The sequence below is a fragment of the Pseudorasbora parva genome, chromosome 3, assembly GCF_024679245.1.
Source record: "Pseudorasbora parva isolate DD20220531a chromosome 3, ASM2467924v1, whole genome shotgun sequence".
NCBI lineage: Eukaryota > Metazoa > Chordata > Actinopteri > Cypriniformes > Gobionidae > Pseudorasbora > Pseudorasbora parva.
In genome coordinates, this window is record NC_090174.1 from 4,413,771 (window position 1) to 4,485,859 (window position 72,089).

A 72,089-nucleotide genomic window follows, 5' to 3' on the forward strand; every position below is an offset into this window, starting at 1 on the left:
GTCGGTCGAAAGTGAGAGACTGCTATTTGAATGCTTATATCTTCAAAACTTGAATTTGTCGTTGTTTTGGAGTTCAATAGCTTATAGATAACAGTAAGGCCAACATAGTCATACTAAAAATAAAAATCCATTATGATTTCATGGGCACTTTAAAAATTATTAACTGTTTTAAGTACAAATAAATATTTTATAATAGCTAGATTTCAATAAGGACCTGAGACAATATGTTTAACAATATATGACAAAAGTATCAACATTGATGAATGGTAAATAAACTTGCACACAACAAAGGCGTGATAACATGAATATTTGGCAACCCTCATTCACACTGCGATGCGGGAGGAAGCGATCCGCCATTTTAAAGCAGTCAAACACACTCAAAGCACAAAACATGCAATGGTGTGTTACATTTTCTAAAGTATCGACGAATTAACAGAGTTATTAACAAATCTAGAGAGGCAGAAAGAGAGAAGGGGGGCCTTAAAGTGTGTTTAATCCACGGGGGGCTGAAGATGTCCGTCGACAGGAGAGACGAAAAAGGTAAACGATTTTTTTTTAACCTGTAGCCAAGCCACAGATTTGTTAACAAAAGTCGTCATCTGTATTTTTTTCATTTAGAATTATATGATCGATTGACTGTTGGTCATTAATTAAGTGTTTTGGTTAATTCCACCCACGTTCTTCATTGACATATTTGTTGAGGAGGAAACATAACAGCGATTGTTAGCTTAGCAGGATGCTAACGGATCATGGATGGGTTTGTTTATTAATATGATTGTAAAGATAATAATCAGTTTTATTTATCGTATATGACACATTTGTGGTTTAGTTATGCATGAAAGATATGTATATTTTGCTTTGTATATTATGTAGCGCACATGTTATGTAATTTAGATATTTGAAGACTAACAATGGATGCATTTGCACATGCAGCGTTTTCACGTTTTTTACACGAATTTGTTCCCGGGAGCAGTTTAATCATTAACGACACTTTGGCAAGTGTTGTTTTTGCTGTATTTGAAATTGTATTAGTAATAGTGACAAACATATTTAAATGTAACTATTGTATTGTGTGTCATGTTGGTGTGAGTGACCAATAGGTTTTATAAAACATGCCTATATACTTAAAAAATTAAAATGCAACATTTGTGTGCTTTAATTTTCAGATGGGGAACTCAATGTGCTGGAAGACATTTTGACTGATGCTCCTGATCAGGATGATGAGCTCTACAACCCTGAAAGTGAACATGATGTCAATGAGAAAAAAGGTACTGTGTGTTGATGTGCAAAACACTGTTTTAAAGCATTAACCGCATCAGATTTTATATACAGTGCATCCAATTTAGACAAATTATTCACACATGTAAGCCAAGTCATATGTAGTCAATCCACTGCTTATAGGTCAAGAAAACAAAATGGACAATTCCTTTTTTGTAATATTGCAATGTTTGTACTAACAAAACATCTCTTTGATGACATGTTTACTAGCAAGGGGCGGGGCAACCTGTCATTCACATTAGATTGACCAATAGAAAACCACAACAAATCAATTCTCCATGGCCGATAAATAGCCCTGTAGCATTTGTTCTTGTTCGAGAAGTCGGTTCACTCACCACATTATGAAACAAAAGACTATTGCAATTCCCATTTCATGCCAAATTGTATGTCTACCTCTGTTACCACATTAACTGATCTTTACCTTATGCCTCAGGATCTAAAAGGAAGCACGAACGAGGAGACAGCCAGGATGCAAAGCGGCTCAGAGCCTCGGGACACACTACCAGACAGCAATTGAAGAGAGCTACCACTTCTTCTGGATCAAACAGCAAAAAGACGAGCAATCCCAGAGGAAGACATGCTCCAGAAGACCTCTATGATGACAGAAAGAACCACGCTGGAAGAGGATCCAGGGCTGATCTGCCTAAAGGATATAGTGAAAAAGGCCTGTCCCGCAGCAGAGACTCCCAGAGACGGATCAAACCCCTGCTGCCGGAGCTGACAGAGGTAAGAGAGGAGGGTTTTTGCATCGCTTTTTTTTTTTTTTACTCTAAACATGCTTTAGTTCCATCAGTTCATCCAATACAAGCTGCTTGAGTCGTACATAGTGTGCAGTACTGCCCCTGATCACCTGACGAGAAGACTGAGTGGACCTTGGTGGAGGATTTGTTGCGCAACAGAAGCGTCAGACAATTGTCTTATCTTTTAAAATGTGCGTTCAGCACCACCTCTGCCTATTCACAGAGTGAAAGTAAACGGGAGCGCACATTCATACGCGATTTCAATACGTTACTGCTGTTTGAAAGCAGCTCCCTGGGGCATGCGAATATCTCCCAGTATGAAAACGATCTAGTTGTAACCATCTCTTAGCTCTGTAGCATGCATGAAGATAAAATTGGTCTCTGTTTTCACTTTGAATATTGAGTACTTGTTGTTGTTTTGTTTGCACTTAATATCTATGATCCATTTGTGGGAAAGAGTTCAGTTAGGAGGTCAAGAAGCTTGTGCAGTTCCAAGGTCTGAAGAGTCAATCATACAGGAGAGAAGCCAGTCAGCTGAGTTTTTGGCAAAATCTTTACATGGCTTGTCTTTTACTGTATGAAAATTCATACTCAGAAAGTAGAACTGAAATGACATTTATTAAAAGGTGATTAGTTTAAAAAAATATTTTTTCTAGTTATAAATTTCAACCGCAGTACCTATTTGAACCACAAGCTGTAATTCTTGAAGACAACACCTTAAACGTATTTTCGTCGATTGGATAACAAGTGGACGAGGGAGACACATTCCCATTTACTCCTGGTTTTTAGAAATCAGGAATGATGTGAGAACATTGTGCTTGGTACGTTTGTCCTCTTCAAACTAAACTTGGGTTTCCAAAGTTTAAATCCCGTCTGGCTAGAGCGCTTCCCATTATGTTTACGTAAAACCAATAATTAATTCCTATATTAATAACAAATGACAAACGGAATGCGATCTATATACAGGTCCTTCTAAAGAAAATTGCATATTGTGATAAAGTTCATTATTTTCCATAATGTAATGATAAAAATTAAACTTTCATATATTTTAGATTCATTGCACACCAAGTGAAATATTTCAGCTCTTTTGTTGTTTTAATACTGATGATTTTGGCATACAGCTCATGAAAACCCCAAATTCCTGTCTCAAAAAGTTAGCATATTTTATCCGACCAATAAAAGAAAAGTGTTTTTAATACAAAAAAAGTCAACCTTCAAATAATTATGTTCAGTTATGCACTCAATACTTGGTGGGGAATCCTTTTGCAGAAATGACTGCTTCAGTGCGGCGTGGCATGGAGGCGATCAGCCTGTGGCACTGCTGAGGTGTTCTGGAGGCCCAGGATGCTTCGATAGCGGCCTTAAGCTCATCCAGAGGGTTGGGTCTTGCGTCTCTCAACTTTCTCTTCACAATATCCCACAGATTCTCTATGGGGTTCAGTTCAGCAGAGTTGGCAGGCCAATTGAGCACAGTAATACCATGGTCAGTAAACCATTTACCAGTGGTTTTGGCACTGTGAGCAGGTGCCAGGTCGTGCTGAAAAACCAAATCTTCATCTCCATAAAGCTTTTCAGCAGATGGAAGCATGAAGTGCCGCAAAATCTCCTGATAGCTAGCTGCATTGACCCTGCCCTTGATAAAACACAGTGGACCAACACCAGCAGCTGACATGGCACCCCAGACCATCACTGACTGTGGGTACTTGACACTGGACTTCAGGCATTTGGGCATTTCCTTCTCCCCAGTCTTCCTCCAGACTCTGGCACCTTGATTTCCGAATAACATGCAAAATTTGCTTTTGTCTGAAAAAAGTACTTTGGACCACTGAGCAACAGTCCAGTGCTGCTTCTCTGTAGCCCAAAAGTGTCTTGACCTGGGGAATGCGGCACCTGTAGCCCATTTCCTGCTCACGCCTGTGCACGGTGGCTCTGGATGTTTCTACTCCAGACTCAGTCCACTGCTTCCGCAGGTCCCCCAAGGTCTGGAATCGGCCCTTCTCCACAATCTTCCTCAGGGTCCGGTCACCTCTTCTCGTTGTGCAGCGTTTTTTGCCACACTTTTTCCTTCCCACAGACTTCCCACTGAGGTGCCTTGATACAGCACTCTGGGAACAGCCTATTCGGTCAGAAATTTCTTTCTGTGTCTTACCCTCTCGCTTGAGGGTGTCAATGATGGCCTTCTGGACAGCAGTCAGGTCGGCAGTCTTACCCATGATTGCGGTTTTGAGGAATGAACCAGGCTGGGAGTTTTTATAAGCCTCAGGAATCTTTTGCAGGTGTTTAGAGTTCATTAGTTGATTCAGATGATTAGGTTAATAGCTCGTTTAGAGAACCTTTTCATGATATGCTAATTTTTTGAGACAGGAATTTGGGGTTTTCATGAGCTGTATGCCAAAATCATCAGTATTAAAACAGTAAAAGACCTGAAATATTTAAGTTGGTGTGCAATGAATCTAAAATATATGAAAGTTTAATTTTTATCATTACATTATGGAAAATAATGAACTTTATCACAATATGTTAATTTTTTGAGAAGGACCTGTACTATGAAATCAGCCTGCATGTTGGAAGAAGTTTATTAGTTCTCAAACCTATGAGACCAGGTTGTTTATCCCCGGTGCATTCCAGGATGACACAAGTTTTTAATACTAGGAGAAGATCCAGCAACATTTTCTTTGCTTCAATTAATCAGGCCTGTTTTAATAGATTGTGTTGGTTTTAAAGGGTTAGCTCACCCAAAAATGAAAATTAGATGTTTATCTGCTTACCCCCAGTACATCCAAACACAAGTGTGTTTGTTTCTTCGGTAGAACACACATGAAGATTTTTAAATCCAACCGTTGCTGTGTGCCAGTCATTTAATCATGTAAATGGGTAACAATTCTATGAGAACAAAACATACAAACAAAAAAACATGCTTAGGCAATGTGCACAAAAACCCTGCTGCTCCTGATGACACATTGGTTTCTTAAGACACAAACCGTATGGTTTCTGTGAAAATAGTATTCATTTTTTTTACCTCATATCCCGACGAGTTTCATCAAGTTTACCCATCGGCTATTACTTCCATCTGGTGAGGTCAAGCTGGTGCGAAATGTTAAAGAGGTTTGTGTTCTACTGAAGAAACAAACACCCCTACATGTTGGATGCACTGGGGGTAAACAGATAAACATCTAATTTTCATTTTTGGTGAACTAACCCTTCAACCCTTCAAGAAATTAAATTTTAAACAAGTTAAAACACAATTTGGGGAAAACGATGTAGTGTAATATTTTGATAATTAGATATTGTTGATGTAATGCTTGTTTATTGTCGAATCCTATTTTCCACCCCATTTTATTAGGTTGCACATGATGCCTTTGATCGTCTGGTGTCCGATTTGTTCGTCCTCTTTAACAATTTGTTTAGTGAATCAAATTAAGCATTTGCATATGAATTTTGTGAAACACATAAATGATGATACTGTGTGGTTGAAAATATACGTTTGAAGCCGTTTCATACCTACAGTGCATCTGGAAAGTATTCATAGCGCTTCACTTTTCCCACATTTTATGTTACAGCCTTATTCCAAAATTGATTAAGTTCAATATTTTCTTCAAAGTTCTACAAACAATACCCCGTAATGACAACTTGAAATAAGTTTGTTTGAAATCTTTGCAAATGTATTAAAAATTACAAAACAAAAGATCACATGTAGATAAGTTCACAGGCTTTGCCATGACACTCAAAACTGAGCTCAGGTGCTCCTGTTTCCACTAATCATCCTTGAGATATTTCTACAACTTGATTGGAGTCCACCTGTGGTAAATTCAGTTGATTGGACATGATTTGGAAAGGCAAACGCCAGTCTATATAAGGTCCCACTGTTAACAGTTTATGTCAAAGCACAAACCAAGCCTTGAAGTCCAAGGAATTGGCTGTAGGAAGGGTACAGAAACATTTATGCAGCATTGAAGCTCCCATTGAGCACAGTGGCCTCCAAGTTTTGAACCCCTAGGACTCTTCCTAGAGCGATCGGGGGAGAAGAGCCTTCGTTAGAGAGGTGACCAGGAACCCGATGGTCACTGAGAGAGCTCCAGTGTTTTTCTGAAACCTCCAGAAGAACAACTATCTCTGCAGCACTCCACCTATCAGGCCTGTATGGTTAAGTGGAGAGGTGGAAGCCACCTCTCAATAAAAGGCAAATGGCAGCCCGCCTTGAGTTTGAAAAAAGGCACCTGAAGGACTTTCAGATCATGAGAAGCAAAATTCTCTGGTCTGATGAAACAAAGGTTGAAGTCTTTGGCATGAATAGCAAGCTTAATGTCTGAAGGAAACCAGGCACCGCTCATCACTTAGCCAATACCATCCCTACAGAGAAGCTTGGTGGTGGCAGCATCATGCTATGGGGGTGTTTTTCAGCGGCAGGAACTGGGAGACGAGTCAGGATCGAGGGAAAGAGGAATGCAGCAATGTGCAGAGACAACCTTGATGAAAAACCTCTCCAGAGAGCTCTGGTCCTCAGACTGGGGCGACAGTTTCTCTTCCACCAGGATAACGACTTTAAGCACATAGCCAAGATAACAAAGGAGTGGCTACGGGACAGCTCTGTAAATGCCCTTGAGTGGCCCAGAGATCTGCCAAGGGGAGTGCCAAGCTCGTAGCATCATTCTAAAACAGACTTGAGGCTGTAAAAAGTTAATACTTTCCAGATGCATGTATACATGACAACAGCTCCCTCTGGATCAGCGGCAACTTGAACACAAATTTGAATGTTCCTGTGTGGATTTGATAGACAGGCGAACCATTGTCATTTAGGAGTAAGAGTCGCCCACACATCACACCAGAACCGTTTGTGGAACCGAAACGTAGGAATTCTGGATTTAAAAAAAAAAAAAATAGTTCTCAGTTCCCAACCCTAAGTTTGACCGAGACTAATGCTGTGTTAAGTGACTGATGAAACTGAGTTTTACACACACATGCTGCCTGTGCTCAAACTGTCTCTTTTGCTACGCACACCATCAGATTGCCTACACGTTACATCAGACATGCCCAGATTTGTATTTGCATCTTTGTTGTTTTTTTATTTCATTTTTACTTTAATTTCTGTGTCTTCACAGTACCACACTTACTCAAATGGTCATGTTGCAGTTAAAAAATATATAGATATTATATTTTTAAAACGAATCATCCATTGTTACATAGTGAGCATGGTGTGTAATTACATGCACTTGTTTGCAGAAGATGCGGAGGACCAGTGAGGACAGCACGGGCAGAGCAAGTCGCTCCTCCAGAGAGGAAGAGCCTCATTCAGAGGAGTATGTGACTGGCAGCTCTGTGGCTTCCTCTGAAGGAAACTGCTCGGATGTTGAAGAAGGAGCCATGCAGGAGGAAGGGGAAGAGAAGGAAGTGGAGGAGGAAGAAGAGGAGGATGGTGATGAAGAAGAGGAGGAAGGGGATGAGGAAGAGGAAGAGTATGAACTGGAGGAAGAGGACCCACAGGAGGGAAATGAACAGAATGACTACGACACTCGCAGCGAGGCCAGTGATTCCCAGTCGGAGTCTGTGTCCTTCTCGGAGGGAGAGTCTGTACATTCAGGCTCTGGCTCAGAGGCATCAGGTACGAGCTACTGAAGTTTGCAGTCTGGCTGGATTGTTAGTAAAAAACGTCTATTGTGCAGAATTTCACAATTTGAGATGTACCAATCGTAATCCTTATGTTCATGTTGTTGATGTTCTCTGGTAGGTTGCAAAATTATGTTCCAAACGCTAATCAGCCGCCTTACAGTAATCAATATGACTGTTTTGAAATGTTCTTCAACTTTGTTAAAGGGGAGCTATTATGTAAAATTAATTTTAAGGTGTTTGAATACAGATGTGTGTGTGTGTGTGTGTGTGTGTGTGTGTGTGTGTGTGTGTGTGTGTGTGTGTGTGTGTGTGTAAATAACCAGCCTATGATGGTAAAAATCCACCTCTTTTTTTTTTTATATAATCCCCATAAATCATAAACAGTCTCTCCAAAAACGTATGTAATATATATTTATATTACTCTTACCATATATATTAGCATCTAGCGTCCTGAGTGAGCCGCCACAGTCCACCATTTCTGTTTTCTTGCCGTTGCAGCTGGAGATATACAATGTCTGCACCAAAAAAACAATACAAATGTTCTGTTATTTAATGTACCAAAGGACATAAGTCTCCGTAGACTTCTGGGATCTGAGTCACTGAGGACACCATGATTGAATGTCATTTATGAAGACAATGTACCAAAGAAAGTTGTTAAAGTTTATATATTTGGGCAAATCATTTTACGCCGGACTGCTTCACAAACGAGGGTCAGTACATTGCGGTACATGGAAGTTAATAAAATCAATCAACTTAACTCCAACGACTTCATAAATTTATCCACTAACCATTCAGAAACGTCCAGTTGCTTGTGGGAAAGTGGGAAATTCTTCCCGAGTCTCTCCATCAGTGTCCGACTCCAGTTTGAACGTGTACAGCTGAACACCACTATTGACCCTATCAGACATTTTGGCTGCGTGTGATATTCTCTAGTTTTGTTGTTGCCGGAGTATCCGAAGTATGAGCTGTAAAGGCTCCGCCCTCTTCTGGAAAGGGGGCCGGGAGCAGCATCTCATTTGCATTTAGAGGGACACTTAAAACGGCATTGCTTGCATCCACATAGGGGCAAATTTGACATGCTATAATAAAATATATGTGGGGTATTTTGAGCCACATTATGGGGACACCATGTTGCACTGAACTGTATTTTCATATTTTTGAACTGATTCCAATCATATTGTAAGTAATTCAGAACAATCCTGGCGACCTTTGTATATCTGAAGTGTCTTAGGTGAAGGAAACACATTATTTATTGGCTTTAATATATCGGGAAAATGTCCTATTGGTCCAATAACGATAACATTGACAATATATCAGCCGATACCATTCAAACACTCAAGGGTGGCACAGAAATTGGCAATACTGATCTATTTTACCTCAGTTAACAACACCGTAGGTCTGTCTTTTAAAGTTTTATAAGTTATTGTTAAAAGTCTCCCCATGGAGAAATTAAATGTAGCTTTTACTTCCATATCCTGGCTGTTGACTTCTGCAATATTTGAAAGTTTGTTCTGGGATTGCTTTGTCTGTGAATCGTTCATGCAGTGCTACCATATAGTTTGGCCTAAATAAGGTATTCAAGGCAACATCATTTTGCAGCTCCCTTCAAATCACTTAGTGCCTTTATGATCCCCATCGCTTTGCCTAGAATGCCCGTTCACTTGGTTTTGGAGCAGACCTGTTGATTTTAAAGATGTCCCACAAAAATTTAAAATTTCCAGCTTGTCACTTGCCACTTGTATTCTTATCTTTGACTAGTCGATCTCGTGTTGTTCGAAGTTTTCACTACGAGTCGCTACCTGGCTGTGTTCATCAAAGGACAGAAAAACAATTTGGCTAGAAATTGGAGCCCAAGAGATATTAAATAATCTAACATAAGGGACCATGTTCTCCCATTTACTGTTCAGATGAGGAAAGCAAAGCCAAGAAGCACGCTAGAGGGATATCACCAATCATTTTTGATAGAAGTGGAAGTTCAGCTTCAGAATCCTATACAGGTATTAAATAATCCATTAACCGCTAAATAACAACATTAATAATTATGGCAGTAATAATACTAATAAAAATGTTAAGTCACAAAGATTTCAGATTAGGTTTTAGTCGCTATTTGAATTCGTTCAGCAGTGTAACCTGACTTGCCTCTGCAATGGTGGCTTTTAAAGAAAAAGCTAAATTGTTATTTATTAAGTTAATTATGCGTAGTGGATAATGTACAGTCAGATTGTAATTATTGCAAAATAATCCACAACAGGGTGGTCACCCTCAAGGAGTTTTTGTGATAAGGACCAACTTGTCTGTATGTCGCCCCGCTTTTTACATGGCTACGTGAATTGTTGAAATTATGCAACAATTATGAAATTGATCAACTGGGACAGCAGTCAATCCTGCAGTTTAAATATTTATAGTTTTCGGAGAGCTATTTAATAGTAATAATCTGTTTCTTAGAGCAGTTATAAATACTTAACCGTTGTTGTAATCGTGAGATTGAGGGGATATTTCACCCCCAAAAAAAAAAATTGTCATCACACTTATGTCGTTCCAAACCCGTAACACTTTCATTCATCTTCTGAACACAAATGAAGATCTTTTTGATGAAATCTGAGAGCTTTCTGTCCCTCCATTGACAGCTACTCAACTACCACTTTGACGCTTGATGGATAGTTCAAATGCAAAGGTTTGGAATGACATGAGGATGAATAATTAATGACAGAATTTTAATTTTTGGGTGAACTATCCCTTTAAGACAAAAATAGGATTGTGAAGGCCCAATATACTCACAGCATAGTTCTTTTCCGTTCTTTGCTTAGGGGTAAAATAATACCAGAGAAGTTTACTTTTAGTGAATATCCCGACGCTGCTCATGCTTCACAGGGCGGGGTTTAGATGAATGTGCTGCATGCTTTCCTCTCAATAATAAAACAAACACAACAAAAATTACAAATGAAACCATAAATGAAACCAATAACCACCATGAAACGTGATCAAGAAAGCACTTAATCACAACGGTGTTTGCACAAGCTCAAATCACGTCAAATTTGTTTATATTGCACTTACTACAATAGGTTGGTTTAAAGCAGAGGTGACGGACTCCTTTTTTTCTTTTCTTTTTTTGAGCTGGTTGGACAGTTTTGCTCTGGAAGTTTCTATTAGCTGGTTCAGGGACCGTATTCACAAAACATCTTAGGGCTAAAAGTAGCTCCTAACTTGACGATTTTTAAGAGTTTCTCCCAAATAATGGGTGTCTCTGTCCTAATTTTAGGACATCTAAATTTTTGTTCTTAGCGTTCTGTATTTCCTCAAATAAATGCCTGTTGTCAAATAAACGCCGGGACTCTGATAGTGGCCGGGGGCGTGGTCAAAACGAACAAATAAAGGCCGATCTTAAATAAAGGCCAGGGGAAAATGAGTGGATAATCTCCTAAATGCTGTTAATTTAATGTGAAACCATCCTGATGCCACACACCCAATGCGAGTCATGCCAGTGCGACACACACTAATCCTGGTCTCTTCTATAGTTAACCTAAACACTTTACAAGGATTGCTCAGCTCCACGCAGCGCCGCGTCTCAAGCCTTGTTTATACTTTCGCCCGTCTCCGCTGACTGCGTGCCGCGCGCACCTCCCCAAACGGACGAGGCGTTTATACTTGACGCACTCGCCGTTGTGCTATTCTTTGAAACGACAGAGGGCGATTGGGAGTAATTGTTCAATAAACCTTCAGGAAAAACCGTCGAGAAGAAGTGGGCTAACGTGCACAGGTGATGATATTTATTTTAGTACATTTCACCAAAAACCACACTACTAAAGAATCATGTAAAACTCCGTAAACCTTGGCTTGATATTATTACTTGTTACATGAGAACAAAATATGCACTAAATGAACGATCTCTTAAATATTTCCTAATTTCACTAAACTTTAATGTCGTGATTTATTTTATTAAACTTGGATCTTTATTTAAAATGGCTTATTTCTGCTTTTGTAGGCTCATTCAGTAAATATAAGCACCTCTTTTGTATGTGCAAACTGGTGCCGGTGTGATGAGACGTCATGCTCGGCTAGATTCGCTGAAAACTCGTTCATCTTCGGATGCGGAGCTGTGCGCGGAATTACAAAAAATGCGTATTATGTTGTTGTATGGTGATATTTTTCCAAATGTTTCTTTAAAAAATCTGATATTTGTCCACTGGAACGATCACTTTAAATTGAAAGCGGTTTACATAAAGCAATTATATTTCAAACAGATGGAATTAGAAATACAGGCCTGGCCCTAATAAAAGCCTGCTTCAAATAAAAGCTGGTTCCCATCGGCAGTTCAGGTAAATAAAGGCCCCGGTCTTTATTTGAGGAATTACGGTATTTCCAAGAGCATTTTAGCACTAAAACTAGCTCCTAAATACATGAAACGCTAGTAGTAGTCAAGAGGACTCCTAAGTCACCAAGACCAAATTAAAACAATCAAAATGGCTGCTGCTGCAATCCGCCCAAAGATAGTATACATCACTGAGGCAATAGTGATAATTAATGTATCTTTAATTTAAAAAAAAGTCAGATTACCTGTGGTAGTTGTTACGAGTTAACACTTACAAATGATTGAATAAAGTAAAACAATATAAGCGTATGTGACGTGCTATCCGAAGCGATCGAGGGCTCAGAGCTCTGACTTAAGCTCAAACCCAAAGTTCTGCCCCGTATCAGAACGAGAGAAAAGGGGTGGCGAGAGATGCAGAAAACTGTGGAGGAAACTAATGTTAGGTGAGTCGGCTCTCGGCTGTGCATATACTAGTCCAGGCAAAATAGCGTTTTACGTTTTAGATATTTGGCCCCTGTTTTTTCTACTTGTACCTTTAGGGCTTTTTGGCCATAAGTCAATTAGGCATAGTGTTGAGCTCATTTGCATATTTAAAATAGATTTTCCCAAGAAACTTGGAAAACAAAAATGTTATTTTCATGCATGTATACTTTCACTGTGTGAGGTTTGATTGTGATAAGAGTAAAGGAAAAAATAAGCCCTTTAGGGAGAATTTTGGGCATATTCTATTAGTATATTTCTCATTTGCATATTTAAGTTCATTTTCAAAGAAACTTCTAATACAAAATGTTTTACTTTTCATGTCGACTTTCATTTTGTAAAGTTTTATTGTGGTAGGAGAAAAGGAAAAAATAAGTCCATTTGGGTGTATTTTGGGCATATTCGATTAGTGTATCATTTGCATAGTAAAATTCATTTTCAAAGAAACTTGTAAAACAAAAAAAATTTCTTTTCATGTGTACTTTCATTGTGTAAAGTTTAATTTTGATAGGAGTAAAGGAAAAACAATAGCCCCATTGGGGTCCATTGTTGTCTGGCCTTACTGGCACACATCTCGGATTGATGAGAATTTAACATATTTCCTCAACTAGGATTTCTTAGGACTTGTTGTTCTGGAGACCAGAAAAGATCTAAGCAGAAAAAAATTATTTTACAATTAGTTCTATTTTTGGCTCCAAAATGAGTTCCTTTGCCTGGACTATACCTCCTATCACGCTGATTAGATAGACAGTTTGAACATGCTCCTCACGAACTTTGTTTAAAAAAAATAAAAAAAAATCTCGAGATGCAGACATGTTAGAGTCTGACAATTAGCTGAACGTATAACATTTTATTTAGTGGCACTTAGCCTACTTTTTAACATTTTTATTTGAAAATGGCAGCATTCTTATTTTAAACATTTTATTTTGATATAGCAACATTAAACCTTGTTCAACAAAATATTTCTATAATTAAATCACTGACAGAGACTCCACCCCTATTAGCCAATCACTGTGGTCATAATTAGCATGCGCGGTGACATGCATAGCAACGAAGTCAACCCCGCCCTCACTCTTAGTTTAAGACTTCTCTTTATTCTTTAGTAAAATTTGCTCTCTGCAGCTTTGTGAATAGGTTTTTAAGAGAGGCCTTGTAACTAAGAACTTTTACTGCCATTTAGGAGAACTCTTAGTGGTAAGATGAAATGTTTTGTGAATATGGCCCCTGGTGTGTTTAATTAGACATGGAGCTGGACAGTTGCCCTTCAGGAACTGAGCTTGACACCCCTGCTTTAAAGCAAGCAGCTTTACCATATTAAACATGAAAAACTATTGGAGTTGCTGCTTCAATTTCTACCATAAAGCAGCTCTCCACTCTGTTCAGTTTCCCCTCGCGTCTAACCTTGACGGACTAAACAGAAGAAGTGGCGGAGCCTTGGAGCCACACCTACCTATTACAGCATCACCACTGACCAATGGTAGTTGAAGGTGTTTACCAGCTGGAGTGAACTTTTCCAAAAATAAACTCCAAATGAACTTAGTTTTGGCCTGATTTAGTTTGAAAAGATGCCACACCAGTTCGTTATTCAAGTATATCAGGGCCTTAATTGTTGATTCTTTGGCGGAGCAGGTCAGATTACAGATAGCTGAATCATAATGATAATATTTGTACACACCTGATGCAACCAGAAATAGTGTGAATTTCCAACAACTAGAATTTGTCTCTCTAATCATATACCATGTGGAAATGAATCTTAATGATCTGTGTTTAGTCCAGTTGCACAGCATTGGCGTGTCAGTCAAAATCATGGACCGTTTCTGTCTGTATTTTGAGCTGAATGTTAAAGCCTGGTGTCTCTCTAACTTTTAGGGTCTGAAAAGAAGCATGAAAAACTGTCCTCTTCTGTCCGAGCTGTGAGGAAGGGTAAGAACATCACACTCACGTTCAGATAATCTTTGTGTATTTAATTGTTTTGGCATGTCCGTTATCTCTAGATTAAAGTTTTTTGTTGTTTGTGAACCCTTTAAAAGTACCTGGAATGATTGATTCATTTCTCATAAAATGCGGTCTGACCTTCAAGTCCTCAAATGGTCATTTGGGTTTCCATTTCCATTAGTCAACTCTTCCCAATCAATATTGAAATTTGTTGCCAATTATTGGTGCTGTCGATTTAGTTGTTGCAGCTGTGTAATAACTAGTGTTACTCATTTTGTGACCAGTTTCAATAATGTTTTTCTCCCTTTTATCTTTTTAAGATCAAACCAGCAAGCTGAAATACATCCTGAGAGAGGCCAGGTTTTTCCTAATTAAGAGTAACAACCATGAGAACGTTTCCCTGGCTAAAGCAAAGGTGTGCCACTGTTTACATTTTGATTTAAGAGTTTAACGGAAGCTTAACTTATTTAACACGGTGTGCTTTCTCTTTTCACAGGGTGTGTGGTCCACTCTGCCTGTCAACGAGAAAAAACTCAACGCAGCCTTTCGCTCGGCTCGGAGTGTTGTGCTAGTCTTTTCAGTTAGGGAGAGTGGAAAGTTTCAAGGTATGTCTTAAATGAAAAACTGTTATAAGGTATACCAAACACAAATGGACAATAAACCCAGAAGCAACGATTTAAAGAATGCGAGCACATGATCTTTATGATTTCGTAACCTCACAGTGCCAATAACACCTGTATGATTTAGAAAATTTCAAAACATTTTACTGCACAGTTCTGCGGACTGCCATAAACTTTTTGATTAAGAACAAAAGCATTAATGCTTGACCCCTTGAAAAACCTAGCCTACATAAAAAGCTAGTGACAATTAAAACGCTGACTGTATTGTTTCTTTCCGTTAGCTGTGTGTCGGCCAAAAAGTTAGGCTTGAGCTAGGCCTGTCAAGATTGGTCGATACAGTCGACTGCTTCGATGCTGATAATTAGTCGACGTCAATATTTTTATTTGACTGGTTGGGTACAATATGAAATTTTATTAGTACTGGTACTTAATAGGGTCATGAAACCCCAAAACACTTTTTTTGAGATGTAAACAGATATGTACAGTATTGTTCAAAATAATAGCAGTACAATGTGACTAACCAGAATAATCAAGGTTTTTCGTATATTTTTTTATTGCTACGTGGCAAACAAGTTACCAGTAGGTTCAGTAGATTCTCAGAAAACAAATGAGACCCAGCATTCATGATATGCACGCTCTTAAGGCTGTGCAATTGGGCAATTAGTTGAATTAAGCCGGGTGCACACTGTGCGATTTTGGCCACGATTTGGCCGTCTGGGACAAATTTAGCAAATCCTAAAAGATTCCTCAGATCCTAGGCTAAAATCTGACGTATTTGGTCGTTAGTTTGACATGTTCACCGGCAGCCGATTAATGACCGCTGCGATCAAATTTTACCTCAGATGAAATTCTGGCAGTGTCAGAAGATTTGGCACACAATCCTGCAGTGTGACTTCTCCTACGACGACCGTCAAATATCTCAGTTTTTCAAGACAAACTATGACCAAAACGAGAGCTAGAGATTTCTTTGTAGCCAGCATTTCAGTCCCGCGTGTAATGCAGCTCACTGTCACTGAACGCGTCATTCATTGATGACATAAAACTAAGGATGAGTTTTCTTGCGCACGTCCGTTTTTAGCTTGCCTTCACTATCGTGCAGTCTGACATTAATGTCAACTGAGATCTTACAGTGTGACACGGGGATCATGTTCGTACAGTCTGACAAGGGACATTCGCAAAGGATTTTGAAAAATCGCACAGTGTGCAGGACCCATTAGTTGAAAGGGGTGTGTTCAAAAAAATAGCAGTGTGGCATTCAATCACTGAGGTCATCAATTTTGTGAAGAAACAGGTGTGAATCAGGTGGCCCCTATTTAAGGATGAAGCCAACACTTGTTGAACATGCATTTGAAAGCTGAGGAAAATGGGTCGTTCAAGACATTGTTCAGAAGAACAGCGTACTTTGATTAAAAAGTTGATCAGAGAGGGGAAAACCTATAAAGAGGTGCAAAAAATGATAGGCTGTTCAGCTAAAATGATCTCCAATGCCTTAAAATGGAGAGCAAAACCAGAGAGACGTGGAAGAAAACGGAAGACAACCATCAAAATGGATAGAAGAATAACCAGAATGGCAAAGGCTCAGCCAATGATCACCTCCAGGATGATCAAAGACAGTCTGGAGTTACCTGTAAGTACTGTGACAGTTAGAAGACGTCTGTATGAAGCTAATCTATTTTCAAGAATCCCCCGCAAAGTCCCTCTGTTAAAAAAAAGGCATGTGCAGAAGAGGTTACAATTTGCCAAAGAACACATCAACTGGCCTAAAGAGAAATGGAGGAACATTTTGTGGACTGATGAGAGTAAAATTGTTCTTTTTGGGTCCAAGGGCCACAGGCAGTTTGTGAGACGACCCCCAAACTCTGAATTCAAGCCACAGTACACAGTGAAGACAGTGAAGCATGGAGGTGCAAGCATCATGATATGGGCATGTTTCTCCTGCTATGGTGTTGGGCCTATTTATCGCATACCAGGGATCATGGATCAGTTTGCATATGTTAAAATACTTGAAGAGGTCATGTTGCCCTATGCTGAAGAGGACATGCCCTTGAAACAGTTGTTTCAACAAGACAATGACCCAAAACACACTAGTAAACGGGCAAAGTCTTGGTTCCAAACCAACAAAATTAATGTTATGGAGTGGCCAGCCCAATCTCCAGACCTTAATCCAATTGAGAACTTGTGGGGTGATATCAAAAATGCTGTTTCTGAAGCAAAACCAAGAAATGTGAATGAATTGTGGAATGTTGTTAAAGAATCATGGAGTGGAATAACAGCTGAGAGGTGCCACAAGTTGGTTGACTCCATGCCACACAGATGTCAAGCAGTTTTAAAAAACTGTGGTCATACAACTAAATATTAGTTTAGTGATTCACAGGATTGCTAAATCCCAGAAAAAAAAAAATGTTTGTACAAAATAGTTTTGAGTTTGTACAGTCAAAGGTAGACACTGCTATTTTTTTGAACACACCCCTTTCAACTAATTGCCCAATTGCACAGCCTTAAGAGCGTGCATATCATGAATGCTGGTCTTGTTTGTTTTCTGAGAATCTACTGAACCTACTGGTAACTTGTTTGCCACCTAGCAATAAAAAATATACTAAAAACCTTGATTATTCTGGTTAGTCACATTGTACTGCTATTATTTTGAACAATACTGTATAGGCTGCACATCATTGAAAACACTAAGGGTACTCTTTAAATGTATTCATATGTGAAAAAATTATTTTTCCATTTTTCAGAGCGATTTCTGTCTTACGGTTTGAAAAGCTTAGTTGGAGCAACGTCACAAATGCTGACGTCAGCGTGTGCTTTTCGGCTCAAGCATGGGCTGCTGGGAACATGCTGACGTCGACCGCTCAGAGCGATTCTCTAAATATTTTCATGACATAAAGCTCATTCAGTCCAATCACTGCACTGTAGTATGCATACAAGATAATTTAGTTAATATGCATGAGACATTCACTTCTGTCAGGCTCGTCTTACATCATTATTGTAGAGATATGGTGGGGAAGTTTTGGAAGCGGTGTGCGGAAAAGACAAGGAGGAAAGCTAGGCGTTATGCTGATCCGAAATAACGTAAGGGTGCAGAGCGAGCTGTACCGGGCGCCGTCTGTGGAAGCCTTTGCTACAAAGGCTCAGTAAAGTTAACTTGAGGAATCGCACGCTGAACCTGCAAGCGTTGACTATTTAATTGATGTCAGGAGTGCAAAATAACCGATCTGTAGGCTAATGAACAATATTTTTAATGAAATATCAACAAGAATCAAAAGCCACGTCCTCTCCGTTTTATTTGTGGTCACTAACCTGCATGTTTTTGGGCTCTTAGTGAAACCGTGTGCATATTTGGGCATACTTATGATTATGAGGTAATGCAGCTCTGTTTATCATATTAGATACATTTAAGTGTGTTGAAAATAATGTTATGACGTTGTAGGTCCTCAACTGAACAAAATATATAACACCGGCCTAGTGGTTTTTGGATATTTTACTGCAAAAATACACCTTTAACATGATTGATGATAATGTGATTGTTGCAAACTTCTCTGTAAGGATTTACACAGTGGCATGTTTAGTTCTTCTTATATTATTATTTAAAAATAAAGAGGATGGAATGGTCAAAAAGCAGGGCAGGAACATGATGGCCAAGTGAGGTTTTTTTTAAATACTGGTATCGAGGTATTTTAGTCTGGTATCATATTGAAGTCATAATTTTGGTATCGTGACAACACTATAAAAAGTCTTTGCTGATATCCTTTTTTTTTTTTACATGTTGTTTTACAAATTTGTACCTTTTAGTTTTACATTTTTTTTCAAGGGCTTGTTTACGTTTATACTTGTTTACAGTACACTACTGAATGCCAAAGTTGCAAGCTAAATTATATGTTTTTAGATGGATTAATCAATATAAAAATATTCATTAGTGGTAGCCCTAGCTAGCCTTGGTAGCCCTTGCTTGCTTACTATTTTGAATATCAATCACGCTGATCACTTTCTTCATTCGTCATGCTCAATCACCCAAAATACCCTGACAATGTCCAACTAGTACTAACAGTTCGGAACACCCTGCCAAAACTGGGCCAGTCAACGTTAAACAACCATCGACTTTGTGTCAGGGCCATAATAATATCATTGTCTTGTAAAATGGCATCATTTTAGTCAGTAGTCCATAATTTTTGGTTACATGCTCAAGGGACCACCTTTTCCCTGGGTGAATGCAAACTCATTTAGGGTGCTTTCACACCTGAGCGTTTGTTTCGGAACCTGGTGCGTTTTCTCCTTTGGCTCGGTTTGTGTAGGCATATGGCGGTACACATGGCGGTTGCGCTCGGATCCGCACAAAAAAAAAAACGCTCCGAGGTCGTCTGAACGAGGTGGTCTCGGCCTGATTGCAAATGAGCTCGGGGTGGTTTACTTAAAGGATTAGTTCACTTTTAAATCAACTTTTACTGATAATTTACTCACCCCCATGTCATCTAAGATGTCCATGTCTTCAGTCGAAAAGAAATGAAGGTTTTTGATGAAAACATTCCAGGACTTTTTTCCATATAATGGACTTTAAACAATAACAGACGATGAATAAGAGTCTTATCTAGCCAAACGATCGGCCCTTTTTAAACAAAAAATAAAAGTTTGTTTTATAAGCACAAATGCTCACCTTGCTCTCTTCTGGGATGCTCGTTCGTGACGTCACGTAATACGCAATTACATTGAAAAGGTCTCGCTTAACGTCGGCGGAAGTGCAGAGTCAGTGTTTACAAGTGTTTGTAAAAACGTTTTAAACGATAAACTGACACACAGACTTTGAATGTGTGTATGGTCCTCTTTCCGCACACTTGTAAACACTAACTTTGCACTTCCGCCGACGTCAAGCGAGACCTTTTCAGCATATTACGTGACGTCACGAACGAGCGTCACAGAACAGAGCAAGGCGAGCATTTGTGCTTAATTTTATTTTTTGTTTAAATGACCGATCGTTTGGCTAGATAAGACCCTTATTCATCGTCTGGTGTCGTTTAATGCCCTTTGAAGCTGCACTGAAACTGTCATTTGGACCTTGAACAGTTTAGGGACCATTTTATGGAGAAAAATCCTGTAATGTTGTCATCAAAAACCTTAATATCTTTTCGAATGGAGACAGAGAGACAGACACGGACATCTCGGATTACATAGGGGTGAGTAAATTATCAGCAAACGTTTAATTAAAGTGAACTAATCCTTTAAGGTGTGAAAGCAATCCGGACCAATGAACCAAATGGGATTATTTCAAAATGGCAAATTGCTATATAAATAGCAGCAGTGTCTGATTCTGTGAGTGAGCACATTAGTTATCACAGTTGAAAACCAAAAGAGCACCTCTTCATCTTAAAATGTTGTGTAATTGCACTTTTCCGTGTGAGAATGCTGTCCCAAAGAAGCTATGATTCCTGCTCTAGCTGCATTATAACATTCGTATAGTGTTTGTGTGTGACGCAGTTAACCTCTAGACAGTGCTGGGAGATCCAGAGAGAGCGTGTTTGAATTTGCTGCAGTATTTATATGAATGCAGTTAGGGCTGGGCGATATGACGAAATATATCGTCTGGACGATAGAAAATGTCTATCGTTTTATATAAGGCTCTATCGCTTACGCCACGATAAGGCGTTTATGGCAGAATTTTTCGTCAAGATGCACCTCACGCCACGGCATGCCCATGCACGCTGCAATACATAAACAAACATGGAGGAAGACGGTAGTAGACACGGTTCAGACCAGGGTAATTCTCAGAGTAATTATGCCAGAGAGGTGGCATAAGCGCTCAAAACAAACTTCAGACACAGACGCTGCAACAGGCTTTTACGCGTGGCACACCATATAGCCATTTATTGAAATATTTTAATGGCAGGTGTAGGGATGGCGAAAACTAAACATTTCCTTGACCGACTACTGAGCCTCATTAGCCGGTTGAAACCGGTTAACCGATTAGCTTAAAATATGCTGCGCTATTTGAAATAACAGCCGCGAGCCGCGCTCCCTCTGTCTCTCTCTCGCTCTCTCTCACTCACACACACACGCGCTGCCGCCTCCCTTCCACTCACGTCACTTTTTTTAAATCCCCCACAGCGCGAAATACGAGTCCCGCAAACGCGCCGCTGAGGAGCTTGTTTGTAATCAGAGGACAAATGGCTCCTTAGTTTCGAAATGGTTTGGGTACAAGATCGCGTTGAAAATAAAGGCGTTTGTCCAGCGTTAGAAGCTCATTTAAAACATTGCCGCGGCTCATTTAAGAAAATGACAGCTCCGAAGAGACGCCGCTTTAGTTTGAGGTAGTGCTAACAATAATAAAGAAAGACGATCAACACCTTATATGTTACCACTGAAATGAAGATGTAATATATTTCCAAATGTAAGCCCATCTTAAGCGAAATGCACCCTTCATACTGTCGTCTGCCCTGGCTCTAACCTCGAGTGTTTACTTTTTGCGAGCGCGCAAACCCAAACGCTGTGACCTCACGCCAAATGTTTTTATTGGTTTATTAAGTACAAACAGGAGAGTTATGAAAAATTGAGTGCGAGGGATATGTTCACTTCACACAAAAAGATTTTGGAATGAGACGGCCAACTGTAGTAGCGTTTAGTCCACTGTCTATAATAGCCTAATTTAGAGATCACTTTTTTATTTATTTTAACCGACAACTTTGATCGGTTAACGTTGATACGGTCAGCCATCGGTCAAACGGTCATCGGTTAACATTCCTAGGCAGGTGTTAACTTTACCAACAGTCTTGCTTTAAAAAAAGGTTCTAAATAAAATAAAAATGTAGTCCATACTACCTTTATTTGTTTTGTATATCATTTCAAACTGCATTTCCACGTTGCAATTTTGTATAGACAATTCGTAAACCAAAATAACAGAAAAATTGCTATATCGTTATGTATATCGTTATCGGGATATCAAATGAGCTATATCGGGATATGAAATTTTGGCCATATCGCCCAGCCCTAAATGCAGTATAACATTTAGCAGTGGGATTGATGGCTACATTTGTATGCATGTATCGACAGTTACAAATAAAGCCACAATAAGCTCATGGAGCAAACTTGACAATCATTTTGATGGATGACAGAAACTCTGACCAGTAAGAGAGTAATACATAAACCCATTTTGGTTGCCTTGTGAAACTGAACCGAACCAAGAAAATGCTACATTGTACCAAATGATGTCCTTGTTTCAGAACAAAACAAAAACGATCTACAGGTGTAAAAACAGCCTTAGAGTGGCTTGATTCAGGTTAGCATAACCTAAGGATGTGTGTTTGTGTTTCAGGTTTTGCTCGGCTCTCGTCTGAGTCTCATCATGGAGGCTCTCCCATCCACTGGGTTCTGCCCGCTGGCATGAATGCCAAGATGCTTGGAGGAGTCTTCAAAATTGACTGGATTTGCAGGTATTAAACCATGAAAAATAAAAATTACTTTTGGCCTATTTGTGGTTATTTTACAAATGCGCTACTGAGGTTTGTTTTCTTTCTGCTTGAAGGCGGGAATTACCTTTCACAAAAACTGCTCACCTCTCCAACCCATGGAATGAGCACAAGCCTGTGAAGATCGGGCGTGATGGACAGGTTAGCCATTTTATCATGAAACTTTTATCCATCAGGGATTGATTTGTAAGAAGTGGATGTAATACAGAAGGGGTCTATTTTTAGCAGCACTTTTTTAACATTTATTTTTGTTGAAAAATTCTGATTAATTCATTATTAGAAAAGATACACGCATAATTTTTATGACTGGGAATTTCACATCCAACCCTAACCATGACATCTTTACATTCATACACAGTTTTACTGGAAGTGATGAAGCTATTGCTCTGTAATTATGAAAACTAAGGGGGAAATTATATATATATATATATATATATATATATATATATATATATATATATATATATATATATATATATATATATATATATATATATATATATATATATATATATATATATATAAATATATAAATATATATATATATAAATAAATATTAAGATTTTTTTAACAATGTTAAATTTTACAAGCACTACAGACTCTGAACCAAACATCGAGGGAAATTAAAGGTGTAGTTAATGCTATGTGCCATTCCTTATTGTTGAGACCAGATTCAGTTACAGTAAATGTTCATATTTCATGATTATTAAAAGTTTAGCAAAGTTATCTATTGTTGACACCCACGATTGGAGGGGGGAGGGATTGAAATAGTTGAATGAACTTGAACTAACGTCAGCCAAAAACAATTTGTCTCAGAGGCAGAATGCATTATTAATGTTAATTGAATGAATTGAAGTTAATCATTGAATTGTGTACAATAAGACCAGGGGCCTATTGCACAAAACTAGCATAAGAGATTAAACAGGGATATCTTGGTTATCTTGTCATCTGTATGCAAAATTTAGTACACCGCTGTCGTGTAAACGTATCCTGAAGGCACATTCACACCAAGAACGATAACGATATTGAAAAATAACTGTATATTAGTGGATAAATTGAGCCATAATCACCAAGATATCCTTGGCTTAATCCCTTATCCTAGTTTTGTGCAATAGGCCCCCAGGAGACAATTTCCTGTTGATTTCTCACTAGCCTCTTTTTTCGTTGGCCTCATAAGGAGAATGCACAAAATTGGTTAACTTGTTCCTAAAAACAAATGGTAACGTTCTTTCTTTTCACTGTCCCGCATGATCACTCGGACATCTGCAAACCTCTGGCCGCAGGAGATCGAACCAGACTGCGGGACACAGCTGTGCATGCTCTTCCCACCTGATGAGAGCATTGACTTGTATCAGGTCATTCACAAAATGCGCCACAAGAGGAGGATGCACTCAGAGCCTCGATCTCGGGGCCGACTTCCCCACAGAGAGCCCGTCCCTCGGGACGTGGGAAGGTTAGAAAAGTTCTTTGGACTGATAGTGCGCACTTGTGTCCCTGTCACCTGATGCGAAGGGAACAAGTGTGTGTTTTTGTTATTTTTCCACCTTCGTCTTCATCGTCACTTGAGCGAGGGTCAGAGAAGAGCCACGAACCAAGCTGACCAGAGCAGACCGGACCGGCTGCGGCTTTTGTGGGAAAGTCTCAGCATAAATCCTGCGTGCTAATGTTAATTCTGATGGTTAATGGGAGCTGAAATGGTGTAACGATTGACCTGATATGCCTGTTAACTGTTAACAACTTAAGCCTAAGAATGGTCTAGTTAACTTTTTAGTTGTAGCACTGAGGTCTGTTTCTTTGCTGTAGATGAGACTGTGTTTAAATTTGTTCCCAAAGCCTTTTCTTGCAGGAGTGTCCATGGGGGATAGAGCCAGTCAAATTTGGGACTCTTTTAAAAGGAGCCTTAATAATTAAAGAGAAGATGGCACATCGATTTGAGGGGCAGAAAGCAGTCGTTGTTTAAAAAAAATCTTTCAAGAGGAGCGTATTTTGGGACTTCTTTGCTGGTTTTCCTGTCCAGAAAAAGCTCCAGTGTGTGCTTAAGAATATAGATAGTTGAAGTGTGCGGGGGTGTAGCATCAAACGGTGAAGGAAAGCATGAAAACAGAGAGGGAGAGACAGGGAGGGAGGGCAAAAAAGAGCATGTTCCTCTGCAAGGCTGCTGGAGTGGGTAGTCGTCCCGTTTGCAGTGCTTATGGACTCGAATCGCACCAGGGACTGTCCCTATTGAGCACTGCTTTACATGAACTCTGTTCCATACCACAGTGCTCAAAGAAAGGCCCAAAAAAGGACTTAAACGCATCCTTACTTTCTCCAGACAAACGTTATGAGGAAGTTTGTCAGTTTACACATTGTCTGGCCCAAGCCCCAACTGATGGACTCCATTTTGGATGCATTACATGTGTACACGTCCCTCCCCTTTCCCCACCCTCTTTGTTACAAAAGGCCCCTTCCTCTCAATCAATGGGATGTTCCAGCTGGTGGTAGGTAGGCGGTTTGGACTAAAGATGGGGTAAAATGATGATGCCTCCACCCTTCCCTTCTTCTGTGTTTCTCTGAGCCCTCCATGGACTGAGTACCCCAAGAGAAGGGTTATTTCCAGATGTCTGGATCTTCTCTTGGTCTTTTTGGTTTGCTTTGCAATGGACTGCACCACTCCTTATCACTCCCCCTTCTTCTGCTTTACCAGGCCCTCCCATTTAAAATGTGTTAAAGCATAAGATGGACTTTTATATGAACTTTTACTCTTAAAAAGTATTTGCCAACGTTAGCAGTCACAAAACTACAAGAATGCGGTATGTCACACTCTCAACCAGATTTTATTGTTCTCCACTGTAGATACTGTTATTTTTGACATTGGGTTTCTTACCATTTGTTACAATGACATTCTCACTAAGGGCATGTGTTCGAGTAGTGTTTAATAGGAACAATCTTTCATCAAAAGTGTTTAACAGTCCCTCATGGCACGGTTGAAGGCATGTGGGGTTTTTTGGCTTCAGGACACACAGCGAAAGCTAGACATCTTTATGCAATTCTGAGCAGGGCTCTACTGTTACATTATTAAAGTCCAGGACTATAACATTAATGCTAACTTGTATACATTTATATTTGGTATAGTTTTATGTTTATAAGGAAACTCTCTGATATCTTTGTCAAGCCATAGGCAGTACAAAATAGCAGCAACTTTGACCGATCAGCAACTGGTGTCCAAAAATTTAGTGGTAGCATTAAGTCATTAAGATGCATTTAAATATATTATATACTATTTGGATGTCATTATCTCCATTTAAATGACTGCTTTTTGTTGTTTTACTTCCAAGTCAACAGAGACATTTTATTTTTGTTCATTGAACTTAAGCTGGGATAAAATATAGATATTATATTTATTTCAGTTAGTTGCCAAGTTAACATTTCTTTTGTGTTATTGTTGAAGCACTTAAGTTACTAACTGGAGGCTATAACCAAGCTAATGCTGAAATAAATTAGGCCTAAATGGCAATAAAATGGCAATGACAAAAGCACACAGCAAAATGACAAAAAAATATAAGAAAAATCCAAATAAAAGCTAAAAGTATGAAACTAAAATGTAATATAAAATATATTCTGAGAACTATAATGCATTCAAAAACAGTTTGATGTAGTGCAACAGAACTGGTTGGAGACTCTTTTTGGGGAACTTAATGTGAAACCAAAAAAATCATACACATGTCCACACCAGAAAGCATCCTCTGCGAATGTCCCTCTTACACATTAGCAATGTTGTGTCTTCTCTGTTGACTTGAATGGAAGACGCCAGATGGCAGCCAAATGCTCCGTAAAACAATTTTCCAATTGGGTGAGATGCACTGGAAGGTTTATTCTAATAATGGTGTTATTTGAGATGATTCAGGTGTCCAAATTCACTTGCATGGGTGTGTAAAAAAATCACATTTGAAGGCAGTGAAATACTCACAATGTAGAGCTCTGCTGAGGATTGAAAAAACACATCAATGTGGCGTTAGTATTAAAGGATTGTTCTGGGTTCAGTACAGATTAAGCTCTGGCAACAGCATTTGTGGTAATGGGTTGATTACCTTTTTTGGTATCCTTGCATGTTTCATGCACAAGTTACCTGCTTTACATGCACATGATACTGAAGTTGAAAACTGAGCAGTTTCCATCACTCTAGTGGCTTTACTCTCGAAACTGCATTTTAATGTTTGCGTTTATCTAAACATCTGTAACCATGACTTTAAATGAGCTCTAACATTCACATGACCCCAATCGGACATCATTTTTGTGCGTGTGTAAGAAGTATAATGTGTTTTTGGTTTTAACATCAGCCAGAGTGTGTGAAATGTAACAGGGTAGGGGTCTCAAGATGGATTTTTAACTTGATACATCCTCGTAAAAACGATGCTCACGACAGGATGCTGAAAACATGACCATAAGCGAGATGAGTTGAGTTTCACCACTCAAAGCACCATAAACTGCTACAAAGATCAAATATAAAACTATATAAATTAAAAATCTAGATGAACTAGTTGACCAATTGTGATCCAGACCAAGTCAACATTTTTCCACAAATGCTGAGAGTAGTATTGCATTGAACCCAGAATATTGTTTTATGTAGGACAATATGATTTAATTTACAAAAAATATTGTATGATAGGTTTGCGTGAATGTATAGACATGCTTTACTGGATGTGTTTAGAATTAATTTAGTTGCTCACTAATTAATGTTATTCAGTGAACTTAAGTATTTTATGTTTAACTGAAATATGTAATCCTGTTCACACACACATACTGATATCTGAAAGAAAAGTGTTGTTGTTTGTATATGCCTCATGTCTGTCTGTTTTCTTAAGTCAGTGCCATCTTTCACATGAATGTACCTGATTTACGTAGGCGTCGCCCTGAAGAATATGACATGCACAACCGGAAGCGGCCCAGGATTGATTACGCTCCAGAATTCCCTCAGAGACCAGGTCAATATCTGCAATGTGTAGAGCTCCCTATTTCCTCTTCCTCACTCTTCCATGGTCCGCTTTCTGACACAACCAGACAAGTTTTTCCATCTAGCCTTGTTATGGCTCTATCGAGTGACGGGGGTGAAAGTTTGGCATCTGAACTGCACCCTGAACGTTTGCGTATTGCCAAGATTGTTGTAGCATTTGTGTTTTTGAATGAAATTGTCAATTTGTGACTTGGTTTTATTGTTTGCGCTAAGCTTCTCTGTCTCATTTTCGCTGTCCGTTTAGGTTTTATGCAAGACCCTCGCAATCAGCCTGTGGACAGGTTGGTCTTTTTGTCTTTCCCTCATTATCCGCCATTTCTAAATGGTATGTGTATTATAACTTCATGCAATGCTCTTCACAGGCGCTTCACTGGCGTTCGGAGAGATGTGTTTCTCAACGGAGTAAGTTTGTTTTCTTGACTTAGGTTGTAAAATGCATTTCACACTGTCTTATTATATTTCTGAAATCTACTGTAGATGTACATTTTGATGAAACAGAAAAAATGTGTTTAGAAACTTTGGACTTAATCCATTGAAATATCATTGGATTTGAAGAAGTGGGTATTACATTTATGAAAGAAAATAAGAGGGATTCAAGTAAATAAGGTTCAACAGTGTAGCTACTATATTTTTGTTAGATTATGAAGACTTTATTATTTGGGTGGAGGGGTAATAACATGCACTATATTCGCCGTAACACCAGGAATTAGGGTGACCACCTGCTAATAAACCCAAGGGGGGACAAAGAATATTTTTCGGGGGGACAATGTGGGACACTGCCTGGCGTGGCGGTGCGGCCCACCCCACGGGCAGATGGGCAGATAGTGGTTTACCCATTTCTAGCACATAGCAGCTTACATGGTATATTAATAATGCCCCATTTCCCTAAACATGTGTAAATGCTGATGTATGCTCATGAATATAGGCCAACCAATGTGTATTTTTAACATAATATTTTAAATATTCAGTAAACTGACAGATTACGATTTCACTTCCACTTACGATTTACTTTAGCTAGCCTATTTTACTTTATTTATTTTTCATTACAATTTATTCACTTTAAATAAATTATAATATAAAATTATAGGATTGACAGTAATTGTAGTTGCTCAACACCACAGGAACAGTAAAAAAAAAAAAAATAGTTAAGTTAAAGTTAAACTAAAAGTAAAGTTAACTCCAGAGGTTCACGGAACGAGAAGGGGAGGAAGGATGGTGAACTTCCATGTTAGTGAAGTCTGCATTGCAAAAAAAAAAAAGCTTTTCTTTCTTAGTATTTTTGTCTTGTTTCAAGTCTAAATATCTAAAAATTCTTGCATTAAGAAACATTTACTAGACATGTAAAAAATTATTGTCTTGTTTTGGGGGAAAAATTACTCAAAATTAAGCAAAAATAATCTGCCAATGGGGTAAGAAAAATAATCTAGTTTTCTGTTTGAATTAAGATTATTTTTCTTACCCCATTGGCAGATTATTTGTCTTATTTTAAGCAAAATCTGTCTTAGTTTTGAGTTATTTGTTCCCAAAACAAGACAATAATTTTTTACATGTCTAGTAAATGTTTCTTAATGCAAGAATTTTTAGATATTTAGACTTGAAACAAGACAAAAATACTAAGTTAAGAATGCTTTTTTTTTTTTTTTTTTTGTGCAGTTCAGACTTTACTAACATGGAAGTTCCCCAGCCCAACAATTACTTTTGCTTGTCTAGTAAATACTTGTTTTAAGAATTTTTAGATATTTTGACAAGAAACAAGACAAAACTACTAAGAAAGAAAAGCATTTTTTTGCAGTGTCGTTTGACATATTTTACTCTCCATGTCCGATTAAGAAAGACGTTTTGCAAAGGTGACAAAAAGCTCTCTCGGTATCCACCTCAACAGCTTTCAGTTTCGAGTCTTTCTTTTACCCACTCCTTCTCTTTTTAATTGATGATTGCCGTGCCTCATTTTTGGAATAGGAAAGTGTGCATCTAAAAAGCTCCAATTGTGTCTGGTATGCACGCGCTGTCATGACAACAACGAAAAAGTTGACAACAGCAGTTCAACTGAGGGGTGGGTGTGGCAACAGTAGCACGCTGAACTGTCAAGTAATGTTGGTTTGGCTGCCTGAGGCAAGAGGATATAGAGCGACCAACTTTTTTTGAGCAAGCATTAATTATGCGTGACACGGTCTCAATTTGCGGGACGCATGAATTTGGCTTCAAACGCTGTGCGCGCACGCGCTACGCGGGACGGCTGGTCACCCTACCAGAAATGGTCAATAAAAAGCCAATTAGTTCCATGTTGACTTGAATTTCCAGCTTGTTTGATTGCAGTTACTAATCAAGTTTGGGTTTTGAATGGGTGCGTCATAAACATCAAGTCATGAATAAACGTAATAAACATTATTAACACTTATTATCTTATTTCCAGTCCTACAATGACTACATGAGAGAATTCCACCACAACATTGGGCCTCCTCCACCATGGCAGGGAATGGTAAGATTTGACCATATTCTTTTGGTTTTCTGTATCTGTTGTTGTGGTCATCCATGTTTTTTTCTCTCTCTCTCTCTCTCCCCTGAAGGCCCCGTACCCTGGTATGGAGCATCCTCCCCAGCACCCGTACTACCAGCATCATCATCATCCTCCTCCACCCCAGGCCCATCCTCCTTACTCTGGACACCATCCCATGCCCCATGATGCTCGCTTCAGGGAAAAGAGGGTTGTTCGCTCTTTCGCCTCCAGTTTGGTAAAGTTTAGCTGCTTAAAACAGCTCAAACACTACTTGGGGCTGGGCGACACATCAAATATTCGTGATATGATTGTGATGGTTTTTGCTGACGATATAGAATTTAGGGAATATTGCGTTTATCACAATAATTGTATTTATATGTATAACATATATTTTTCGTACTGCAGCTGCTTTCAAATTAGGCTGTCATGATTCCTCGATTAAATTCCAGTACTCAACTTTTACAAATCCTCCTAATTTACCCGTGTTGCGTAACTGGCAAAATACTGGAAGTGACCCATTCCACGGACGAAAATCCATAAACTGCATTATTAAATCGTTTTTTAAGGCTGCACAACGTATTCAAACCATTTTAAAAACATACTACAGCACAGGTAATGCTGGGTGCTTTTTATTATTTACGTGTGTAGGTTACTCTGCGTTCACAGTATACACTTCTCCACATGAACTGTCATCATTTACATTCGTGGAGCGTCTCAGGCTCCATCTCTGCATACACTGTGAGTTTGGGTTGCTTATAACGTTCATCTGGAAATGCATTGTGCACCGTTTCATCAGATTTGTAAGTTAAATCATTTATAAGTCTACATCAATGTTTCTAAATATGCAAACTATTCATCTGCATTTCAAAAGAAAACTCCTTGAAGAGCTTCAAAGGTTTCTATTTACAGCAGGTTTAAAATGATAGTTAACCCAAATAATTGTATTAATCCACACTGTTCCAGTGACGAGTTTTTGTAAGAAAAATATCCATATTTGTAACTTTATAAACTATCATCTCTGCCTTCTGTTAACGGCCGTATGCGAGTCGAGCTCCGGCGGTAGTGACCTCTGACCCGGCGCATGTAGGAGTAGCGTAAGCTCAGGGGGGAGTAGATGCCTCTCATGGTTCAAACAACAAACTCAAGCTCCTCCCACATTTCTCTTTAATAGTTCTTGTTTTAGTCTTCTAATTTGTGACCGGTGTTTTGTTTTGCTATCCTCTGCGTTTCCACGTTCGTCAATACGTCATGCGTCGGGTCAGAGGTAGGGATGTAACTATATTGACGATATCGCGGTGGTAAACGTGTCTCGATATCGTCGTGGTTGGGTTACAATATTAAAAGGACAGCTGTCCGTCAAAAAGCAAGAGGAATAAACACAGTCCCGCAGAACAATTCATTGTTAACTAATTCATTTGACCTTGATCGTTAGCGACTCGGATCTATATTTAACATGGATAGACCTCTACCTGTCATGATAATATATAAAACTCCTGATGTTAGTTACACTTACAGAAGAATAAAATAAAACCTATTTCGTCACCTTTTGGAGCTTGGAAGGGTTTAGTGTGAGCAGATGTTTAATACCATCATCATCTGTCCTCGTCAGAGTTCGTTTACCAGTATATTCAGCATCTGCCTCATATTCTCGATCTCCAGCATATTCTCCAAACTCATTTTCAACGTCTTCAAAATCTATATTTTGATCACTGACAGCTTCTTGACCACATCCATCATCAAGAGACAGTGACACTAACATATGATTGTGTTTAGTACTTGCTTTCTGCGGTAAATCACTGAGCCATTTCAAGTTTTGCAGATTATTGTTTAGTTTTCTGTCAGAGGTAACTATGAGTGAAACGTCACTTCATCATTGCGTATCAGACATTGCCACCTTGTGGAATAAAGGTGAATTGCGCCCTATTTCCTTATTATAGATTAATTTATCAGTGCAAAATATATATATATATATATATATATATATATATATATATACGTACAATCCTACACACCTCGGGTCATTAGCGATCCTATACAATTTTGACAAAAACTAGTGAAAAAACAGGCATTCAATTATAATTCTATTGTTTTCTTGTTATATTGTTTAAAATGGATTGATTGAGGAATACTAAGAATGTCGATGTCTAACTTAAAAAAATTAATGAGGAGCAGGGTATTGAATGACGCGACCCGAGGTATGCATTTAGGGGTTAAAAGCACTGTGATCAGCGTTTAATGTTGTCATGGATCCATGAATACAACAATAAATTGCCTGTTGACTGGCAAAAGCAGAATAAATGTCAGTATTTTTTCGCTATTATCATCACAAACACTATCGTGAGCTATTTAACAATACCGTGAGCTTTTCCACAATATCGTAATAAATATCGTACCGTGAGGTCAATATCGAAGTTGTATCGTACCGTGAGGTCAATATCGAAATTATCGTACCGTGAGATTTTGATATCGTTACATCCCTAGTCACTCTTCCACCGGGACTAGATTCGAGTTTGGCCGTTACCGGAAGCCAGTGATTATTATAAAGAGAAATTAGTTTAAAAAGAGAAATATGGTTGTTTTTCTTGCATAAAAGCATGGCTTCATGTCAGGAGGCCTTTATTAACCCCCTGGGGTCGTATGGATTACTGTTACAGTGGATGGATGCACTTTTTTTAGGCTTCAAAATCTGTCAACATTTAATTTTTTTAATATACAACTCCATATTTGTCTGAAAGAAGAATGTCATGTACACCTAGGATGGCTTGAGGTGAGTAAATTATGGGATAGTTTTTGGGTGAGCCATCCCTTTAACAGCTTTGAGCATTGTAGCCAATAACAGACATTTCTGTTGAGTGCTGAATGCAATGACCAATCAGAGTTGTTGGTCAGTGGATACCAATTATTGACATACAAAGACGGTTTACTTGTACTACTATAATTAGGGAAAATTAAATGTGGAATACATCAGACAATACACTTACCTCCCAAATCGATACTATCTTGGACTTTTTTTTACAAACACAGTTAATCATATCTTTCTGACTGATTGTCACTTCGACCCCCAGCCATAATATATCATGATCATTGAGCAGTTGAAAAAGGCAGCCGGCAGTCCTACTGGCAGCCCAACACTTAGTTTTGCCCCAGTTAATTTGAAAACGTAATCTGATTACTGATTACGCATTTAAAAAGTAATTTAGTTACTTTTAAAAGCAAGTAATCTGTAAAGTTACTAAGATTACAAGTTACTTTATAATTACATTCAGCAGTTGCCGACAACACCCCTGCCACCTCAACATAGAAATGACAACCGTTTTTGCCGACACACTTTATTGGAAGTGCATTTTTAAGTTGAAATTAAAAAATATTTCCTGAAAAAATACTCTCCCTGAGACGCAAGAAAAAAGCAAAAAAATATTTTTTTATTTTTTACTAAGGAAAATGACTAATAGTAACTCACAGTGACTTGGATAAGTTACTTTAATCTGATTACTGGTTTGGAAATAGTAACACATTAGATTACTTGTTACTGGAAAAAGTAGTCAGATTAGAGTAACGCGTTACTGGCATCAGTGCCAACACTACATGTGGCCGGTCTCCGAGTGAAGGGTCAACTTGCTTGACTGTTAAGCAACTCACTAGGTTTTGGAACTCAGTTTTTCCTTACCCGTACCTTTAAATTTTTGTTTGGCAGCATGACTACGACATGCGTGTGGACGATTTCCTGAGACGAACACAGGCTGTGGTGAGCGGACGCCGGAGCCGCCCTCGTGAACGCGATCGTCAGAGAGAGCGTGATCGGCCACGGGACGGCCGGCGCGACCGAGAGCGAGAGCGAGGCAGAGAACGGGATCGTGAACGAGAGCGGATTCGAGATCGGGAGCGGGAGAAGGAGAGGGGCCGATACCGGAGATAGGGAAAAGTGGTTTTAAATCTGTTCTGTTTTTTTTTTTTTGTTTGTTTGTTTCATTTTTTTTTTTCATTTTGTAGATAGTGTGTTAGATTTAGTTAAAGGACAACTCCGGTGAGAAATGAACCTAGGTGTAATTAACAGATGGTTACCGAGTAGATCGTTCTCTGGGATGCGTTTTCATGGAAATCGAATGTAAAGAGTTTTATCTCTAAAAACAGATTAGCTTATAACACTAGTCTATGGGACACAGAATATATAGGGCATACCACTAACAAGGCTCAAAATAGCCTCACACTAACACGGTACCATAATGAGGGTCCCTACATGCAAACCGAAGCATTGAGAACTTTGTAAGTGTACAAACAGTTTAATAAGAAGATACTTTATAAACACAGCGCATTACGCGTTCACGGACAGGCGCCATCTTGGAAACAGTCTCGACGAGTCGAGCCACGAACGTGCTAAGTGAGCTGATCGATATGAATTAAGTTTGTGAAATCTAATTTATTACATGGAAATGCATGAACTATATCTGTTTATTAAAATATATAGTTGACTATCTACAAGGGAAGAAGGAGTCCCATATGAGATTCCAAGTCACCGTTCATCATTTAGCACAGCGTTTGTGGCTCGACTAGTTGAGACGTGAACGCGTAATGCGCTGTGTTTATAAAGTATCATCTTATTAAACTGTTTGTACTCTTACAAAGTTCTCAATGCTTCGGTTTGCATGTAGGGACCCTCATTATGCTACAGTGTTAGTGTGAGGCTATTTTTAGCCTTGTTAGTGGTATTAACTAGCGATTTAATTTCACTATCCTGTGCCCCATAGACTAGTGTTATAAGCTAATCTGTTTTTAGAGATAAAACTCTTTACATTCGATTTTAATGGAAACGCATCCCAGAGAACGATCTACTCGGTAACCATCTGTTAATTACCCCTAATGTCATTTCTCACCGGAGTTGTCCTTTAATCATTTTTTTAAAGAGGCAGTTAATGTTTATCAGAAAGCTGAACTGAATATTTCAGGGCATTTTTGAAAACAAAAATGTTCTCAATTCCCCATGCCATTGTTAGCATCATGCATGAAGTGAATTAAACTTTAACTGTGAAACCAAAAAGCATTTTTATCCTTTTTGATTTTTAGTCATTGGTTCAGCATCGTTCAGAAGGAGCTGCTTTCCCCCTTGGTCCCCTTCTTTCTTTTTTCTTCCCTCTTTTGGATTGTGAGCAAGACTGTCTGTTCTTTACGTGACTATTGCAGTTTTTAGGTGTTTGCCAACACTGCGCTCGTCTTTGTGTTGTACATTTAAATAAGGTCATAGGTGCCAGTATTCCAAAGCACTGCTCAATATGACTGTTGTATCAAGTATGATTCTTTAGCTTTGTCTGAAGCCAGGCTTGTTTTCTAGTGTTTTGATGGGGAGGTGGGCCAATTATTCCCACACTTGCTTCCTCTGTCCAGTGAAAGGATAAATGTCATGAAGGTTTGTAAAATGACTCAAGCCATTTGTTGTTGGAGTATCTGTTGGATACTAGATGGATACCTTTTGTACAAAACTAAAAAAATAAAAGAAAGTGAATTGCTGGTGTTGTGCGTTTATATGCATAGAGCATATAGTGACAATAAAATACTTGATTCACACTTTTTATATCGGGCTTGCACTTTTCAATAATGTCCATGGAAAGTGAATTTAAGGCCTGGTTTCACAGACAGCTTAGATTAAGCCAGGATTGGGTCTTTTTTTTTTTAAAGGTGTAGTGTGTAATATGAGGAAATATTGAGAGAAATGCAATATAATATACATAGCTGTTTTCAGTGGAGTATAAAGGTCTTGCATAATGTACTGTTGTGTTTCCATTACCTTAGAATTAGCTGTTAAATTCTCACACTGCACCTTTAAGTGGCTTTTATAAGCATGCCTTAAAAACTAATAATGTGTATTTCTAGACAAAACACTGATATATTTTAATACATCTTGGTGCAAGTTGCATTGTTTAAATAGCTCAAACATGCATTGTAGTCTAGCCTCATCTGTGACACAAGGGATAAAAACATTTATAAATCAATAATTAAAGTAATGGTGCTCTACCATTCTGATCAGTGCCTATGTGATATGTTTTAATTGTTCTAATCATAAAATGTGATGAAATATGTTGCCTTAAACTAGTGATGGGCAGAGTGAGGCTTCATGAAACAGTTGAAACAAATGTGCCATATTGTGTCGCAAGTTTAGAAACAATCCGACTCCCGTCTCTACGGCGACCCCTAGTGGTTTTTATAAAACCAAAAATGTTTTAACATCTGTCTGAAAACTACATAATCTTGGGTTTGCGACCAGTACTCTCCTCATTGTGAATAACTATAGGGTTTTTTATCGTGAAAAATTAAGATTAATAAAAGAAATAAAGCCACAATGTGTTACATAACATTTTTATTTAAAAATATGAATTGCTCTGCTGTTGAAGGACTTTGCTGACTACTTTTTTACATATAGGCTAATTTCTTCAGACTTTGAAAAAATCCTCTCACAACGGACACTTGTTGTTGCCATGCACACATATTTTTGTTTTTTAGCAAGTGCATACAAATGAGGGGGAATTACTGCGCTCTCCAATAATGAATGGATCATGTGTTCTGGGCAATCTGCCTATCACAACACAATACACACATCTCACTTTATTTGGTGTTTCCAAATAAACACCAAATAAATAAACACCAAATGTACGGCATCTCTTATGTTCGTGGAGCCTCCATTGTTATATATATATATATAGATAGATAGATAGATAGATCATTTATATATCACCTATGAACCTATATAATTCTATATCTAATGGGCTGTGCTGCCTGTCACTTTCTAACTTAGCCTATATAAATATTTCACTATCCTAGCTATCTGTCACTCTCTCAAATAAGTCAACATATCTCATTTAAATCTATCCTAAATAGAACGAACCAAAGTGCACCATAAATCTCACGTATCTCTCCTCTCACAAAAACCGGTGAAGATGCATTCACTTTTAAACTGTGGGGAATTAGGGTCATAGATTTGACTGTGGTTTGTTCCCGCCCCGTCAATCAAACACAGTTTCAACAGGCGCACCTGATGAAACACTTGAAGCTTCATTTAGTCGTAGTCATGTGACATGGGTGTTTTAAATCACAGTTCAGAGCATTGTTTCGAAATATCTCCACGTCGGGATCTCTGCAAAGCTTCGAAACGTCAGCTTTGTGTCAGCCATCCCTAATAAAAACATGTTCTACAGGTATACATTGTCCAATGTGACCTGTAAAATGATAGTGGGTGTACAAGTAACGGTGGGAAAAAAGCAACGGGAAATGAGTGCTGATGCCTCAAAATCATTTAAAAAGGTGTTTATGCAGCCAGATGGGTGGTGTAATCTCTCCTCTGCCTTAAACCTGATGCCCTTTTCCACTGATAAAAGTGGTGACCATCAGCAGTTACACAACATTGGTGTGCATCAAGGTTCAGTATTTGGTCCCCTGCTCTTTTCATCTTTCTCATTTTGTTCACTCAAAAGCATATGGCTTCACCAGTCACTGTAGCTTTAACCATTACTCTAACCTGATGACTCCCGCTTATCTTTTTCCTCTGCTTACTTTACATTTGAGTCCGGAAGAAATGTCAGCCTTTTAAACCCATCAATCAACCACATTGTTATCTGTGTTCCACAAGACAAAACCAAGGTGGCTCTGTACTTTACTACCCACATCAACCTCTGATAAAAGTGTTTGACTAGGAACATAATGCTCCAGATTGGCCACACTTGCCTTTAGATTTAAGTGTCAGCTATTAAAATAAAATAGCATTTAGATTCATCACAATGTTTAAATACACAAGAGTTTATTAACATTAAATAAAATAAAATAAACAGTACCCATTGCACATTCTGTACAGTCTAAGCATGTCTGTTTCTTCTCTGATCAATGTTCTCAGTGTAACAAACACAGTCAAGGTCTGCAGGCTTTAAGGGAACACTAAAACATTTCCAGAGGGGCGTGCTTTCATGTTTGCTGTAGCTCAGAGTGGTTTGTTACACTGTAACTCCCATGATGCTTCAGTAAACTTGGACGACTTCATCCCATTCCCTCACAGGCCAGACTCCGTTCTCCTGCACGTTGGACGGGGAGCTCTTCCAGTCCCAGGTTTTCACAGGAACGTTCCAGTTGGGTCCATAGTTGGCCCTCACATAGTCCTCAGTCTCACAGGGAACTTGGACCTTCAGCTCCATCAGCTCGGTCCAACACAGACTGAATCGTGGGAACACGTATCTGGCAGGAAACAATATAAACATAAGACATTTCATGAAAGAAAAAGCTGATTTTCTCTAGAGCTTTCCACATTAGTTAACCTTGTTATTAGTTACAGTTATCTTGCTTTACACAACACTTATTGTGACACTAGTGTGTTTATAGGTGCCCTAGAATGATTTGAAACAATATGTTAAATTGTTCTCTGATATCTACATAGAGGGTATGTGGCTTATTTAAGGGCAAAAATTGTTCAGATACAGTTTTACAGGTCCATTTACAACCCTATAAATTGTCCCTAGGATGTAATGCTCTGTTTTTGCCTTATTTAGAAGAGTCATGAATATTAAAATTGAGCTCTGCTCTGATTGGCTTATTTCAGCAGCTCAGTGAAGCGGCTCGTGAGTTCTGACAGAACACAGACCGACTGAATGACACAGCAGAACATCTCAAATGGAGATTGATAAAATGCATACTTGTTTATTGCGTTCGTGCAGTTGCCAGATTTCAGTAATTTAAATCCCCCAAACAGAGCTTTTCTGTGAAAAGAACACATCCAGAGTTTTACCTAAACATGTCCTATCTGGCAGCCATATGCACGCAAGCTCTCTCCTGTGCGAAGATTTTAATTTCCGTGCAGTCTAATCTTTTGCTTTTGACTATGGTTTCTCCAGTTGGCACTGATGATTGTCGTTTGGACCTTTCTGGATTATATATTTGATTCGCCTTCCAGTTGCTGTTAGTAAAGGCTGTAAATGATCCGCCACCTGCAGCATCCTCACATCACTAGCCCTGACTCCTCCTTTATGTATACAGAGGTGGTGTAATATTATGCAGAAATCCACCAGTACCACTCAAATAACACATTATTACAAGCGTATCATTGTAATTCGGCCTAAGGTAAGGATATTCGAACATGGGCTGGTTATGTACTTGCTCAGAAATTGATTTTGGATAATTTTTAACCAAAAAAAAAAAAAAGTTACAGTCTGCAGCTTTAAAATCAATGTTTAATTGATATAAGAAAACGCTCCAATACTCACTTGAATTTTTTTCCACTCTTTGCCTGAGTGCCTCCATTCCAGACAATGTCACCTTCTTCATAAAAAAAGAAAATGTCCAGTTTCACATCGTTTCCCTGAAAGGAGAGCTCCAAACTGTCCTCAACCTGAAATTTTAATAAATGAAGGGTGAAAAATCTATCAATAAATTCAATTCAACCTATTTTAGTGAGCATTAAGCATTATGATATATCTTTGATGACGATTTAAAGGTGCCATGTGTAAAAATTGAGGTAAAAATATCCAAAAAATGACCTACATGCATCAAAAGAATGAGAATAAATAAGGGCGATGATGTCATTAAAAAAATGTCAAGTTATAGTGCTGCAGAGATATCAACCTTAATTAGCAGTAGCATTACTAGCCCCGGCCCGACAGGTGTCGTAATACCAGTCTTGGCCATGGGAGGCGGTATGCGGGCAACATAACCACCAGCCAACCTGGCGTACTTGAACCTGATGTCAATCGTGTGGAAAGTACAGCCCACTACTTCATTTCAGTTCAGGGAAGAGAGTGGACGGATGGCCGAAGCCCTTGGCCCCTTAAATGTATCTGATATGATAAAAATAGCTGTTTTTACCTGACAGGAAAAAGCGGAAGTGCGGGCGCCCGGTGTCCCGTCCCGTCATAATAAAAGTCCCGGTACTCGCGAGCCGTTTAGTATAGGCGCCCTCCAGTGGACGATAAGTTGCATAGTGCACTTTTAAACACGGCCCACACAGTGGCCTATTATAATGTATTATTTTAACAATAAAAAGACATTATCTGAAGTTTATCTGTAAGGTTTGTAAGTATATACTGAGTGTTTATTGTACTAAACTGAATGTGTGCTCATCAAAAACAATTAATTTAGGATGAATTTTATTACTGTATAGCCCCTTTCACACTGCACGTCGGACCCGCAATATTCCCGGAACATTGCCGGGTCGCCTTCTGTGTGAAAGCAACCATGTCCCGGGATTGATTACCGAATTGAACCCGGGTCGGGGACCTAGTAACATTGCGGTATTCGACCCGGGACGAGCGCTGTGTGAACAAAAGCCAAAACTAATGCCGCAATGTGTACGTAGTTATCGTGCGACTCCTAGAGCTTGTTTTTTCAATAATACAACCCTGCAGTGCCAGAAGAGCTCGTCTGTGTTTTAAACGCAGAGAGTGTTCGTATACATAAGAAACTAAAATTAAACAAGCAGAAATGTGCACAAACTGGACACAAGTCGAGACCACGGAGCTCCTTACTATCCGCGCTGAAGCTGAGATCGCTCGCCATTATACGTCACATCCGGATGTCACGTGTCAACTCGACCCGGGACCGTTACGGGTTGTGTGTGAAAGCGCACATATTACGGTATTTGGGACCGTAATCTAGCGGCCCGGGAACAAATGCCGGGTCGAATTATCCGTGTATTTGCCGGAATCGCAGTGTGAAAGGGGCTTATCAGGATTTTTTTTGGAGGGAATTCAGAGAATTTTGAGGGAAAATGTGCTTGATTGTCACAACTGTCACAATGTAAAAAAAAAAAAAAAAACATTAACAGTTGTTAAATTTGATTTTGGGCTGAAATATTGGGACATCCAATATGACAGTCTAATCTTATTATCTCAATAACTGCAGCTCTCTTTCTATGAAATATAGTAATGAAAATTTAATTATTTACTTGCATAAATCATAATGGTTTTGAAGGAACACATGACTAGTATAACACATATAATGTAACTTGACGTGGTACTTATCAGAATATATTTACTGTAATGTAAATAGTTAAGGTTAACTATTATATAGAAATACTATTATATATTATATTATATAGGTTTCCCTGCCAGTGTTGTTTATAAAATGTTTTCAGCCACTGACAGATTTTTTGATAATTTTCACAAAAATTGCATGGCCCCAAAATATTTTTTGTATGACTATGCATTATATCAAAAGAAAGAACAGAGCCTCTGCTTTTAAACAACAAAACGTTTTTTTCAAGCATTCTTTAATTATCAAAACTTGAATGTAACATTTTGAGCAAAAAGCTGAGAAAAATCACATTTTTGTCAAAGAAGGGATTCAGAGCGATGATCAAACACAGATGGACCATAGGCACTTGAGTTATTTTGTTCTGTTGTTTAATATGATATATGAGTTTTGATCAGGAGTTTCAGGTCTCTTTCAGATGATCTATAATAGCACCCCTATCCTATAACAGTGAAAACACGGAAAGCTGGAAATTTCCGTCAATGGCGGGAAAAGAGTTAAATAGTTTAAAGTTTAAAGGGATATTTGACCCTAAATTTCTAAATATCTACTTTTGTGGTCAACAGAAACTCATACAGGTTTGAAACAAAGTGAGGCTGATGACATGACATGACAGATTTTTCATTTTTGGGTGAACTATCACTTTAAAGTGAATCCTACCTAAAATATGAATGGCGTTAGAAGTAACAGATCAGCAGAATTAAAGGTCTGATCTGGTTTATGGTCAAATTAAAAATTAAAACCAAAACAAACTGTTTACCATGCGTCTTATCTGGTACAACTCTTTCACAGTGTTTTTTATATCTAGAACACTGAGTCCTCTTGCTGGCCGAAATATTAAGTAAGTACAAAGTCCCTTTCAAGGACAGTCTGTTCACTCGGCGGACATATTTGCAACACCTCTGGACAGCGGTTTCAGGGATACAAAACCAGGTCCAGTCTGTTTGACTGGGGGAATCCTGAAATCTCAAAACTCCTTACCTTCCCGAACTTGTGTTTCAGTGGGAGACCAGCCTTCTGAAACGCCTGAGTGATGTCATGCCTATAATCCTTGATCCAAATGCCCAGATCGACATCTTTACTGTAAGGAATGATATTACACTGCCTGTACCAACCTGTGTGAAAAACACACACACACACACACACAATTAGGGATCAACACTAAAAGTGGAGCTGTTAAAGGGGTCCTATTATACCACCTTTTTTTACAAGATGTAAAATAAGTCTCTGATGAGTGTGAGTGTGTGAGCAAAAAGCTGAGAAAATCATGTTTTTGTCAAAAGACTTTGTCTGGATGTGATTCGGAGCGATGATCAAACACGGATGGAGTAGATGGAGTCCATCAACACCCCAAAGCTTCACAGTCCTAGAGCTCGTCCAGGGGCCATATTTCATTCAGTAACATTAGACAGTTTTGATTTATATGCTGTTTAATGCATATGATCATATGCATCTGATTACATGATATCGCTTGTTTCTGCTTTTTGACCTGTGTTTTGATCAGGGTATTTTGTACTCTTTCAGAAGATGTGTCATAGTGCCCCCCTACTTTATAACAGTGAAATCCAGAAAATTTCAGCTTTTAAAGAGCAGAGTTAAAGGGTTAGTTCACCCAAAAAAGAAAATTCTGTCATTAATTACTTACTCTAATGTCGACCTGTAAGACCTCCGTTCATCTTCAGAACACAAATGAAGATATTTTTGTTGAAATCCGATGGCTCAGAAAGGCCTTTATTGACACTAATGTCATTTCCTCTCTCAAGACCCATAAAGGCACTAAAGACGTCGTTACAAAGCCCATCTCACTACAGAGGCTCTACAATCATTTTATGAAGCCACGAGAATAGTTTGTGTGCGCAAAAAATAAATAAAGACATATAGTAATGGGCCGATTTCAAAACAAAGATTCGAATGGTTATGAATCAGCACATCGATTAATGATTCGGATCGCCAATGTCACGTGATTTCAGCAGTTTGGCGGTTTGACACGCGATCCGAATCATGAATCAATCCGCTGAATCATAACGGTTTGAATCTTTGTTTTGAAATCGGCCCATAACTTTATATAAGTCGTTATTTAGTTGTTGTTTTTTTTGTGCACAAAAACTATTCACATTGCTTGAAATGTGTTTCTCGCAGAAACCATTCACTTCGTCTTCACACACTGTCTTAAAACATCAGTGTATCGCCACGAGCCACAGGGTTCAATATGGATTCGTATGTGTGTGTTTTTTACTCTCATAGAAATACACCCCATTGACATGCATTATACGAGCAACGGTTGGAGTTAAACATCTTCATTTGTGTTCTACTAAAGAAGCAAACACACCTACATCTTGGATGCCCTGGGGGTCAGCAGATAAACACACATTTTTGAGTGAACTATCCCGTTAAGCCATTTTATGAAAAACACACTTTTTCGAACTTCTCCTAGGCCTGTGCTCTGATTTTCATGAAAATTTAACAAGATCATCTTCATTTGTCAAACCATTCTCGAATATTGTGTGAAATAATTTGAGGAAGAATTGATTGATTGATTGATACACCTAGTAATATGAAAGATGGACCTTTCTGTATATAATTTCTGAACAGTTTAGCCAAAACTCTTGAGATTCGGTGCTGCATGCCGAGTCAAACGATACACAATTTTCCCATTGTTTTGTTGTAAAATGCTATTTGACCGATTGACACGAAATTTTGTCATTGTAACCTCACTCTGACCACACCACATCGATTTCGTAACAGTGCCACCTATTGGTCAAAAATGATAAACCATTAAATCATATGACTAGTGATTTCATTGATAACTTTTCAGACAAATTTCCTAAAATCATGCTCCCAGCCAGGTTGGTCTTCTTTATGCTTGGCCCCTTTAATTACTGCTTCCAGCTATACTGTTTGTTTGTAACCCCTTAAAGGGGGGGTGAAATGCTGTTTCATGCATACTGAGCTTTTTACACCTTTAAAGACTTGAATTCCCATCCTAAACATAGACAAAGTTTCAAAAACTAATGTTGGACGTTTGATGGAGTATTTCTGTGTCAAAAATACTCCTTCCGGTTTCTCACAAGTTTCGGCGAGTTTTTTTCGAGTATGGGTCTACTTGACGTTAAATAGATCGGAAGGTCCTTGTATGGGCTGTACGGGCTCTTCTCCCGGTAGGGTGCGCGCGCGCGTAACTAGAGCGAGAGAGAGGAAATGCACGCTGTAAACAGTCTCTCAGGTGAAGATCCAGTCATCCGTGAACACTTCTGACGCGCCCTATGGTTGCACCGCGCTCCACTTTATTCCTATGGGTGACTTCAAGCGACTTCAACGCTTCAGCACAGCATTCCGGGAAGGCAGCGCTGCATTTGAACCCGATTTGAACGCAGAAATGACGGGAAGCTACAAGGCATCGCTTCAGTCGCGTCGCAAAGTGGATTTCCACGGTCACTGCTGTCACAGGACTTCACCAAATCATACCAAAGAAGTGTGTTTTTGACAGAGCGGTCCCAGCGATAAAGTTCGGTCCTGCTTTGGAAGCAGCCGGTGAGTTAAACTGCTTCAAATGTCTGTGCTGTTGCTTATCGTCGCGTGAGTAAACATCAGTAAACGACACGATCGCGTGCTTCGTCATTCAAATGCGCTAACGGTTACTCCATTGCTGTTCTGTGTATAACGTTACACTAGTCTGACTCTGACGTGCAAAACCGTTTTGCTTGCTACTGCTAAGGTTTAGTCACATACAATAGTCCATAAACCGAATCATGTCCTCATAAACTGCGCGTAAAGACACACAAAGGCCCCTAAATACAGTACATACCACAGAGACGGACATCCTGATGTTGTCGTTTCTCCTGTTCAATTTATTTCTCCTTCAGATTTGATTGTGGATCATTATCTGTATTAGCTGAGATAGCTGAGCTGGGTTTCTCCACGCTTGAGGACGTCACCGCTTTGCGCGCTTGTCATTCTTTAGCTCCGCCCACACGATACGCCTCCAGGCGCTCGGGTTTTTCTGGAAAGACTCGGTACAGCCCATATTTCTTTTATAAATATGATAAATCTAAAGACTTTTCGGAGATATGAAGGATGCAATACTACTCTATAGGTACTCAAGATTGACATTAGATTGACTGAAACTGAGTGTTTCACCCTCCCTTTAATAGTTTGGCCTAAAATAATGATACTGATCTCTTTATGTTTGGTCATGCTAATGTTTTTGTGTCAGCCATACAGGATATGCATTGGTGTGCTATTTTATGAAATGTGGTATGTGTAATTGGCCATTCTGATTTATTTGGTCAATTGTTCTTGGTCAATGCTCAAAGATACCATATTGTGTGCTCCCTTTTGCAAGCGTGTCATTTTTATTTCACTGAAAGTACAAGTTATTGAACTCCTACAAAATTAATAGGATCTTCACCAAATGTGTCTCAGATTTGTTTTACATGAACATGCTGGCCAAAAATCATCAAAAGGTTTTTGACACACCTTATCATTCTTGTGTGCAACACAAGTTTAAAGCAGTTTTATAACATTATTATAAGATATTTTGCTAATGGATTTTGGACTGCTATATTCTGTCAAACTTTTTTTTGCCAATGGTGTGACTGGTCACATGATGCTGTAAGTTCATCATATCAGAGTGATTTCTGACGGATCATGTGACACTAAAGATTGGAGTAATGATGCTGAAAATTCAGCTTTGATCACAGGAATAAATTACACTTTACTATATTACTATATTACAATATCTAACAGCTATTTGGAAGTGTAATAATATTTTTACAATATTAACTTTTACTGTGTTTTAGATTAAATAAATGCCTTGGTAAGCAGAAGAGACATCTTTCAAAACATTAAAATAAATCATTATTCCAAACTTTTGACCCAACCCGATCACACATAAATGCGTATAAATAGTACGAGTGTGCAATGTCGTGCAATGTATACGCCAAAACTCATTTTGGCGTGCATATGATACGCTGTTTTTCGCATGCATGTGATACGCACTTTATGGCGTATATATGCAAGCTCTCTTGGGTAGGTTTAGGGTAGTGGGGTGGGGGGTTCGTAAGTATAATACGCCATAAAATGCGTATCATATGCACGCGAAAAACAGTGCATCATATGCACGCCAAAATGAGTTTTGGCGTATACATAGGTTAATTTATTGTATTTAAAATCAGAGGTGTCAAGTAACGAAGTACAAATACTTCGTTACCTTACTTAAGTAGAAATTTTGGGTATCTATACTTTACTGGAGTAGTTATTTTTCTGCCTACTTTTTACTTCTACTCCTTACATTTTCACGCAATTATCTGTACTTTCTACTCCTTACTTTTTAAAAATAGCCTCATTACTCCTCTTTCATTTCATCTTGTTTAAAAAAAAAACTATGCAGATAAATCGCGTCATCCTGATAGTGTGAATTTGATTGATGAGAAGTGTAAACATATACCATTCCAACACCCTATTGGTTACTACGCGATCCATCGCGCCTGCACATGACTCAAAGCACAAATCACACTCAGTGTTGCCAGATTGGGCGGGTTCCAGTGGACAAGCACGCACTTTCAGTCAATCAGCAGCAGACGCGCTCATTCATGACAGCACGATAACTCGTCGTAGATGTATATTCAAGTGATCGCTATGCTAAAGTGGCATGCATACAGTATATATATATATTATATATATATATATATATATATATATATATATATATATATATATATATATATATATATATATATATATATATATATATATATATATATATATATATATATATAATATATATACACACAAGCCCTTTTCTACAGTAAGGAATGGGAGAGTGAACCAACTCTCAAACGTGGATTACACCTGTGACTTGAAGACTCTTTATAAATATAATCATGATTCCTGTCCATCATAATATACACACTCAGGACATCTGCTCTAGCAACCCCAACAGCTGCTGAAAGAGGTTTGAATCAATGATGAATCAGTTTTGACTGGGCTAAGTGCATGTTCTATGAACTTCACAAGGGTACTGTAGTTTTGTCAGAGCAAAGCTAAGCACATTGTTGTTATTTTTTTTGTCTGCGGATTATTGTACAGTATCAATGAATTACGCATTTTGGCAGTGGTGTGTTTTAACGTGTGAAATGCCTGTTAATTATGTGCTTTTTCTAATCTCTTATATTGGGCACTGTTTGCACTTAAAGTTGCTTATTCAATAAAATTTCATCACATTATTTTAGCAGTTTTGGTGACTTTTGAGCCCTGCACAGGCCCTGCACAATCCTTCTTATGACACACTCCTGCAGTCATTAAAATCGTTCAGCTTTGTTTGTAATGTCCAAGTAGTTATATTTCGTTTAGTTTCTTTATTAAAGTTAATTTAGAAAAATGTTTGGATAATTTGTTTGTTTGTTAATTTTTAACAAAGTGACAACCAAGCAGTCAGCGGCCGACAGTGGGTATGAGGTTAGGGGTGTAAAAAAAGTCAGGGCCCGTTGGGCTCTAAATCGTCGACTCAATCTGGCAACACTGATCACACATGTATCCTACATTTACGTTCCGATAAAGGTTATTGATAACATTACTTATAGGCAACTAGTCATCATATCTTCCGCTTCAGAAAACACATGTTAATGCTTAGCAGTACACATAATGGCATATTTCCATTGTACTAAAATGCATTCATTTTCAATGGGTATATATGCGGCTGAAACAGTTAGCCAGTGCCTCCCAAATATTTCAACATTAACATTTTAATATAACATTATAGTCATTATGGCCTTTAGAAAAATGTTTTTGAGGAGGTGGGGTAGTGCACTATAGGCCCCTGTGGTGTGGCCTAAGCTTTTGTCTTTAATGGCATTTTTTTCCTTACATTACTTTTATTTTTATACTTTAAGAAGTTTTGAAAACCAGTACTTTTACACTTTTACTTAAGTAAAAAGCTTGAGTTGATACTTCAACTTCTACAGAAGTATTTTTAAACCCTAGTATCTATACTTCCACTTGAGTAATGAATGCGAGGACTTTTGACACCTCTGTTTAAAAGGAGTTTAAAGGGATAGTTCACCCAAAAATAAAAATTGTCCCATGATTTACTCTCCCTGAAGTCATCCTAGGTGTATATGACATTCTTTTTTCAGATGAACACAATCAGAGTTATATTAAAAAAAGTTTTGGATTTTCCAAGCTTTATAATGGCAGTGAATTGTTGCCTCATTTATGAAGTCCATAAAAGTGCATCTAGCCATCATATAACTGCTCCACACGACTCCGAAGGCCTTCTGAATTAAAGTGGCGCATTTGTGTAAGAAAAATATCCATATTAAAAACTTTATATCTGGCTTCCGGCCGATCACTTTCCGTATTCAACTTACGAAAAAGTGTAGCCCCTCTTGTAGTTCAAAATGTCTGACGACATTGCATACCAGTTTTTTTTCTGATCTGGCGGAAATTAGATAATTTACTTCATGAAGTTTTAAATATGGATATTTTTCTTACACAAATGCACCACTTCAATTCAGAAGGCCTTTATTAACCCTCCGGAGCTGTGTGGAGCAGTTATATGATGGCTAGATGCACTTTTATGGACTTCATAAATGAGGCAACAATTAACTGCCATTATAAAGCTTGGAAGATCCAGGACTTTTTTAATATAACTCTGATTGTATTCGTCTGATAGAAGAATGTCATATACACCTAGGAAGGCTTGAGGGTGAGTAAATCAAGGGATCATTTTCATTTTTGGGTGAACGATCCCTTTAATGTGATTTTCAGAGCTTCTTACCGAGACAGGTTCCACTGCTGAGCCAGAAAGGGACTCCGAGCACAGAGAGCACTTTGGAAGCGAGATGAAGCAGACTTTTAGCCCTCATCTTAAAGTCCACAGCCTCTGCAGATGTGTCTTCTGGATACAGCTGCACAACAATATTTTGACACTCAGGCCAAAGATATGAATCACTTAAACCAGACAAAACAGTCCAGTTAGAGCTGCACGAATCAGGATAAAGTGAGAATCACCCTTTTTTTGGTTTCAAACAGAGATCATGTATCATCCACGATTCTGAATAAAAAGCCAAACAAAATAGCATGTCATTTACTAGAGGGTCTGACAAAATGTTAATTGCTGCAGTAAATGTAATAAATATTGAATTACAGGGCTTCTCACTTTATTTTCCCGCTTGATCGTACGTGTCAAAGGTTTAATAGACTGAGCCGAATCACAAAGGTGTTTCAAACCAGATCACAATCTTTTAACAATTAATAGTGCAACTCTAAGGGTGCGTTCACACTTGTCATATTTGGTTGGATTAAAACAAACCCTGTTGCGATTGCTCGGTTATTGCGGTTCATTTGAACATGTGAACACTGCCATCCGAAGCCTGGTGCTCACCAAACAATCGGACCGAGAGCGCTAAAAAGATGTGTCTCGGGCCGCTTCCAAACGAACTCTGGTGCGGTACGATTGATATATGAACGCAACACGGACCAAAGACATGTAAACGGACCAAAAACCGGACGTAATGTCACAAGATGCGACCCATAGTCAGCTGATTTGAGGACACGGAAAGATCGTGTATCCAAATTGAGTAACGTTAACGTTAGACATCACATATCAGCTCGGAAAGGCATTTATTTTCAATAAAAATTGAGAAAATATTGGAAACGTGGAAATAAAGCATCTAACGTGTTTAATAATAAGTGTTTCTCAGTTAGGGTAGGTAAACAGACGTGCTGAATTAGAGATGATAAAAGTGAGTGGGTCTTGTCCCACCCACAATGTTTCCGACGCCCATGGTCCAATTATATTAGATCTTCAAACATTTAGATTTCCCATCAAACATCAGTACCTGGTAGAAGGCCTTGGCTTCTCTACTGCGACACTCCAGAAAGCGACTGCTGGAAAACTCACGGAGGAAACCAGAGAAGTTTTTCGGGATTCTTACATCAAGCCCATCGAGAGTGGTCAGAATGAGCTCTGGCCTGGAAAAGTCATCGGATGAAAAAATGAATGTCTTTCCATACACTTATCATTTACATCTGTAGTGTGCGAGTTAATATGCAAGATAACATAATACATAATTACCTAGCCTAACTAGTAGATATTCTTCATCATATACGTATCATATTTAAGACATTCATCACATCATTTTTTTCTTACCCTTTTAGTTATAAAGGGTTAGTTCACCCAAAAATGAAAATTACCCCATGATTTAGGGTGCTTTCACACCTACCTTGTTTGGTCCGGATTTTCTGACTTTTCAGTTTGGTACGAACCAAAACAACAGGTGTGAAACCTCCCTCGGTCCGGACCAAACAGAAGAAATTTGGTCCGACGAAAAGAGGTAGTCTCGGTCCGGACCAAACAGAACAAAGGTTCGGTTCGTTTCTTGTGTGAAAGCATTTTCTGTATAGTTCGGACTTTCAGACCATTTACAGGAAGTTTAAAAAAAAGAGCAAAGTATTTCTGACGATGCTCAGGGTTTTTGTGGATATTGTAAAACGTTAATCCATGTTTATTTTATTTGCTGTTGTCACAGCACACAGCACAGCAGATAGACGCATGTTGCAATTCAGTCCTACAAAAGGCGGCCGCGCCACTGTGTGACGTCACATGAAATCGAAGAATATGCTGATTTGCTACTCAAAAAAAACATTTCTTATTATTATCATTTGAAAACAGTAGTGCTGCTTCAAATTTTTGTGGAAACCGATATTTTATTTCAGGATTCTTTGATGAAAGAATCCTGAAAGAATCTTTGAACAGAACGTTAAAAGTTCAGCATTTGTTTGAAATTATAAACATTATAAATGTCTTTAATGTCACTTTTGATTAATTCAATGCATCCTTGCTGAATAAAATTATTAATTTCCTTGAAGAAATGTACAGTAGTGTTAACGTGCCGAGTTTGTATGCAAATTTTAGTGATCAACTGATTTGATTTAGTCCTTATCATAATTTCTGCAAACAGGAACACCGATGGAAAACATTTTTGCACTCGTCATTTGTGCGCACATGCAATAATCATAATGTCACCTGTCAAACGCCCCGGCATGACGGCCAAAGTCCAGTTTCCCGAAGGAGGCAAAGGTCCGGTCCAAACCGTCTCTCAGCCGGAGCGGGCCGTGCCAGAGGAACTTCCCACTGCGCTCATACAGAACAACCACATGAACCAGGCGGCTGTTAAAGCGGAACAGGAAGTGCAGTGGGATTTCTTTGGACGTCAGATCGTCCATGCTGATCAGCCTGGGATCTTTTCCACGAATCTCCATCAGCTCCAGACCGCGCTCAGCTGCCGCATCCAATAGGGCGGCCTGCACCAACACAGAGGAGTATAATTAGTCTATTCTTGAGTTAAACTCGGTGTGGGTCATTTAAAGTTTTAACAGCCCACCCTTAAAGTATTTTCTCCATTCATTTCTCCCACAGGGATTGAAAAAAACCTTAAAACACATGAATCAAGACAATCAATCACAACATAAACTATAATATGAATAGGACAAAAAATAGAAAGGTAAAAATGAAAAGCTACTCATTTAAAATTTTTGAATAGATATAAAAATTATATATTAAAGTGTTAATGTGTTAATTCAAAATTCTTAATGCATTAAAAAATTTAACACAAATAACTCAAATAAATTACTGAAACACAAAGTTTTGTCATTAACAATGTACGTCACAAAGTCAGATGATCTTGGAAGTCGAGAGATTCAAATCAGAGTTTATCAAAAGGTGCAATTAATTCTATTCACAACCCTGTATACACACACACACACACACACACACAAATATTATACAGTATTTTAGTAGACTGACTCAATTACGTCATTCGCAGTGCTTTATGGGAGTGGGCGGAGCTAAAGAGCTATTTTGGTGCACTTGGTAAGACTCTGATGGGTGAAATTGTCTGTAAAGCATCATAGGTAGTGTAGTTTTTTTTTTTACCACAAATTCCACTGTTAAAACATGATTATTTTACAAACAAGTAATGTGTTCTGACGACTTAGACAATACAAATAGCATTGAGTAACAACACTGTAGCTCAGGTCTGTGTTTAATGGTTTATAAGTTATTGTTAAAATCGCCATGGAGAAAAAGAGCGATATTTACTTCCCGAACCCGACTGTTGCACTTTTAATAATAATAAAAAGGTACGATTTTTAAAGTTTCTTCTCAAATTTCATGTCCCAGTCATAATTTATTTGGTAGCTTCATGGTGATACAAGTTTTGGTTGGATGTACATAATCCCTTATTTATCCCCCAGGATCAATAACATAACCCCACTGAATTGATTTCTATTGATTTCCTCACGTCATATTTCCAGAGATTTCCATACAGAGCAAAGGTGGTGAAGTCTCTGTGTGTGCAGAGGAAACTGCAGTGGGGCTCTTTCAGCTGACTGTCCCGATAAAGAACGGCATCCTGGGACAGGAGGTTCAGAGAGGCGGTGTCGATCAGAAACACAGGCAGTTTAAACCTATGGACCAACCCCAGGAACTTCTTCAGCAAATGCTGGATTAGGAAAAACACACAAGACAATAAATTAGGAGTGGTGGAATAATGCCTTATCCAAGTCTTACATATCTTGAGATGAAACAGAGTGCAGTGTCTGGACAATACAGACTAAAGCAGAGTGTAGAGTAAAGTTTTCATCTTTACTATTAAAGTAGACTCACCCAATGCGCCTCTTTCCCAGACAGATATCCTTTACCGCTCAAGACGTCAAGCGCATTCTGCAGTGACAGAAAAAATATCATTATAACAGGAGAGAACGACAGAAAGACAGGCAGATAGATAGAATGACAGACAGAACAACAGACTGACAGAACGACAGACTAACAGAACGACAGATAGACAGACCGACAGACAGAATGACGAATGACAGACAAATAGACAGACAGACAGAACAACAGACAGGCCGACAGACAGAACGACGAATGACAGACAAATAGACAGACAGACAGAACAACAGACAGGCCGACAGACAGGCCGACAGACAGAACGTCGAATGACAGACAAATAGACAGACAGACAGAACAACAGACAGACAGAATGACAGACAGAACGACGAATGACAGACAAATAGACAGGCAGACAGACAAAGAACAACAGTAAGACAGAACAATATATAGACAGACAGACAAACAGACAGACACACAGAACGACAGACAGACAGAGACAAAACGACCGACAGAAGGAGAGACAGGCAAGCAGGCAGACAGACAGACGAATGACAGACAAATTGACAGACAGACAGTACAACAGACAGACAGAACGAAAGATAGACCGAACGACAGAAAGACAAACGAACGACAGACAGACAGAACAACAGACAGACAGACAAACAAACGAATGACAGACAAACAGACAGAATGACAGATTGAGACAGAATGACAGACAGACAGACAGACAGACAGACAGAACGACGAATGACAGACAAATAGACAGAGACAGACAGACAGACAAAGAACGACAGACAGACAGAACGATATATAGACAGACAGACAGACAGACAGACAGAGACAAAACGACTGACAGAACGAGAGACAGGCAAGCAGGCAGACAGACGAATGACAGACAAATTGACAGACAGACAGTACAACAGACAGACAGAACGGAAGATAGACAGAACGACAGAAAGACAAACGAACGACAGACAGACAGAACAACAGACAGACAGACAAAACGATAGAACGATAGATGGATAGAACGATAGATGGATAGAACGATAGATAGATAGAACGATAGATAGATAGATAGATAGATAGATAGATAGATAGATAGATAGATAGATAGATAGATAGATAGATAGATAGATAGATAGATAGATAGATAGATAGATAAAACGATAGATAGATAAAACGATAGATAGATAAAACGATAGATAGATAGATAGATAGATAGATAGATAGATAGATAGATAGATAGATAAAACGATAGATAGATAAAACGATAGATAGATAAAACGATAGATAGATAAAACGATAGATAGATAAAACGATAGATAGATAGATAGATAGATAGATAGATAGATAGATAGATAGATAGATAGATAGATAGATAGATAGATAGATAGATAGATAGATAGATAAAACGATAGATAGATAAAACGATAGATAGATAAAACGATAGATAGATAAAACGATAGATAGATAGATAGATAGATAGATAGATAGATAGATAGATAGATAGATAGATAGATAGATAGATAGATAGATAGATAGATAGATAGATAGATAGATAGATAGATAGATAGATAGCCAAATGAACGACAGACAGACAGACAGACAAAACGAGAGACGGGCAGGCAGGCAAACAGACGAATGACAGACAGACAGACAAAGAACGACAGACAGACAGAACGATATATAGACAGACAGACAGACAAGCAGACAGAAGGACAGACAGACACACAGAACGACAAACAAAGAACGACAGACAGACAGAACGATATATAGACAGACAGACAGACAGACAGACAGAACGACAGAACGACAAATGACAGACAAATAGACAGACAGACAGACAAACAAAGAACGACGGACAGACAGAACGATATATAGACAGACAGACAGACAAACAGACAGAGACAAAACGACCGACAGAACGAGAGACAGGCAAGCAGGCAGACAGACAGACGAATGACAGACAAATTGACAGACAGTACAACAGACAGACAGAACGGAAGATAGACAGAACGACAGAAAGACAAACGAACGAACGACAGACAGACAGAACAACAGACAGATAGAAAGACAAACGAATGACAAACAGACAGACAGACAAAACGATAGAACTGTAGATAGATAGATAGATAGATAGATAGATAGATAGATAGATAGATAGATAGATAGATAGATAGATAGATAGATAGATAGATAGATAGATAGATAGATAGATAGATAGATAGATAGATAGATAGATAGAACGACAGACAGACAGACAGACAGACAAAACGAGAGACGGGCAGGCAGGCAAACAGACGAATGACAGACAGACAGACAAATGAACAACATGCAGAACGACAAACAAACATTTTGGATTATTATTCATGTTAAACAGTTGTGCTGCTTCAAGTCTGTGTGCAAACAAAAAAAATCCGGATTATTTGATGAATAGTAAGTTCATAAGAACAGCATTTATTATAATAATAAATATAACTTTGTAATATTTATTAACTGAATAAATGTTTTTACTGTCTTTCTTTTCTTTTCTTTCTTAAAAAAATACCTTGCACTTTTGAATGGCATTGTATCATGATTTCCCCCCAAAAATAGCAGTTAAAACATTTTCAACATTGATGATAATTAGAAATTATATTAGAATGATTTGTGAAGGATCATGGGACACTGAAGACTAGAGTAATGATGCTAAAAAATTCAGCTTTGACAACATGAATAAATTACACTTTAATATGTATATTACAGCAGAAACATAATATTTCACTGTTTTTTTAACTGTATTTTTAATCAAATAAACGCAGCCTTGCGGAGATTAAGAGACTAATTTTAAAAACATTAAAAAAATGTATTGACATGGGTATGACATGTATTACAAGGAGAGGGGGAAATATGAGGACATCACTCATGTCCCCACTTTTCAAAAGTTTAGGGGTTTAGGGGCAGTGCACAAAAACCTAACGTGTGTGTGTGTGTGTGTGTGTGTGTGTGTGTGTGTGTGTGTGTGTGTGTGTGTGTGTGTGTGTGTGTGTGTGTGTGTGTGTGTGTGTGTGTGTGTGTGTTCTTTTTGCGCAGTTGTGTCGTCACCTTTGTCTGTCTGTAGTTGTGGAGCTGGAAGAGCAGAAATATGGAGCTGGCAGCGATGAGGAGAGTCAACACTAATGTCCTGTTTATTCTAGCCATTAGAGCTGCTGCTGACCTCAGACACACACAGGAGGATCATACCTGTGCTCATACACACACACCTGGAGTCAGAGGGAAACAAACACACACCGGATGACATCTGTGCTCACAGCTGATAGCAGTTTTAACGTTATATTACTATCAATTCTGCACTCGCACAAGTAAAACGAGCAACAATAACGAATCGCTTCCTTCAACTTACCAGAATCACGAAAACGCCGAAAAACTGCTTTATTACAATCATTTATGAATGTATTCGTTCTGCCTGTGTTTTCCCAACAGAATCACAGCACACTGCCTGCGACCGTGCCCCACTAGGGACATGCGGTATGTGAAAACGCGTTGCAAAAATAGTCTGGAGACAGGATAGCTGAGCTGTGAAGGGGAAAATCTTTCATTCGCAACCAATGGCTGATGCCTCCTTTATGGTTTCCACTTTTTCTTGCTGAATTTAACTCTTTTATTTTATCCCTTAGACTTATACATAACAAAAAGTGGCAAATGTTTTGAAGCATAACGACAGTTTATTCAAAGATTTAATTTAACAATATTATTGTGTTTTTCCTTTTTTCTGGCTATAATTCCATATTTTGATGTCAGCAAATCCATAATATTCATGTTTCCTGTTTTTGTTATAATTAGCCGATTTATTGTAAGAGATATTACCATGTATGCTTCCCTGATCTTGTAGCTTGTTTCAGCCACATAATGAAACATTTTAAAAGATAATTGCGACTTTTTTTCTCGTTATTCCGAGTTTATCTATTTGAATGGAGAATCTCAAAAACTGCTTGCCAAACTCTCATTTAAATAACATATTTCAAATCAGTTTCTTATGCTCAAATAGCATTAAGAAAAGCTTATTTTTCAGGCTAACGAGCCAAGTGCATGTGCAGTTCTAAGCGCGAGTCTCAGCCTGGTTTCTATGACTTTACTAATTAGCGATTACCAATTCTATTCCGCCAATAATTAAATGGTTAAAGGGATAGTTCACCCAAAAATTTTAAATAGCCTATGATACTCTCCCTAAAGTCATCCTAGGTGTATATGGCCATCTTCTTTTTAGACGAACACAATCAGAATTGTGAGTGTTTTAACGTACAGCTGACCGCCTGATACTCGTTATTTTAGTCGATAAAGTTTTAAATATGGATATTTTTCTTACACAAATGCGCCACATCGTTTCAGAAGGCCTTTATTAACCCCCTGGAGCCGTGTGGAGAAGTTTTATGATGGATAGATGCACTTTTATGGACTTCAAATATGACCCAACAATTCACTGCTATTAAAAAACTTGGAAGATCCAGGACTTTTTTTAATATAACTCGGATTGTGTTCGTCTGATGTCATATACACCTAGGATGACTTAAAGGGTTACATCACCGCTTTTTCATATTAAACTATGTTATTCCCTTAACTAAAACGAGTTGATACATACCTCATCTCAGTGCGTGCACTTAATCTCTCTGACGCGCGGTGACGATCTGATAGCATTTAGTTTAGCCCACTAAGCCCAGTTCATTCACTATGGAACCAAACAGAGATCAAGTTAGAAGTACCAAACACCTCCACGTTTTCCCTATTTAAATACAGTTACACGAATAGTTGAACGATCAAGTATGGTGACAAAATAAAACGTGGTACTTCTCTAATCGGATTAAAAAGGTGAACTATAATGTATGGCGGATTAGCACTTCTGAGAGTACTTCGGCTCGGCACAGTAAAAAGTCCCGGCCGAAACATCTTTCCTCACACCTCCCCCTCACTAGCCCTGCGTCCCAATTCGCATACTATCCATCCTAAATAGTATTCGAAAATAGAATTAGTATGTCCCAAATCGTAGTATGTTGAAAAGAGTATTCCAAAGATTCCCGGATGGTTTACTATTTCCGGTCCGAATTCACAGTATGGATCGATGGGCACTCTAACGGCTGATATTGCCCACAACCCATTGCGAGTTGGACGAGGATTCGATTAGAACTACAAACGCGGATAAAAAGCGTTAAAAAAACTACAAACATGACGGATGTGCGAGTTCGACGGTTAAGTAGAGAAGTTTAGATAAAGGGGTTTGAGTGACCAACTATCAATATTTAACCTGACAAAAATATATTTATTCAGTGTTGTCCACATTATATTTCACCTGCAGCAGCATTGAGAACTTTTGAAATGACACGTTTGGCCATTAACTTTTAAATGCATCATTATATTTAAACTGTAAATACATGAGGAGAGTCTCTGCATTAAAGACCCACAAAGCAGATCAACGAGCGGCTACATTTCTCTCCGATACGGTAGGAGATTAAACTGAATGTGAAGGATTTGAACTGTGACGATTCTGACGATGATTGACAGGGCAGATAAACGGTGATGGGATGCACGTAACTAAGCGACAGAGTCCGTTAAAGATGGCGAAGTAGTATGTCCCGAAGCTTGCATACTTTTCTGCTACACACTCAAAAGTATATACTTTTTCTACACAAAAAGAGTACATACTTTTAGGACGTAGTATAAGTAGGCGAATTGGGACGCAGCATAGGTGTTTCTCAATGTCAAGAACTGATCCTTCCAAGTCACTTCCTTCAGAGGCTAGGCGAGGGTCCTCATTAGGATTCGAAGAACACGCAAATGGAACAGGCTAGCAAGTGCACGTCATTGCGTCATTACGTCAGTGAAAAGGTCCGTTGGCCATCAATAACATTATTTTAAACGTTATTTGTATATATTTTTATATCAATACAGTAGTAATTTGTACTGGCATTTAAACGTTAAACTTTACGTATATTTACTACGGTTATAACAAATGTTTGGTAACGTAAATAAAAGCATTGTGGCAATCAGCGAGGTGAGGGTCCGTGAGAGCGGGCTGATGGAGTGATAATGAGCGGCAGCTGATCGCCGCCACACCGGTCTCGGCTCACGGCAAAGTGATTGGAGTATAAATGGTGGAGCGTGGAAGACGAGAGAGGACTAGGCCTGGAGTTTATGTTATGGTTTGTTTATGTTTTATTATGTGTGTGCGGGCAGTCGCCCGTGAGGGTTTTCCCCGTGTTACTTTCGTTTTGTTTATTATTTATAATAAAGTTGTTGAACGTTCGCCGGTTCCCGCCTCCTTCCTTCCCATCTACAAACTCCGATACAAGCATATTTGCCCCGTTCACGCTCCGACTCCGGGAACGTCAAAAGATAGCGAAGCTGCGCGCATAGGATTGTGGGTGATTTGAGAACGCGAAGTGCGCGAAGGCTACTCATATGCATCCTTTTCTGTATATGACATATTTTTCGAACGAAGGACTCAGTCCTTGGTTGAAATTCGAGGATCCTCGACATTGGAACAGTCCTTCGTCGGATGTCGATGACGTGGCATCCTTAGAATTCTGGCTTCCGAGGATCCTTCCTTGACATTGAGAAACGCCTACTCTCTCATTTCTGTCAATAGGGAGATGTGAGGGAAGATGTTTTGGCCGGGACTTTTTACTGCGCCGAGCCGAAGTACTCTCAGAAGTGCTATTCCGCCATACATTATAGTTCTCCTTTTTAATCAGATTAGAAACGCACCACGTTTTATTTTGTCATCATACTTGATCGTTCAACTACTTGTGTAACTGTATTTAAATAGGGAAAACGTGTTATCATGGGATCATTTTAATTTTTGGGTGAACAATTAACCCTTTAATATTGCAAATGTCTGTTCTTGATATCAACAATTGCATACAGAGTCATTAAAAAATAATGCTCGTTGATCACGCCTCTAGTGCAGCAGAAAATACAGAGCAGAATTCTCAGACCGATGTTCAGTTTTAAATTGATTGTGGTTCCGGTGATAGCCAGTCAAATCAACAATTGAATTGCTCTAGTAAAAATTGACATTTTTGATATTAATAATTTTTTTTGTCACTAGTGACAATGTTGATTTCCGATATCATTAATGTGATTTATGCCATTTTAGATATCTGAAATTACTCTCCTAATTACTGATATCAGAAATAAATGTAAGAATTAACATTTCAACACTGATAACATTCATTTATATTTTTATTAGTAACCACGTAATTACTGATATCAAAATTAGATTTTTACTAGTAAGAATTGTATTTATGATCTGTGAAATTAGAATTTTAACTAGTAAGATTTTTCAACTATTGTTATTAACAACTGAATTTAAAGGGCATCCTACCGTAAAAATACAATTAGAGATATCAAAAATAATAGTTTTACTAGTTGAAATTTAATTTTTTCATATCAAGAAATCAATTTTTGATATTAACAACTGAACTTAAATGGCAGACTATGGTGAAAATACAATTAGAGATATCAAGAATTAATAGTTTTACTCATTGAAATTAAATTTTTCATATCAAAAAATATCATTTTAACTAGTAAAAATGTGCATGTTGGTATCACAAATGCATGTCCTGTAAATGATTAAAAGTTAAAACAGCTTGCCATACATACTAATTATTGGACACAACTTCAGCTCACAATTTGTAGCAGTTAAAGGGGTCGTACAATTTGTCACCTCACTTGTTTTTTCGGCATTACAACACCAGATGGCGTGAGCAAAGTCAACACTGAGACGAGCAGAAGTCTTTGGTGAGCTTTAATGTTTGGAATTAAGCTCATTAGGGAGTGTTACATAGAAACAGACAGAGGTTTGATTATTAGTTTCTGCACAAAATCTTCCTTCAGTCGAAACATGAGACCTAAATGACTTAAAAATCAACCTAACGACAAACTCAGGATGACATTTATACAGCAAAAATGTACAGTCCACATCCAAAAATATTATCCAGATATAATAACAGTATATGACCATGAGGGGACATTAAAAGCAGCTTTTATCATTTTTACACTTGTGCAAAGCTTTCCAGAGTCGAATTCACCAACTGAAGGATGATCTACGGAGTTTCGGATCTCAGGACATTTACAGAAAGGAGATAAACACTCACACTACACAGAACAAAACTAACATAATATGAGAACAAGTGAAAGACGAACAACTCAAAAAAGCATGTCATTATTCAACCTAAATCAGTAAAAGAAAGTGCACTCAACTATTCCCTGATAAAGCGACTAGCTTTTCTGATGCAAACATCTCCAAGTGTCTGTCAAAGAGAACGTGAAGGGAAATGTCTCTCCCAATTCTGCCGGTCAAAGCCGTCCTCGTCCTGGGAGTCTACATGCCTCAGCCATCGCAGATGTGTCCAGTTATCGTAAGGTTTTCCTGATTTTGGGAGACGTGTTCACGGCAGGAGGGAACCGTCCACTGAAGGCAGTTTATCGTAGAAGCAGATGTCACAGGCCATTGAGGGATCCTGCTGGGATATACTGCTGTTCGATCCTCCGAGCCCATTCTCTGTTTTCTGGAAGCTTCTCACTGCGCTGGGAACCTGCAGGCCTGTAGTCAGGGTCAGACCGCCACACCACACCTGGAAGACAAACACATTCAGTCAGGCTACAGGACATATCATTCTCAACACAGAGACTTCTCCACTTTAGAAACCTCATAATGGGTTTGAACATGCAATCATTAGGAAATAAGCCGAATGGCCCTATCATACACACGGCGCAATGTGTTTTTTATTGGTAGTTTCAGCCCGATGCAGTTATCATTTTCACGTCCAACGCCACATTGTGTAAATATCAAATGCAGCCAAGCCCATCTGTTTGCCCATTGCTGTCAAGTCAACTTTATTTATATAGTGCTTTTTACAAGTCCAATTGTTTCAAAGCAGCTTCACAGTGTTAACTTGAAAATAATGCAACAGATTTTGATTCGGCTGTACAGCCGCTCTGGAGAAAACGGTGATGCCATCCAGCTAATTTCAATTATCGGTAATATAGTTGACATTTAAGGGTCCCCGACTGAGCAAGCCAGGCGTCTGGTCAGAAAACCAGGTGTGTTCAGGTATATTGTTGGAGTGTTGCTATTTTGGGGAACTAAAAGCGACTGACCAAAGAAATGTTGTAAGCGCAAGGCATAGGTGCACTTAGTGCACTTCTGAATCCACTTTTGCTAGTTTAACGATGGAAAAAATGGTCGGCGTATCAGACGCATGGTCTAAAAGGGTTGTCCCTCGTCTCTTAATGAGTCATGAGTTTGTTTTGGGCGTAACGTGCAATAAATCAATCAGAGTCCTATATCCCATTTCCTTTAAAAGCCAGTTGAGCTCGCACCATGACGGATTCGCTATTTACATGAGGAAAGACTGAACACTTTTATTTTACTTTTATTTCGAAATGTTTGTGCTCCTCAGTAGCCTGACAAGCCAGACCCACATCAAGATGTTTGGTCTGGAAACTCACCATTGACAACTCAGTCCGAGGGGCGGATAAACGGTTGTCTTTCAAACTCCCTCTGCACGTGATAGGATAGCGCTACAACCAACCAGAGCAACGAAGGTGAAGCAGAGCTCGCTGACAGATTAAACATTCGCCGTATCCGGTCGACCAAACTCCAAACACATCTTCCCTTTTTAAGAATGACTTCAGTGCCGTTCTTTGTTCTTTTCTCAGAGAAAAGCTTAACTCCAAGTCTTCCAGAATCGCCGTCAAAGCTGATTCGAAAGACCGCCGCTGTTCGCCAGTTTCTGTGTTTACTAGAAGCACTCAAACGCAACTCGGCCGTCGTCATTATGGCCCCGCCCACCGACTCTATACACGATGTGATTGGCCCGTCCAGATTGAGAGGAATACAGCAGAAGGGTATTGAGAGTTCCTAGACGACACTTGCGGGCAGATTAAATTTGCTGCTGCTAGGGTACGTCTAGATTTCTAGGTTAGCTCCTCAGCACATTCATTTTTCTCATCAGATTTTCTGTCCAATCAAATGCTCTCTAGAATCTGAAGCCCCGCCCCCTACATTAGCTGCAGCTGAAATCTGTCACTTGTTTTCACACATTTACTATTTTCTACATGGTGAACGGCACATCGTGCACTACATAGGGGATAGGGAACAATCAGACAGTGTAAATATGCTTTCCGTTGGTGATGGGAGAAAAACAAAAAACAAAAAAAACAATTGCTTTGCTTTGCTTTTCCCTGCTGGTCAGAACAATGTAAATACAAAAAAAGCTCAAACATGCATGAAACACCTTTTACAGACACATTGCAAATGTGTTATTGAAAGTAAAATCAAATTAAAATGCAATTGACTAATTATCTAATAAGATTAAACATCAAGTGTTGGTGTAATTTTAGCAATTTGTATAATCTATTATTTTTACATGAATCCATTTATAGCAGATATGTTTATCCAAAGCAAATCACAAATGAGGAATATTACAAGCAAATTGTCACGAGAGCTAATAATACACAATGCCAATTTTAAAGTATGAACTAAATGAGTGTGCAAGCAAATGCAGAAAAGAAGAGAAAAATCAACAATAATAATAAATTAAATAAAATCATATTTACAATACTCAAGAATATTTCTGGTTAACTTCACATCACCCTTCTTAACAGCATGAAACACAAAACTGTTATTCTAATATTGAATTAATTATACAAACAACTGAAGGATTTGTTTTTGTTGTTTGTCAGTTATTCATTTATAACATTTAATCAGTTTTAATTTCTGTAATTGAATGAATTTATTCAGTTGAGTGAGTCTGGCCTTTCGGGAATGACAAGCACATCCCTTAACTTACAGTTCAGTTTGTGTTCAGATGTATTGCAGCAGTAAAGATGACGTATAAATGCTCATTTTTCACCTTTAACCAAAGAAACATTAGAAACAAAAAATGAAATGAAATGAATGTTTTGTTCGTGGTCATAAAGCTGCTGTGGTAACACTTTATTTTACTTTCATTGACATAAAAGTACTTACTATAGCAAATTATGCAAAGTTGCAATCAACTAACCTTAAACCAAACCTTAAAGTAAGAGCATTAGTTATTTGTGGTGAGGTGAACGAGCGAGGGACATGGGAGGAGCGAGTGAGACCGGGGACGTGATTGAGAGAAAGAGTCACCTGCGAGCCACACCGGTCTCGAGTCCTCTCATGAGGGAGCTCGGAGGCATTTAAGGATGAGCGACACCAGTCAAGGAGGAGAGAGGACCAGGCCTGGACTTTACGTTCAGGTTTGTTTATGTTTTGTTATGTGTGTGCGGGCAGTCGTCCGTGAGGGGCTGCCCACGGTTTACTTTCGTTTTGTTTATTTAATAAAAGTTCGCCGGTTCCCACCTCCTTCCTTCCAATCTACAAACTTTATTACATTGGTTCCAAAACCCGGGAAGAAGGAGGGGCGCGCTGTCGGAGAGCCCTCGCTGCTGAGGGGGATCGTGCTGCTGAGGAGTTCGGGCAGCGCGGATGAGGAAAGACCGCGAGTGGCTGCCCGAGGCGGTGGTGCTGTAGCGAGTGAAGACCGGTGTGTCGCGCAGCTGGTACTCATTACCACTCGTCACCGGCCCTGCTTGCCACATTATTATTCCGTACTTAAGTGTATATTGACACTGACAAGTGCACCTTAAAATAAGGTATAACCACAGCTGCTTTTAAACAGCATGCATGAATGTATTTTGCATAATTCTGAATGCTTTATGATTTTTTTCAATATCATTGCCTCAAAGATTAAATGGTGTTTGTGATAATACTTACTGTTGCATGCTTTTATCATTTGTAAACAATCAAGATAATGACTAAACACTTTCTGTGTCATTTTGTATTTATTGTCTTTCCTGTTGCCTGATTTGATTAAAAACAACATCTTTTATGCATGATAATTCATGTGCATGGTTTGCATTAGAATAGCCCGTATTTGCATGGTGTTTGTACTTCAAACTCACCATGAAAGCTGGAACAACAGGTTGGGTGAACTTCATCTTAAAAGTGTGGAGCAATTGTTTGTTTTCAGCATTATAGAAAGCAAGTTGGCCTGAAAAACAAACAAAAAACACACGGACACAAACCCTTTAATAAATATCAGAAGTCACATTAACATGCTGCAGTTATTCAGGTGATGCATGACAGGAGCCAGCTCACAGAAAGCATGAATGGAAGTGGCTGAAACTCAATCTGGAGGTGTCTCATTGCACGAGTGAGAAACCTGAGGGTGGGCTATAATGTTCCCTGTAGACTGGAAGTCGGAGGAATGGAGCTTGACATGAACGTACACTCAAATAAACTACCCGTAATAACAGAGAACCCATGGATAACAGAAGCAAGGAAACAAGCGACAAATTAATCTTTCATAATAAACGTATTTTTCCCCGACGTTACAAGTAAAGTTATCAGATTTTGTACATTACCCCGATCAAAGTCACAGTAGACTCCTATGCTGTCAGGTACCGGCACATCCAAATTCTTCGCCTTGTTGTTGTGTTTGGCCGCAAATGAGTTCTGCAGCCAGTTGTTGACGTGTATACACCAGGTGTTGTTGGTCTTCCCCAACTGATCGAATTTCCCAAGGTTTCTGTAGGCCAAACCAACGCTGTAGGACTTGCAGTCTTTCTGAGGTTTCACTTCCCAGTAATGCTGCCCAGACTCTATACTCGTGTCACCTAAAGACAAACATACGAGTCGAATTAAAACAGTGTCTTCAAATTATTACAATGTCAATAAAGTGACGTTTTTCCAGCACACACGTTTGAGTGGATGTGTACTAAGTGTGGTTTTCAAGGCAAATCATTCATTTGTATAGCGCTTAATACAATAAAGACAGTTTCAAAGCTTCACATTAATAAACAGGAAATGAATAGTGTTAATGGTGCAAAATGAATCAATTATACATTTAATTTGAGCTGTAAAGCAGCCATATAAGTGTCATTATTCAGCTTTATTCAATTTAATAACTGTCAATGTTTGAAAGTTAATCAATCGTGAAACAAATTGAAATTCAGCTATAAAACTGAAGAAACTATTTATTTGTTAGTGGTATTAACTAGCAGTTAAATTTCACATACTCTGTGCCCCATAGACAATCTGTTTTTAGAAATAAAACATTCGATTTTCATGAAAACGCATCCCAGAGAACAATCTACTCGGTAACCATGTGATGATTGCCTCAGGTTCATTTTTCACCGGAGCTGTCCTTTAATTACTTTTTCCATCTTAAATGAATTCATACTTTTTTGTGGAATTTAAAATTGTCTTTGGTGATCTGTCGGCTCTGGCAGGTGTTCCTTTACCAAATAATCTAATAACGGGTCGTAACAGCAGCAAGAAACTTTATCCAAATGGATGAAACCTGGAATCGGTTTCATCCAAACCGATTCCAGACTTTTGGATGGCAGTGTCTGAAACATCTTAACATATCTAATGCTATTCTGGTACCCAGTACTGTGTAGGACTCTCCGGTGAAGCGATCCCTGGCTCCTCTTGGGGCCGGCGAGCGGCTCACTGATGTTCGTTTAGGAGACGGAGTTCCACTTCTGAAATCATCACAGAGACACAGACGGTCAAATACACATACATACAATGCAAACACATCAGACGGTTGGAGCGCAACAATAAATCATCAAAACATATGCAAACACAAACTCCTAACCCCACAACACACGAGAAGAGAAGAGAAGAGAAGAGAAGAGAAGAGAAGAGAAGAGAAGAGAAGAGAAGAGAAGAGAAGAGAAGAGAAGAGAAGAGAAGAGAAGAGAAGAGAAGAGAAGAGAAGAGAAGAGAAGAGAAGAGAAGAGAAGAAGAGGTCTTTTTCAGTTAGTTATCAAACACAGCATGTCCCTGTTTGTTAGGGCTGGGCGTTGACACAAATTTCACAATTCGATTCGTTTTCACAAGCTTGCGATTCAGTTCAGATCCCAGTAAGATTTGATATTGATTCAATTGGTTATATGTCAGGTACGGTGTCAATTTTTCTCAAGGAAAAACTAAATCTAATGCTGAAAACTATATCGGGAACCGTTAGTCAGTATATTAATATTAAACTAAAATTAACAACTGAGTGTATACAAACATTAAAATGTACATGATCCATTTCAGAAAGTTGCACTAAAACTTGCAACATATCTTCTGATGTTCATCTTAATTCTGTGCTATAACTAGTAGTAAAACAGAAATGATCAGTCCACGTGCCGCTTGATCTGTTACACCACTTTATATAGAGCAACAAAACTATATTTATTGTTGAAATTTCGGAATAAAATTGACATAATTTGAAAGGTAAACTTTATTTCAACTCAAAAGCAACAAAGCACCTAACTTATTTTAATTTATCGGATAGCAAGCACTACAAATAATGTTTGATTAAGTTAGATTTTTTTTTTTAAACTGCAGCACAAAAGATCAATTCTTGGGATTTAAGAATCAGTATCGGTTAATCAAAATGAGAATCAATTAAAATCGAGAAATTTATATTTTCAACCCAACCCTACTGTCCGTGATGGTAAAACACTATGGAAAATTAGACGCACTTTATATTAGGTGTCTTTAAATGCTTATGTACTTACATTAAAAAATAAGTACAATGTACAGTCGTGGACAGAACTATTGGCAGCTCTGGTAAATATGATCAAAGGCGGCTTTAAAAAATAAATCTGCGTTGTTTATCCTTTTTTTTTTCTTTTTTTTTAAACACAAAAATCTAACCTTTCATTGAAGTCAAAGAATTGAAAGTGGGGGGAAATCACATTATGAAATAAATGTTTTTCTCCAAAACACATTGGCCATAATTATTGAATTTATTAAATACTTTTATTAAATACTTTTTGTGACTCCCTTTTTTTCCAAGATAACAGCTCCAAGTCTTCTCCTAAAATGCCTGATGAGTTTGGAGAACACTTAACAAGAGATCAGAGACCATTCCTTCATACAAAATCTCTCCAGATCCTTCAGATTCACTGATCCATGCTGGTGCTTCTTCTCTTTAGTTCATCACTCATCTTCTAAAGGGTTCATGTCAGGGAACTGGGACGGTCATAGCAGAAGCTTCATTTTGTGCTCAGTGACACAATTTCTGTGTTAATTTTGATGTTTGTAGTGGATCATTGTCCTGATAGAAGATCCAACCACATCCCATTATAAGAATTATATTAGAGGCCATCAGGTTTAGATTTTTTTATCTATTGGTATTTGCTAGAATCCATCATACCATGAGTCTGAAAAAGATGTCCAGGACCTCCAGCAAAAAAATAGGCCCTCACCATTAAAGATCCAGCTGTATATTTAACCGTGGACATGAGGTACTTTTTATCCCACCTGGTGGGTTGGCTGCTTCTTTTAGTTTCATCTGACCACAGAACCAGGTCCCGTCTGAAGCTCCAGTCAGGTCTGAACTGAAAATGCTGGAGAGTATTTATGGATGAGTGAGGAGGAGTTATCTTGAAATCCTCCCAAACAACATGTGGTGATGTAGGGGCTGTTTGAGCAATTGTTTTTAGGCTTTCTGACCCCAAGACTCGACTAATCTGTGCGATTCTCCATCTGTGATCTTGGAGACTCCTTTTCCACTCAAACGCTCTTCCTCGCCATGCAATAGGATGATATACACACGTCCTCTTTCAGACAGATTCATAACATCTTTAGCTGACTGAAACTTACTCATTATAGCCCTTATGGTGGAAAGGGGATTTTCAATGCTTTAGCTATTTTCCTACAGCCACTTTCTATTTTGTGAGGCTCAACAATCTTCAATTTCATGCCAATTGCTCCTAGTGACCCTGGTGTGCTAAAGAAATATATATATTAATGCAAATACTTCTGAGATTTTTTACTCATTAAAAAATCTAGGGATGCCAATAATTATGGCCAACATGTTTTGGAGAAAAGCATTTATTTCATAATGTGATAATGTGATCCCAACACACACACACACACACACACACACACACACACACACACACACACACACACACACACACACACACACACACACACACACACACACACACACACACACACACACACACACACACACACACACACACACACACACACACACACACACACACACACACACACACTTTCAATTATTTTACTTCAATGAAAGGTTACAATTATTTTTTTTAAACAATGCAGATTTATTATTTTTGCCGCCTTTGATCATATTAATCACGGGTGGCAATAATTCTGACCACGACTGTAGTAGTTAAAGACACCTAATATAAAGTGGCACAGAAAAATCTAATGGAAAATCTGGGAAAATTCATGGAAAAAGCAATGCGTAACATGTTAGCCACAGTAGCACAAATGATGCAATGCTACTCAAAAAGTTTAATGCAACAAAAAAAAAAAACCAAAACAGCTTGATCATTTGAACAATAATGGCTGTGAAGACTATGAATGGCTATTATAGATAGGCAATTTATTGTGTATTTTGTTGTGTACTTGATATAGAATTCAACAAAGTGCACAAATAATTGTATTTTTATTGATATAAGCATGGTTAAGCAATGATTAAGCCCTTTGCACTGAGCTTGTCCCTTCCTCCATTTGCCATATGCAAGATCCCACATATTAGCAAAAGAACAGCTGGCCGGTGAAGGACGACCCAAACAAAAGGCCCACTGGGGACGTCCTAAATGACTTAGCATAATCTCAAGATACTTCGCATCATACCAGATGGTTTAGTACCAATGCATGACAGGTGTAATTACATACAAAACTGATGTAGTTCGGTGCACTTTGTTTGTCGTAATGGAATGACTGATGAGAAAAGCATAAAAGCGGTGATTTCAGGCGAATGCTTACTCACCACAGTCATTAGGATGTGAGCATGGAAAAGCAACTTTACATTTAGTATAACGTTGAATTAAAAGTTGCACAATTAATTTAGGTCATCATTTTGAAAACATTTCAAGAAATGGCAAAGTTTCAAAGAGGGAGGTAATAGCAAAGATGTTAAGTACAGGTTGAATTTTTGGTCAGAATAATTCGAAAGAAATATATCATATGATAGATATTCTATTGATATATTCTACGTTCAGTAGCACAAGTGGCACATGCAAAATCCGTAATCAATACAAGAACACTCAGTTCAGAAACACAGAAAAAACCCCAGAAGAACAGACATTTCATAAATAAGGATCACACATGAATTTAAAATGCATTCTTTTAATTGAGCACTAATTAATATTGTTATAATCTTAGGTAATGCATGGAGATACTCGAGGAAAAAAAGTAGATTAAGATCGTGATCTGTAATCCTTGTTCATGAAATGCTTAGCTCAGATCAGTGTCAGTGAACACAAAGGCCGTAGAGGAGCTCTAGGTAAGCCAGCGTTTGGTTTAATGCGGTCAGAAAGAGCTAAAGACCAACGCTAACAGACACACGGTCACCTTGACATATTCTTCAGATTGGTGAAATGTGCACTGCTGATTGGTAGACAAGGAAAAACAAGAGCAGGGAGTTATTAGGGATGCATTGATATCTAGGACTGATAAGCCGAGTATGTTTATTATGTTATTTCCATTAACTGATAAATGACAGATTTTAATATTTTGAAACACTGTAAACTACATTTTAAATGCTAGAGAATTTTGGCATCGTTTATTGTAATTAAAATATATATATATATTTATTTTGATATTTGCTTATTTTAACAGCTTAATTAAATTAGTAGCATTTTGTAGAGATGCATTATATGACAGCAAAGATGGACATATGTAATTAAAATAAGAGAATTAGTAATTATTCACATCATCATATCAGTGTTATTTTAGTATTATTTATATACTATTATAGTATTTATTAAGATTTTAATTAGCACTTATTTTTAGATATATTTTAGTAATTTTGTTTTGTTTTTTTTATATTTCGATATAGCTTTAAATCATTTTTATATCAGTTTTAGTTTTAGTAATGTTAGCACTTCAACATAAACTTATTTAGCTTCCACGTTTCTAATTCAAAGCTTTTTTTAATCTAATAATTATATTTTATTTTAGGTTTATTTTACGATTTTAAAGACCCCCTGTGGTGAAAATCATGTTTTTAATGTTGTTTATGTGTCTATGTGGTGTTTTTAATATGCTTTCAGACAAACCATGTGCAAAATCAACAAAAGTCAACACAATTGCTGAGTATTTTCTCCTTAAAACTGAACTGCACTGAACCAAAGACCTCATGGTCTCAAAATCGCTGGCGTTTCTGACATCACAATTATGTTGTAACCAATCACGTCATGAGGGGGGCGGGGCTTTACCATATGCAACAGACTGGATAGGATTTACCACGACTTTTCAAAATCGTGATAATCACTGACGGTTTAAATGATAATTACATTTTATACGACATTACTGACCGGCAATACATTTACCGTGGTTTATAGTGAAACCGGTAATCATTTCATCCCCAGACATTAGCAACACAATATTAGTAGTTTGATAACGTAATCAAGCCAAAGGCTAAACATATGAATTATAGTTACGTGTCGGATGTTGTAAAGAGCGATACCTTTGTGCAGCATTTACTACGGTAATTTGAGTAAAGTTGACTGAGTGGATCTCTGAGCTGGTGTGAGCGAGTGGAGGCGGGGCTAATTAGCATATTCATGTATCTGTGCATACTAAATGAGGAAAGGGTGTCGTGTTACATTCAAGCTATTTTAAAGCATGAAGAATTGTTTTCACAGAACAAAACATTTAAAAATTAAATTTAAGTGCTCAAAGATGAGTTTTAAGGGACACAATTATTGACTACAGGGGGACTTTAACAGTTTTTGTTTTAGGTAACAATAAAAACACTGTAGCACATTACACTCTTGATAGGGCTTTACACTAACTGATGTGTTGATTAAAAAATCTACTAACACACACCCCACAAAACATATCGTCGCTGCCGGGCAGGAACCTCGTATCTCCAAAATGCTACTTTTCAGGAAATGGGAAAAAACACTGTATTTTTAAAAAAAAGTAATATCTTATTGTCACGGTTGATAATGTGGATTAATATGTGATCAGACACTTAAATGTGTATTATATTAATAACATTGTGCAAAAATCAAGCTCAAATGAAGACCACCGAATTTCAGACAATTTCGTACATGCGCATTTATCATTATAACGATCATATGTGAGGCAGTAAGTGCATCAGATTTCCTTTTCATCAACTTCAATGTTATGACGTTCACTGTAGCTATGTAGGCACTCAGGTTTTTTCTGTCATTTGGCCAAAATCCTCATCCTATTAAAGATGAAGTTCTTCGTTCAGGCTGTTTACGACTAATGTTAGACTAAGACACTCTTCTCTGCTCCTCAAATACAGAAAACATTAGCCTTTATATAGTTTCTTGAGTAAAAAGAACGCTGTAATTATTCAAAGAACCAATCCATTGCATTGCAAACAAGCAGAGACATTAGGAGGTTTGACTGACAGTTTGAGGATCCAATGGAGTTACGAGGTTTTCATTGGTTAGATATTTGTAAAACCCACAG

The 72,089-nt window shown here is 38.4% G+C and overlaps 3 protein-coding genes across 7 annotated transcripts in view; 1 reads left to right on the plus strand and 2 right to left on the minus strand.

The window, feature by feature from the left end:
- The first annotated feature begins 319 nt into the window (after positions 1-319).
- ythdc1 (YTH N6-methyladenosine RNA binding protein C1) lies at positions 320-33,950 on the plus strand. 3 transcript variants are annotated; one of them, XM_067437586.1, is made up of 16 exons: positions 320-540; positions 1,167-1,268; positions 1,712-2,004; positions 7,242-7,617; positions 14,284-14,337; positions 14,670-14,764; positions 14,846-14,954; positions 22,273-22,390; positions 22,483-22,567; positions 23,710-23,879; positions 27,275-27,390; positions 27,664-27,700; positions 27,782-27,821; positions 29,833-29,898; positions 29,987-30,151; positions 33,611-33,950. In XM_067437586.1, the coding sequence occupies exons 1-16, from the start codon at positions 513-515 to the stop codon at positions 33,830-33,832; spliced, it is 2,076 nt and encodes a 691-aa protein (XP_067293687.1). In that variant the 5' UTR covers positions 320-512; the 3' UTR covers positions 33,833-33,950. The 3 variants fall into 3 exon arrangements, with proteins under 3 accessions (XP_067293687.1, XP_067293686.1, XP_067293688.1); XM_067437585.1 differs by having other exon boundaries at positions 321-540; positions 7,239-7,617; positions 33,611-33,949; XM_067437587.1 differs by having other exon boundaries at positions 321-540; positions 7,239-7,617; positions 27,311-27,390; positions 33,611-33,949.
- Positions 33,951-37,380: 3,430 nt separating this feature from the next.
- fktn (fukutin) lies at positions 37,381-56,087 on the minus strand. Its single transcript, XM_067437588.1, has 10 exons — positions 55,968-56,087; positions 55,670-55,827; positions 52,580-52,636; positions 52,215-52,415; positions 50,939-51,216; positions 49,752-49,884; positions 48,689-48,818; positions 41,893-42,026; positions 39,150-39,274; positions 37,381-38,127 (listed from the first exon to the last, which is right to left on the minus strand). Exons 2-10 carry the CDS (start codon positions 55,763-55,765, stop codon positions 37,914-37,916), a joined length of 1,368 nt encoding a protein of 455 aa, XP_067293689.1. The 5' UTR covers positions 55,766-55,827; positions 55,968-56,087; the 3' UTR covers positions 37,381-37,913.
- A 4,260-nt stretch (positions 56,088-60,347) lies between these two features.
- fsd1l (fibronectin type III and SPRY domain containing 1-like) overlaps positions 60,348-72,089 on the minus strand; it is a 64,052-nt gene continuing 52,310 nt past the window's right edge. The window contains exons 10-14 of one of the 3 annotated variants that reach the window (XM_067437589.1): positions 69,993-70,028; positions 66,039-66,136; positions 65,015-65,266; positions 64,553-64,641; positions 60,348-61,194 (exon numbers count right to left, since the gene is read on the minus strand). In XM_067437589.1, coding sequence (XP_067293690.1) covers positions 61,009-61,194; positions 64,553-64,641; positions 65,015-65,266; positions 66,039-66,136; positions 69,993-70,028 — 661 coding nt within the window. In that variant the 3' untranslated portion in view covers positions 60,348-61,008. The remainder of the gene's footprint in view (positions 61,195-64,552; positions 64,642-65,014; positions 65,267-66,038; positions 66,137-69,992; positions 70,029-72,089) is intronic. The other 2 variants (XM_067437591.1, XM_067437590.1) reach the window with 2 other exon arrangements.

Coding starts and splice junctions, on each gene's coding strand:
- fktn (XM_067437588.1), bottom strand. CDS start 55,765: ATGGCTAGAATAAACAGGACATTAGTGTTGACTCTCCTCATCGCTGCC. Junction 52,637..55,669: donor ACAACTACAGACAGACAAAG/GTGACGACACAA, acceptor CTGTCACTGCAG/AATGCGCTTGACGTCTTGAG. Junction 39,275..41,892: donor TGAAACACAAGTTCGGGAAG/GTAAGGAGTTTT, acceptor TTAAAATTTCAG/GTTGAGGACAGTTTGGAGCT.
- ythdc1 (XM_067437585.1), top strand. CDS start 513: ATGTCCGTCGACAGGAGAGACGAAAAAG. Junction 2,005..7,238: donor TGCTGCCGGAGCTGACAGAG/GTAAGAGAGGAG, acceptor ACTTGTTTGCAG/AAGATGCGGAGGACCAGTGA. Junction 30,152..33,610: donor GCTCTTTCGCCTCCAGTTTG/GTAAAGTTTAGC, acceptor TTTGTTTGGCAG/CATGACTACGACATGCGTGT.